The following is a 72,089-nucleotide window of genomic DNA, read 5'->3' as shown; positions in this document are numbered from 1 at the left end:
AGAGCAGAGGAGTTATCCCCAGCATCCTGGCCAATATTTATCCCTCAATCAACACCACTAAAACCCATTATCTGGTCATTATCACATTGCTGTTTGTGGGAGCTTGCTGTGCGCATATTGGCTGACGCGTTTCCCACATTACAACAGTGACTACACTTCAAAAAGTACTTCATTGGCTGTAAAGCGCTTTGGGGCGTCCTGAGGTGCACAGTTTTGGACTCCTTATCTAAGAAAGGATATGCAGGTACTTGCCTTGGAGGCGGTGCAATGAAGGTTCACTGGATTGATTCCTGGGATGAGAGGGTTGTCCTATGATGAGATTGTGTAGAATGGGCCGATACTCTCTGGAGTTTAGAAGAATGAGAGGTGATCGCTTTGAAACGGATAAAGATTCATGATGGGGATTGACAGGGTAGATGCTGAGAGGCTGGTTCCCCTGGCTGGAGTGTCTAGAACTAGGGGGCATAGACTCAGGATAAGGGGTCGGCCATTTAAGACTGAGATGAGGAGGAATTTCTTCACTCAGAGGGTTGTGAATCTTTGGAATTCTCTGCCCCAGAGGGCTGTGGCTGCTGAATCATTGAGTATATTCAAGGCTGAGATCGATGGAGTTTTGGACTCTAGGGGAATCAAGGGATATGGAGATCGGGCGGGAAAGTGGAGTTGAGGTCGATGATCAGCCATGATCTTACTGAATGGTGGAGCAGGTTCAAGGGGCCGTATTACCTACTCCTGCTCCTATTTCTTATGTTCTTATGAGATCGTGAAAAGCAAGTCTTTCTTTCTTTCTAAAATGGTTCTTTTGGGGTGGGCCCACTGGGGATGGGGGCGGATGGTTAAGTTGTGAACTCTAAGAGAATATGCCCTTGATGAGAGCACTTCTAACATGTTTGGATGCTGCCACAGGCTCCTCCTGCTCCTAAAGTGCATTGCCTCCTTCCAGCTCCTGCTCATTTGTCTGAGCTGCTAATTCATCCTCTTGCAACCAGATACCTCATTCCAGGGTATAATAATAGAGAATGCAGCACTTGTGGGAGAATATTGGAGAGCACAGCTAGACTTGTCCAAGGAGCAGAAATGAGACTTCAGGATCTCTCTAGTGCTTTCCAGGATTACCCACGTTGAAGTGGCCCGATTGTAATTTTCCTCTACCTCATCATGAGGAATCTTCACCTGGGTCATCCTCGGTGATTTCGCGGGGTACGCAATATTACCCAGAAGCCATCCTGATACTTTCCTCTGGTTTGTGAGGAGAGTTAGTACTGAAGGCATCATGGCAGCTACCAGGAAAAAGTGCATCCAGATACACAAATCTGTGTACGCGGTCACAAATCAGATCCATGTTCAAGGAGCGATGCCCCTTCCTCTTATGTATGATAGTGCATCAACAAATGGCACTCATATGGCTACATGGGTCTCATCCACAGCTCCTCCCACTGTGAAAAATCTTGTCACCCTCCTATATTGAACCAGTGGGTCCATAGTAAATCAGACATGCTGCCCTGATGCAGCAGAGCACAGGAGCCTGCAAGAAGTCGCAGAAATCCCCTGAACTTGACTGGAAAGAGCCAGAGGTATAGAAAGTCAATGCATTGTCACTTTAACTTCCACTAGCAGTGCGGTTGGTCTGCTCCAAGAGGTTCTGAGATCCAGCGCCAGCGTTTTGCTCAACTCATGCAGGCCTTCCCTTGGAAAGCAGAGTCTTAACACACATTGCTTCTTCAAAAGTTGCAGGAAGGAGCGGCGAGATATCTGGCTGTCTGGGTACGATCTGACACTCCTCAGCCGATTATGCAGTTCTGGTTTCTCTACTACTTCTTCGATTCATTCAGGAAGGTAGTTATGAAGAAAGACTTAAAGGGAATGGCATCTTGCCCTGTTGGCAATGGATAATTTCCATTTAAGAGATACAGGAAGCAGCTTTTGCACTTGCCCCCTCCATCACTACTGCAGTCCTGAAGCAAAAGAGCAGTACCAATGGCAAAGTATTGTCACCTTGAGCTGAAGTTCTTTTTGACCTTGGAACCCGGCACTATTACTGTCTTTATTGCTGCAGAGATTGTGGCTGACAATTTTTTTTGCCGGTGAGTCTTGTGTTGGGTGCTGGGGAGAGCAGAATGTTTTTTGGGCCCAATTTAAATCTAGCTGCTATGATGTAGGTGGTTCACATGAATATACAGCATTGACGGGCAGGTGGTCCATCACGCCCTGCCCACGTTCATGATGGCTGGAGCTTCCTGGCTGGTTGCTCCTACCACTTATACAGCATATTCCCAACAGATACAGGGTGTTGCGTTGGACCACGTCCCTGGGCCCATTTTCCAACCCCCACTTGCCAAGATTGTGCAGATGTTTGGGCAGAAAGAGGGTAGATTGTCTAACCCTCAGGCTCTCCTGCTACTGGCATGTCTGGGAAAAATCCTCTCTATCTCTCTCGATTGCTTCACTTGTTGCTCAACTTTCCTCCTCCTACACCTCTATACCTCTTTCTCTCTCACTTCCTCTACTTCTTTCTCCAGAAACACATGTACTTGTCTCTTGAACCTATTATTTCACAGTAACCTCTCTTTCCTCCTTTAAGACGCTCCTTAAAACCTACCTCTTTGACCAAGCTTTTGGTCACCTGCCCTAATTTATCCTTATGTGGCTCGGTGTCAAATGTTTTGTCTTAAAATACTCCTGTGCAGCACCTTGGGACATTTTACTATGTTAAAGGCGCTATATAAATACAAGTTGTTGTTGTTGTAACCCTATCCATATAACAGTTGCCCTTTGTGTGAAATAGTGCTACCAGGTTTCCCCATTTACTCCAAGGGGGCGATTTTCCCAGCCCCGAGGAGGTAGGTTTGGAGACGGGACAGTTGGCAAAATGGCAAAAACTGAGGGCGGGTTCGGAACCCGCCTCCAACTGCCTCCGTGCAATTTTGCCGGAGGCGGTTTTGATGGGTGTGATTCGGTCCCGCCTCCATCAGTCAAGAGAGGTAGTTAAGACCCTTAAATAGTAGTTAAGGGCCTCTATAATCCCATTTTGATCGGCCCTCGTTATTTTCCCACATTTTCAGCGTGTTACACGACCCTCCTAAACCACGCCAGCTAAACCTGGCTGGTTGACAAGTGGGTGGCCTCCTCACAGCTGCAGCTCCACCATTAAAACGGAGCTTTCATCAGGGAGCAGTTGCAGGTGGCAGAACTTTTGTTCTGAAGGTCTTTCAGCACTTTTAGCAGGCCTACAGAAGTCGGAGGTGCTGCAGCCTCTATCTCTCAACTGTGGGACCTCCTTGGAAGACCCTCTCCCCGCTTGGACTGAGCGCTTCCCCAACGGAGGTATCTGCCAGCAGCATGGGAACCATTTATTTCCTTTCACCATGAAGCTCAGATTCGGATGAGGAGCAGCCACGGCAGCAGCAGAACAAGGCACCTGATGCTGCACAGGGCAGAAGGCACCAGCACACGGAGGCACGTCGCCGCAGGAGATACCCCCAACACAGGGTTTACAGAGGATGAGCTACCTCAACATGAATGAGCAGCAGTGCCAAAGGAGGCTGAGACTTTCACGAGAGGTTGTCGGAGACATCTGCGCACTGCTGCACCAACACCTGGAGCCCAGAGGAGCGGGTGGACACCCCATACCTGTGGCTGTCAAAGTCACCACCGCACTCCACTTTTTTGCCTCAAGCTCCTTCCAGGGATCATCAGCAGACATCAGCGGCATCTCCCAGTCGGCCGCCCACAGTTGCATCATGCAGGTTACCGATGCCCTTTTCGCAAAGGCCCACAATTACATCCACTTCTCAAGGGATCAAGCAAGTGTAACTGCGCGTTCAGTTGGCTTTGCAAATGGTGCAGGGCATCATAGACTGCACACATGTGGCCCTTAAGGCACCCCATCACAACCCAGCTATCTTTGTCAACCGCAAGGGCTTCCACTCCCTCGATGTACAGCTGGTGTGTAACCACAAGAAGGAGATTTTGCATGTTTGCGCCAAGTTCTTTGGTAGTTGCCATGGCTCTTTCATCCTGTGGAACTCTAGTGTTCCTCTGCTCTTCAATCCGCCAAACCAACTTAATGGATGGCTCCTTGGTGACAAGGGCTACCCCCTGAAGAAGTGGCTAATGATGCCGATCAGGAGGCCAGCTAACGAGGCTGAAGAGCGCTGCAACACCAGCCACATTTCGACCAGGTCCATCATCAAGCAAGCCATTGGCTTGCTGAAGATGCGATTCCGATGCCTTGACAGATCAGGTGGAGCCCTGCAGTATTCAGCAGCCAGGGTCTCCAGAATGGTCGTGGTCTGCTGCGCACTGCACAACATGGCACAGCGTCATGGCTTGCAGCTTCCTGATGAGCAAATGGCTCAGTTCATAGCCTCCTCAGATGAGGATGAGGAGGAGGAGGAGGAGGACCGAATGGTGGCCTATCGTCCAGCAGCAGCGGCAGCACGTGAGCACATGGCTGCCCGTGATGCAAGGAATGCACTCATCCTGGCCAGATTTGCATAAGGTTCCCATTTTGGCATATGGCCTTGGCTCCATCTTAACACATGATAGACAATGGACATGACTCTCTGGCCTCCTTTCACTCTGGCCACCAACCTGACCACGCAAGTGTCGTGGAGGCTGCAATGTGGAGCTGCCTAAGGCAAAATAACAGATGCTATCATGCCAACAGTTTGCCATCAAATCATTTTTAAACTTTCAAACAGGGATGGCATTACGTCAATAAACATAAACAATCACCCAAGTGCTTTATTGAACGCGGCGCTGTATGTATAGCTGACACGTCCCTACGGGGAACAAGCATTCCATTGTACTTGTTACATATGGCAAATAAATCTAATCTGAATCTGATCTGAATCTTATTTTTCCCTTACGTGTGCTCCTATGTGGTGCTCCCTCTGTGGCTTCACTTTCATGCTGCTCCTGCTTCGACACCTTTGGCGGGCGTCCTCTGTGTTTACGAGCCTGTGAGGGCTCACCAAATGTCTGCTCATCCTGCGGCATTGCAGGGGCTAAGACGCCCATCTCAGCTGGGTGCGGACTCTGATGGGGCTCTGACCGAGGGCTACGCAGTGGCATGGAAGTGTGAGCACTTGGAGAGGAGCCCCTACTTCCTTGTTGTCTGCCACCAACTTCCCTCTTATAGGTCAGGTCCACCTCAGCGCTTGCAAGTGGCTTGAGAGCATCTTGCTGCACATCACGGGGGGCCATGGGGACCCGTATCTGCAATGGCAGTCCTACTCAAAAGGACTTCCATGAAGCTCTGGTTTCTCTGCTCAATAGCTGCCCATCGCTCCTCCAGAGATGTCAGTCTATTCTGAACAATCACCATGTTTTCCTGACTCTGGCGACTTATTTCCTCCATGGCTGTAGCCAGCCTTTCCACGGAGGTTGCCATCCTTTCCGTGGTGCTGCATATATGCGCCATTGCCTCCCCAACGGCACTGCTCAGGTTAGAGTTGGACTCCTCCATCCTCTCCACACTCGCAGTGACCCTGGAGACAAGACCTGTCAGAGACTCCTGCACCTGCTCCTGGAGTTCCAGCATCACTCTCCTCGATGGACCCAGAAGCACAGGGTCCACGTGCAGCGGAGCAGAGCTCGGAGAGTCCTGCGATCTCTGCCGAGGACTCTCCACTGCTGTCCCTTTCTCCATCACATGCTGATGCTCACCTGTGAGATGTGATACACACGGTGACAACACTAATCTATGTCCCGAAGGTCCTGATGTAAGAAAACTACTGAGCACTTGGTTTGAGTATAAAACAAGGCTTTAATCAACTGTTTCACAACCATGAGATTCTAGTTACATCACTAGTTCCTGATTACAGAAACATCCTGAGCAAGCTGGGCCCACGCCCGAGTATTTATACTTTCCTTGGACGGCGCCACCAGCTGGCCGCCCCGTGTTATCTCATGAGTCATTTCTACATGAATGGTAAGATTCATGACAGGTCCCAGCGAGGTGTGCATATCTGCGCTGGTGCTGGGTGCGCTTACATCTGCTGACGCTGCGTCCTCAGAGGTTGCAGGTTCCCCTGAGGAGTTTTGCTGCTCAGCCTCTTCCTCGACGACAGTGGGGTGGGGCTCTGTGGATGGTCCTGTGGGGGAGTAAAGGCATGGATTAGACATTTCACGGAAGTCTGGCATGCACATGCAATAGTGCAGATGCTCAAGTGACTTTCTAATAATGTACACCAGCAGCCATTTCAGTCACTCAAGCAGTGTAAATGAGAGAGAGGCAAAACTATTCTGTCATCAGCTTGGTCTGCCTTGCCCGTCTGTCCGTCTCCCACTTCCACCTCCACCTCTGCGCCGGCGATGTCCAGGGCCTCCTCTTCAGCCTGGGTGAGAGGGGCTAGGGAAGGTGGATCTTCTCCTGTCTTCGCCCTTTCCCTTCTATTGTGGGCTCTCTTTTCCTGCAGTGAGGGAGACAAGTGGAGTTGGAGTGAGAATGATGGAGTGAGTGTAGAGAGTCCAGAGCATAGGTGCTTAGAAGGAGACAAAGATGGAGTGAGGTTCCATGTCCAAGGGCCCTCCCTGTGAGTTGTTAGTTGTTGTCATTGCATAACATTGAAAGGGAGTGTGAGGGCAGCATAGTCGAACAGTCAAGTGATTGGGTTCATAGAGTGAGAGGGATGGTGAAGGGTACAAGGGTTGTAAGGGTAAAGTGGGATGTGGAGGAGGAGGTTGACAATGCAGAGTGCTGGTGATGAGAGGAGAAGGGGAGCAGAAGGAGGGTCAAGCTGAAGGTATACTCACTTTGCCTGACCTTACAAGGTCATTGAACTTTTTACGGCACTGCAGCCATGTTCTGCTGCACACCGATCTGGAGGTGATCTCCCTTGCCAGCTGTACCCACACAGCCTTGGTTTCTTTGGGAGGCCTCTTCCTCCCAGATGAGGGGAAGAGCACCTCCCTGCTGGCTCTCGCCCCCTCAACCAGCATTCCCAGCGCCTCATCGGAGAACCTCGGGGAGGCCCTTGCCTTGGAGTTGGCCATTGTTGAAGCAGACAACAGCGTGGAGGTGGTGCAGCATCGACCAAAAACCAGTGGAGTGAGCCAAGGCAGCAAGCAGCCCTTAAATGAAGCTGGATAAGTGACGTCAGCAGAGGCGAGTTTCAGTCCCAAAACACCAATTGGCCCAGGGGAACCCACACCTCTGAAATCAACTGGCCAATTAGGGGAAAATCGCAAATTTTTCCCACCTCTCAGTGGAGGCGGGTTTGGAACCCACCCAAACTGAAACCCGCCTCCATTGGGAAAAATCGCACCCCACATTTCCAAATGTTTAAAATAATTCCCCTAGAGTTTGACCAGTTTGTCAGCAGGAACAATTTATCTGGATCACCTTTACAGTGACACAAAATATTCCCGTATACATTTATACTACCTACTTTAGTAATGTGGCAAGCAATTATTAACTGACATGTATGACTGGAGCCACTGCCAGCAAAAGCGATGAGTTTCGTTTGTACTTTAAAAAACTAAGGGCTCGATTTTGCCAGGCCCGAGGAGGCGGGATTGGAGGCGTGTGAGGTGGTAAAATCGCAAAAAATGGCGTGCAGGCCCGATCCCGCCTCCGAGCAATTTTCCCACATGCGAGTTTTCTGACCCCGTTTCCATCCCACCTCCAAGTGGTGGGATAGGCCCTTAAGGCCCTTAACAACCAGTTAATTGCCTCTAGAATCCCATTTTGAGAGGCCTTTCTGATTTTCCCACGCGCTTCACGCTTCCTCTGAAACACGCCAGTGAAACTTGACAGCTACACAAGTGGATTGCTTACTAACAGCTGCAGCTTCACCATTAAAAAGGAGTTTTCACCAATCTTCATTTGCAGGTGGCAGAACTTTGTTGTCTCAGGTCTGAGGGAACTTTTAGCAGGCATACTCATTGTTGTGGAAGTTTGGAGACTGACACCCATCTCCAGTGTGACTTCCTGGGAAACCCCTCTCCCCATCTTGAATGAGCGTTTCCTCAACTGAGGTATATACCAGAAGAATGGGAACCATTTATTTCCTTTCCTCCTGGACATCAGATTCGGACGAAGACCAGCAGCAGCAGAACCCTGACCAACAGCAGCACCAACTGCAGGAGCAACAGCAGGAGCTCCAAGCTGCTGCTCACCCACCTGAAGCTGCACAGGCCAGAAGGCACCAGTGCATGAAAGCACGTCGGCGCAGGAGATACCCCCAAAACAGGGTCTACAGACAGAGGATCAGCTACCTCAACATGACTGAGCAGCAGTGCCAAAGGAGGCTCCGACTTTCGCGACAGGTAGTGGGTGACATCTGCGCAATGCTGCAGCAAGACCTGGAGCCCAGAGGAGTGGGTGGACACCCCTTACCAGTGGCTGTCAAAGTCACCACTGCACTCAACTTTTTTGCTTCAGGCTCATTCCAGGGATCAGCAGCAGACATCAGCGGCGTCTCCCAGGCGGCCGTACACACTTGCATCACGCAGGTAACCAATGCCCTCTTTGCCATCGCGCACAATTACATCAATTTCTCCAAGGATCAAGCCAGTGTAACTGCGCGTGCGATTGGGTTCGACAATCTGGCACGCTTTCCAAGGGTGCAGGGCATCGTTGACTGCACACACGTGGCCCTTAAGGCACCCCATCACAATTCAGGTATTTTTGTCAACTGCAAGGGCTTCCACTCCCTCAATGTACAGCTGGTGTGTGACCACAAGAAGGAAATTTTGCATGTTTGCGCCAAGTACCCTGGCAGTTGCCATGACTCCTTCATCCTGCGCCAGTCTAGTGTGCCTCCGCTCTTCAGTCCGCCAGACCAACTTAACGGATGGCTACTTGGAGACAAGGGCTATCCCCTGAAGACGTGGCTAATGACGCCGTTGAGGAGCCCATCCACCGAAGCTGAGGAGCGCTACAACTCCGGCCACATTTCCACCAGATCCATAATAGAGCAAACCATCGGCTTGCTGAAGATGCGATTCAGATGCCTGGATAGATCAGGTGGAGCCCTGCAGTACTCAGCAGCCAGGGTCTCCAGAATGGTCGTGGTTTGCTGTGCACTTCACAACATGGCACAGCATCGTGGCTGGCAGATGCCTGAGGAACAAATGGCTCATCACATAGCCTCCTCAGATGTGGAGGAGGAGGACACCGACAAGGAACAGCTTGCAGAGGCCCATCAACCAGCGGCAGCAGCATGCGAGCACATTGCTGCCCGGGATGCAAGGGACGCACTCATCTTGGCCAGATTTGCTTAGCCTGCACAATCAAACAGTTTTTGCCTCGCACCTTCTTATCAGACCCTCGACAATGGCCAGGAACCTGCGGATTCCTATCACTCTGACCACCATACTGACAATTGCAAGTAATCCTAAGCCCTCAACGTGGAAGTCCCATTAGCGAAATGTCACACGCCACAACTGCAACAGTTTGCCATCAGAATTTTTAATGACAATAACCAACTGATGGCTTTTCAAAATTAAACATAACATTACACCCAAGTGACTACCCTTGTGACTACTTGTGCAGTATCTTCCTCTTACGCGTGCTCCTACATGGTGCTTCCCCTGTGGCTTCAGCAGATGTGGAGGCCCCTTGCTCACTTTCTTGTTGCTCCTGTCTCGACACCTCTGGCAGGTGTCCTCTGGGGTTGCGAACCTGTGAGGGCTCGGCAACAGTCTGCTGCTCCTGTGGCTGTGCAGGGGTTGAGGCGCCGATCTCAGTTGGGTGAGGACTCTGGTGGGGCTCTGACTGAGGGCTTTGCAGTGGCATGGTCGTGTGAGCGCTTGGAGAGGAGCCCCCACTTCCTTGTTGTCTGCCACCAACATCCCTCTCATGGATCAGCCCCACTTCAGAGCTAGCAAGTGGCTTGACAGCACCTTGCTGCACTTCAGGGGGGCCATGAGGACCCGTTTCTGCACTGGAAGTCCTACTCCAGAGGACTTGCATGAAGGTCTGGTTTGTTTGCTCAATAGCTGACCATCGCTCCTCAAGAGATGTCAGTCTATTCTGAACAATGACCATGTTTTCCATACCCTGGTGACTAAGCTCCTCCATGGACGTAGCCATCCTCTCCTCTACGGTAGCCAGCCTTACCATGGAGGTAGCCATCCTTTCCATGGAGGTTGCCATCCTTTCCGTGGTAATGCGTTCATGCGCCAACGCCTCCACAAAGGCTCTGCTCATGTTAACGATGGACTCCTCCATTCACTCCACACTCGCAGCGACCCTAGAGGCAAAACCTGCCAGAGACTCCTGCACCTGTTCCTGGAGTTCCAGCATCGCTCTCTTTCTGGATGGACCCGGAGGCACAGGGTCGACATGCAGCTGAGCCGAGCTGGCAGAGTCCTGCGCCCTCCGATGAGGACTCTCCACTGCTGTCCCTGTCTCCACCATCTGCTGATGCTCACTTGTGAGCTGTGATACACCAGGTGAAAACACTACTCTATCTCGCGAGAGTCCCACCGAGGTGTGAGTGTCTGCGCTGGTGCTGGGTGCACTGAATTCTGCTGACGCTGTGCCCTCAGAGGTTGCAGCTTCCTCTGACGAGTCTGGAGGCTCAGGCTGTTCCTCCTGGACAGTGGGGACGGGGGCTGTCGATGGTCCTGTGGGGGAGTAAAGGAAAGAGTTAGAGATGTGAGGTCAAGGTTACATGCACATTGAATTGTACAGATGATCATAAGTCAATCTGTTAGAGCATCAGAATAATTATCAGTGACTCATGCAATGTCAATGAGATGCAAAACTATTCTGTCACCAGCTTGCTGTGATGCGCCCATCTGTCCATCCCCCACTTGGGAATTGTCCTCGATCCCGGCGATTTCCAGGGCCGCCTCCTCCGAGATGGTGAGCTGGGCTACTGAGGGTGGCCCTCCTCCTGTCCTTGCTCTTTCCCTCTTATTGTGGGCTCTCTTTTCCTGCAATGAGGGACACAAGTGGAGTTTGAGTGAGAATGAGGGAGTGAGTGTAGAGATTCCATAGCATAGATGCTTAGAAGGAGATAAAGGGCCCTCCCTGTGTGTGGTAAGTTGTCATTGCATCACAGTGAGAGAGTGTGAGGGCTGTATGGTCGAATAGTTAAGTGAATGTGACCACAGAGAGAGAGGGAATGGGTAAGGGTGCAGGGATGTAAGTGTCATGTGGGATGCGGAGGAAGAGGTTGGTAAAGCAGAGTGCTAGTGAGGAGAGGCGATGGGGATCAGGTTGAGGGTGATGGGAAAGTCATACTCACTTTTCCTGTGCGCATAAGGTCATGAAACCTCTTCTTGCACTGCAGCCAGGTTCTGCAGCACATAGACATAGAGTTGACCTCCTGGGCCACTTGCATCCACACAGCTTTAGTCTGCTGGGGAGGCTTCTTCCTCCCTGAGGAAGGGAAGAGCACCTCCTTATTTGCTCTTGCTCCCTCCACCAGAGCTTGCAGGGCGGCATCATCGAACCGTGGAGCACACTTTGACCTACTGCTGGACATAGTTGCCAAATGAAGCGATCACAACAATGGGCATAAAGTTTGCAGTCTCCAGAAGAAGCAAGGCTGCTTGCAGGCCTTAAATCCAGCAGCATTGATGACATCATCGGAGGCGACTTTCAGGATGGAAAGACTAATTGGGCCGGGGGTTCCCACACGCTGGAAATCAAGTGCCCAATTGGGGAAAATCGCACTTTTTTCCCACATCACACTGGATGATTCACCAGGCTGATACCTGGGATGGCAGGAATGACGTATGAGGAGAGATTGGGTCAATTGGGTTTATACTCGCTGGAGTTTAGAAGAATGAGAGGGGATCTCATTAAAACTTATAAAATTCTAACAGGATTAGACAGACTAGATGCAGGAAGGATGTTCCCGATGGCCGGGGAGTCCAGAACCAGGGGTCACAGGCTAAGGATAAGGGGTAAGCCATTTAGGACAGAGATGAGGAGGAATTTCTTCACCCAGAGAGTGGTGAACCTGTGGAATTCTCTACCACAGAAGGCAGTAGAGGCCAATTCATTAAATATATTCAAGAAGGAGTTAGATATATTTCTTAAAGGGACCAAGGGATATGGAGAGAAGGCAGGGACAGGGTACTGAATTTGGATGATCAGCCATGATCTCATTGAATGGTGGAGCAGGCTCGAGGGGCCGAATGGCCTACTCCTGCTCCTATCTTCTATGTTTCTATGTTTCTATGAGTCAGGTTCAGGACTCGAAAAACACCTGACACACCCTCAGCCTGCCCCAATGGCAAAATCGAGTCTTAAGTCCCTCTATTTTCTCCCCAAATACTGGACTTCCCACCAACTGAGAGAATGCCCAGGCAGCCTGCTCTCAAACCTCTGCTGCTTATACTATGAGACAGCCGCCGAGAGGCATTCAACACTCGTCTGGGAAAAGCACCCACTTTCCAATGGCAAGGAGGGGTCTGTAGTGTCCCTGGTTATCAATGAAATTCGGGAATTAGCAGCTCAGCAACATATGAGAGATTGTACCTTTACCCCTACTGCCACAGGCAGGATATTGGTACTAGCGTACTCATTCTGCGCTTTTTGTGATTGCCTTTATACACGGTTTGAGGAACCGGCGCCTCACAACTTGAGCCGTCTCGGGGAAATGCTCTCCGTACCTTTTCATTCTGCACAGAGGGGTTTCCTGTACGGGCTGCTCTTGCACACTCTCCATTTTGTCATCTTCATCTGCCGTCCGAACACGCCTGGGTGTGCCATCTTGCCGTCCGGCGGAGGCGGGGGTCCCTAATGGAGGGCTCTCTACGCGGGAGTCCTCCCTTTATCTACTGGGGACTTGGCCTGGAGGGTGTTGCACGGAGCAGTCTGTATTTCATGTATACACGGAATGCGAGAGGTTGCAGCCCCTCTTTCAATATTTGAAGGGGTTGCTCCTCGATATTTGGCTGCACTTCAGTCCCACGCTCCTGATCTTTGGTCACCCGGTGCGGCGGGATGCGGGCAGATCGGAGGACTGCTCCTGGGCCTGGCCAAAGTGGCCATTAACTGGTCCAGGCAGCGGGCGGTTGAGGGGGTCGTTCGGCCCAACTGCCTGCCTCTCTTCCGTGGCCACGTTCGTGCCCGGGTGGCCCTGGAGACGAAGCACGCGGTGTCTGCCGGCACGCTCGAGGTGTTCCGCAACTGGTGGGCACGGCAGGGACATCATCAACCCCGACAACAAAATTTTAATTTAATTTGTTAATTTTCATTTAATGTATTTTTGTTAAGTTACGGTTTATTATTTATACCAGGGTACTGGAGGGTGCAGGAAGGATGTTCCCGATGGTCGGGGAGTCCAGAACCAGGGGTCACAGTCTAAGGATAAGGGGTAAGCCATTTAGGACAGAGATGAGGAGGAATTTCTTCACCCAGAGAGTGCTGAACCTGTGGAATTCTCTACCACAGAAGGCAGTGGAGGCCAATTCATTAAATATATTCAAGGAGTTAGATATATTTCTTAAGGCTAAAGGGATCAAGGGATATGGGGAGAAGGCAGGGACCGGGTACTGAATTTGGATGATCAGCCATGATCGCATTGAATGGTGGAGCAGGCTCGAGGGGCCGAATGGCCGACTCCTGCTCCTATCTTCTATGTTTCTATGGAGTGCATAATCACCACCAGCAACAACATTTTAATTAAATTTCCTTTAATATTTTAAGTTAAGGTTAGTTTATTTGTGCACCAAAAAGGGTACACAAATTTTGTCAAGTCTTTCGGACACAGGAGGAAATGATACCTTGAAATCCGGTGAGGAAGGAACTCCCCTGGGCAGGGTGCAAGAGGCTCATGTGATGAAATCGAATACGATCAGTCTTTTCATTGGTGTATGGAAAGATGTTGCCAAACGGGACTTGTGGGTGGTTCTCAGACCGCCTCCCTTGGAGAATAAAACCTGTCTCGACAAATGAAGTAAACGTGGTCACACCTATATCCATTCAATTGTTTCATCGTTTAAATATATATATCATCCTCAAATCAACTGAGAGTCCGCGTCCCTCACTCAGCCAGATAAAGCACAGAGTTACGTTCTCCGAGGATTCGGCTGTCTGTACGGGTTATTTATAAAAATCACAATTCTTCTGATTTCCGGAGAATGGCTGCTAAGGGCGTATTCAATGTAAGTAAACAGTGTGGCGAATATGTTATATTTCTCAGGCGCTTTGTAAATTCTACCGACTGACCTGGGGTTTGTACATTTCTTCCAGCTGTCCCAGTTTCTCTTATCAACCGCGCTGTTATCTTGTGAAGGGAAATATTGTATCGCAAGTGCCAAATTAGCCAGCTTCACGATTTATAGCAGATGAATTGTATTGGACATGGAAAATAATGCAATCGTCGACATGTCCAAATTGGGGGGGAAAATTACGATAATGTGTTAACATGTTAAATTTTCAAATTTCCTAATTTGTGTAGGCTGGTAAGTGATGGTAAATGCTGATGACACTGAAACCCCTCAAAGAGCATCCCCTGGCCAAGGGGAACACTATTGCAGTAATAAGCCGCTGTAAATTTGCAAGAAACTGGTGTCTCTACTTTATAATATTAATGGTGAGATCTTCCTCATTGAATAGTTGCTAATCTTGACACACCCAGTTTCTGAATCCTGAAAAGTGACTTGTACAGAGCATTTTTTTTATCCGTTCATGGGATCTGGGCGTAGCTGGCAAGGCCAGCATTTATTGCCCATCCCTAGTTGCCCTTGAGAAGGTGGTGGTGAGCTGCCTTGAACCACTGCAATCCGTGTGGTAAAGGTACTCCCACAGTGCTGTTAGGGAGGGAGTTCCAGGATTTTGACCCAGCGACGATGAAGGATCGGCGATATACTTCCAAGTCAGGATGGTGTGTGACTTGGAGGGGAACTTGGAGGTGGTGGTGTTCCCATGTGCCTGCTGCCTTTGTCCTTCTAGGTGGAAGAGGTCGCGGGTTTGGGAGGTGCTGCCGAAGAAGCCTTGGCGAGTTACTGCAGTGCATCTTGTAGATGGTACACACTGCAGCCATGGTACGCCAATGGTGGAGGGAGTGAATGTTTAAGGTGGTGGATGGGGTGCCAATCAAGCTGGCTGCTTTGTCCTGGATGGTGTTGAGCTTCTTGAGTGTTGTTGGAGCTGCACTCATCCAGGCAAGTGGAGAGTATTCCATCACACTCCTGATTTGTGCCTTGTAGATGGAGGAAAGGCTTTGGGGAGTCAGGAGATGAGACACTCGCTGCAGAATACCCAGCCTCTGACCTGCTCTTGTTGCCACAGTATTTATGTGGCTGGTCCAGTTAAGTTTCTGATCAATGGTGACCCCCAGGATATTGATGGTGGGAGATTCCGTATGGTAATGCAGTTGAATGTCAAGGGGCGGTGGTTAGACTCTCGTTAGAGATGGTCATTGCCTGGCATTTGTATGGTGTGAATGTTACCTGCCACTTACCAGCCCAAGCCTGTACGTCATCCAGGTCTTGTTGTATGTGGGCATGGACTGCTTCATTATCTGAGGAGTTGTGAATGACACTGAACACTGTAAAGTCATCAGTGAACATCCCCACTTCTGACCTTACGATGGAGGGAAGGTCATTGATGAAGCAGCTGAAGATGGTTGGACCTAGGACACTGCCCTGAGGAACTCCTGCAGTGATGTCCTGGGGCTGTGATGATTGGCCTCCAACAACCACAACCATCTTCCTTTGTGCTTGGTATGACTCCAGCCAATGGAGAGTTTTCCCCTTGATTATCATTGACTTTGAATTGACTGAAGACTGGCTTCTGTGCTGATGGGGACTCTTGGGAGGATGCTGAGATGGATCATCACTTCTGGCTGAAGACGGTTGTGAATGCTTCAGCCTTGTCTCTTGCACTCACGTGCTGGGCTCTGCCATCATTGAGGATGGGGATGTTCATGGAGCCTCCTCCTCCCATTAGTTGTTTAATTGTCCACCACCACTTTACAGGGTCGACTGGGCGTGCCTTTGTTGTGTCTGGTGCCTAGCTCGATGCCGAGTGGTCCATCCAGTTTTATTCTTGTGCACTTCTTTGTAGCAGTTTGTTACAACTGAGTGGCTTGCTAGGCCATTTCAGAGGGCAGTTAAGAGTCAACCACATTGTTGTGGGTCTGGAGTCACATGTAGGCCAGACCAGGTAAGCATGGCAGATTTCCCATTAGTGAACCAGATGGGTTTTTACGACAATCCGGTAGTTTATGGTCACCATTACTAGCTTTTTATTCCAGATTGATTTAATTAATTGAATTTAAATTCCCCAGCTGCCGTGGTGGGATTTGAACTCAAGTCCCCGGATCATTTGTCCAGGCCTCTGGATTGCTAGTCCAGTAACATAACCACTGTGCAAGTTACACAATAGTTCTGTTGGCCTGTTATATTCCACATTGCTGTGCAGATGCAAACCTTTGCATCAGCATAACAATGGATAATTTTGGTGTGATGTTGGTGGATTGAGGGCATTTTGTACTTCAGTAACCAATGTAAGACCATGACGAGGATGTATAGCAACTGGTGCGATGCTATATAAAGTCTCTACTGGGGAAAAATTGGGTTGGTTTGCGCCTCTCATTATAGGGGGCGCTAATGGGGCGCAAATCCCCTAGTGCCCGGGTGCGGTGCTGCTAACGCCTCCCGTGAAATTCAGCGGGAGGTTAGCGCCGGCGGTAGCCGGTAGCGCCCTGTGGTGCTGCGCTGCCGGCGATGATGTCATTGTCGTGTGCAGCGCCCCGGCCACAAAATTCCCTTGTGCCCCCTGACCTAGCGCCACACGATATGTGCGACAGGATCAAGGGGCGGTGCGGCAGCGGCACAAGTTAAAGGGCAGGTGCCGGGCGGCCATTTTTATTTTGGCTGGCTGACTGCCAGCACCTGCCCCCTTTCGCTTTCTTATACGGGGTGCCGGCTCACTGCCACCTCTCTTCTAGGAATGCCCACCTTGAAGAAGTTCTGCTCTTCCCTTCGACGGGATTTCCGTTTGTCTCTTCAACCTTGTTCATCTTCATTGCTCCATTTCCTGCTTTTTTCCAGTTCTGACAAAAGGTCTTCGACCTGAAACGTCGACTCTGTTTCTCTCTCCACGGATGCTGCCTGGCCTGCTGAGCTTTTCCAGTGTTTTCTGTTGTTATTTTGCAACATACTATTGTTAACCTCGCCGGATGATGGTAAATCACATCCCTTATAATGTCATTCAGCGTTTAATTCTTCCAGGTCTCTGGTTCGTTACTAACATTTTTATACTATTGCCTGTATGGGCCTTACTCAGACACTGGCTGCTGAACTGGAAATCGGAATCAATCAGCTTGCAGGCCCCTCCCATCCAAACCCCAAAACTCTAATCCCGAGACAACTGCTAATAAACTCCTGAACATGGAAGAGTTGCATCTTCGGGAAACTTGACCAGTGTATCTGAACACTACAGTGAGAGAAAGCCTGCCTGTATTCGAATTGCCCAGGTCTCGCTGAGGAATCAATTTGGTTTGCAAATTTAACACTTATTAATGTTGGGCAGAGACTAAGATCTGGTTTGCATATTCAAGCCCAGTTTGGAAGTTGCTGTGATCCTTTGTTGATGTAAAACCATGGCAGTTGATTTTGGTGACTGTTTCACATGGGGACTTGCACCTCCAATTAGCAAGGGCTTTGGTCACTTAAAATGATTTATTTTTACTAATGTGGAGTTTTTCATTTTTCAAAAATACCGCCATCTAATTTTAAAGTTTTTTTTAACGTATATATTTTTTATTTTAGATGTTTTAATGTTGTTAGCTTGAGATGGTGTTCAAGTGTTTACTTGGTAAACTGCACTGGCTGCCCGATAAACCTTTGATCCGAAGTTCAGAATTATCGGTTCTTCGATGGACAAGGGCTATTTCTAGCCGTACTGCTGGGGTTGTATTTCCCAATTACAATCAAAAGCAGACCGTTGGGTAGCCCAAAAGCCTCCGTTCATGCCTGACAGCAATTGGAAAACACATTGGCCCAGGTTTTGCTGTAGCAGGATATGCCGTTAGTTAGTCTTGCCCCTGCACCCTTCAGTTCAAAACATTTTTGCCCACTAAGGGGTCGATTTTCATTGACCCGTGGAGTCGGGATTGGAGGCGTGCAGGGGGTTAAAGCCCCGAATTCGGGGGTCCCGACACCATCCCGCCCAAAACCTGCCTCCATGTAAGTTTCAAGGGAGGCGGGTACCCGCCCGCACTGGGACCCGCCGACCTGAGGCGGGAAGGGATTAGTGCCAATTAACTGCCTGTTAACAGGTAGTTAACAGGCAGTTTTTAGCCTAATCCCTATTTTGAAGGTTGTCGTGTGGGATTCCCGACGGCTCCAAACCACGCCAAGTTAGAGGAGTCGGGCCGTCGGGTTGAAGGACTTGGAGGGGTCGAGATGTCGGTGTTCAGGTAAGGTGTGTGTGTTTGGTGTGTAAAGAAGTTTAAATTACCTGTACTTACCTTTACAGCCTTCCTTCCTCTAGGTTTCGGGAGTCCATCATCCAGCCGGCACAGAAAGCAGAATGGCTGCGATCTGTCAAAAGTGACAGCCTGCAGCTTTCAGTGCTGGTGAGATTTCTAACTGAGTCTGCGTAGAAGGACTCAGGTTAGAAGTAAGACTGTCAGTGTTTGACAGCTTCAAATAGCTGTGAAACACTGATATTTCATCTGTCATAACCTCTTGACAGATGAAATTTCAGTCTGTGACGTCACCTGTTGCCGGGCGGCCCTTAATTGGCCTGCTGAGGCCGCTGGGCGGGCTCAACAAGGTCAATCAAGTTAAAATCGCGTGGATTGGCCGCATCTCGATGGAAGCGGGACTACAACCCCGAAAGTTGTAGTCCCGCCTCCTTCCCGACTTCTGAATGAAAATCACCCCCTAAGTTGCTGAAAGTGCGAGCTGATAATAGTGCAGTGAGGGAAACAGGGCATTCGGAACCCGAGTGAACAGGGAAACCAGCAGGATATCTCCTTTACCAGTGAGATTTAAGGATTGGGAAATAAACAGCGGAAGGACTGCGAAGGAGGGTGAATTCAATGTCAAATCCGGTTCAGAAAGACAAATAAAGAGAGGGAATGAAAGATTGAGAAAGAGAGAGAAAAAAGAAACAAAGGAAAAGTAAGAAGATTAAAAAAATTTAAATGCTAATTTTTAAAATCTCCTAAAATAATCCACAACCTGATGGAATGAGACGTCACACTTATAATAGTTCATTTTCAGTGCCAGACAGGTTGATTGGCAGTCATTAACATTTATCATGTTGTTAAAAGGGTACTTGCGCTTGTAATTACTAGCCCTAAATATCTGCGGCAGGTTTAGTTTGTATCTACCATGCAAATACAGCAACTTCACAACATTCCATGCATGTCAATGATGAGGCAGACAATGAAATGTTGTTTTCACATAAATGGTGGAGCAGCGCCATTTTGACAGCAACTTTCGGATATTCATATTTAACCGTACATCTGTCCTGCACCCGAAGTTGCTTATACATAAATAATGGCGAGTGCCATTAGCTTCACTGTTATTTTGACAACAAAATCTAGCCCAATATCAAAGAAAGATTGGATTAAGAGCGAGAGAGGAAAAAAAGAGATAAAGGAAAAGTAAGATTAAAAATGTTTAGGTTTTATAATCTCCAACAACAATTCACGGCCTGAATGAATGAGACTCCACAGTTTTCATTGTTCATTTTCTGGGCCAGAGAGGTTGATTGACAGTCATTAACAATTATCACGTCGTTAAAAGGGTACTTGCGCTATTACTAGATTTAACTTTCTGTGGCGAGTTTAACGGACAATTAATGTGCAAATGCAGCAACTTCAGGAAGCTCATGGGGAGGTTAAGTGCGAGATGCCGTTTGCGCGAAGCTAATGGTGGAGCGGCGCAAATTGTCCAGCAAGTTGTGGTGTTTTGCAATTTAAGGGAGATCTCTCTTTGCCACAAGTTGCTGGTCGATTTGCACATTAATAACGGTTGCCACAAGTTGCTGGTCGATTTGCACATTAATAACGGTTGCCACAAGTTGCTGGTCGATTTGCACATTAATAACGGCATGCATCGTTAGCATGCTGTTATTTTTTCAGCAAATTCTGGCCTATTGTGTGGCTGGAGTAGAGTATCTCCTGCCCTTCAGAGAACCTATAATTGTTTAATTTGGGATCAAATGCTTACTGGGGTAGCCAATACAGTTCTCTAAGGAAATGCTTGGACACTATTGTAAGATAACACCTCGCAGTAGATATTTAAATTACCTGACTATTGACCAATAACCTCAAAGCAAAAATATTGTAGAATCCTAGGCTTCCTTGAGGCTTTCCTTTCCCTATTTGCCTTGCTGTGAGTGTATGCAACAGGAATCCTTCTAGGCAACATTCTGTCCAGAGGTTATTTAAGATCTTGCTGAAAGGTGCTTGAGAATTTGAAACCCTGTTCCTTTTGTAGTCGGCCCCATTTACAATCGTGTAAGTTTGTTTACTGAATGTATTAGTATCTTGATTCTGTATATTGTTTCACCTGGAGGTAAATTGGACCAAATAGTTTTAGTCGGTACTCATCGGGCTGGCATTGTTATCTTCTGTCTTCAGAGGTGGCAAAAGAGCTTGGTAATCTTCCCACATATTCTCTGCTGAGTGACGTACTGAGGTCTGGGAGAGAATGATTAAACCTGGGCATGCTAACTGATACATAGTGGTGAACAAAGAGACAAATTTCAGTCCTTAAGGGGCTTGGTCTGTTTGTGGATGCTGTAGTTTAAATGCAGGAGCAAAATGTTGGGGGGGGAAAAATCCTGAACTGTAATTTTAATCTATGAAACACAAGCCCTAGAAAAATGTGTGACTTTTTAAATTATTATACAAAGGTGCAATCTATACAAAATGATCCGTTGTTAAATTTAACCTCCGTCACGCAAAAAGCTTCTGAAGCATTTTAAATTTATGAAGGTGAAATGATTGATAATCCTCTAACTATGTTCTTTCCCCTTTGTGTAGGCAAGAGGCACCGTCAAACCATATCCTAGCTTTAATGCTTATCACGATGCAGAAAATCTTCGCAATGCTATGAAAGGACTAGGTAACTCAAGTTTTTAATGAATTTTCCTGTGACTACCGCATGATGGAGGAGAGGGAACTGCATGGGGTCTCCGGGGGTGGGTGGGGTGTGGTGGGTGGGGTGGGGGATGTGGTGTATGTAACCGTTCCACCTTTAAGAGAACTATTTTAAGAGATGCACTATATCTTGGCTGCTGTATACTGTAATACCGGTGGTGACCACACCGGTATATAAGTGCTGTGTAATGATTTATTGGGCAGTTCAGCCCTGACCTTCGACTAGTAAAGACCTGTTAAAGTTATTCTTGTGGTCTGTGTGCAGTGATTCATATTAACCATAACTGGAACACACAGACTTAACAGGGGACATTTTCCTAGCCCCCTCCCCCATGGCAGCCAGGTGGCCTAGTTTCTGACAGCATAGGGCAGACTGGACATTACTGATGCCCACTGGCCCCATGGAAATGTGGTGTTCTTCCACTGACCTGCAAACTCTGCCAGAGTCAGCATTGGATGGTACCAGACTGGAGAAGTTCTGTAGTTTCAACACACCTCTGTGAATGAGGGAGAGACAGTACTGTTGAAAGTGAATATGTAGAAGATATTCCTTGAGAAACGCAGCTTTTAAATTGGCAGAACGCATTACAAAGGCGATGGACACATTTTGCTATCTTCCAGTTGGAGCTGTTTTACTCAAAGGTCCATGAACCGCTATTAAGAATTTTCCTGTTCTTGATCCGGACAGGTACTATCCGGGTCATGCTGCTGTGTAGAATGTGGTATAGGAAACCCCCTCTATAGGTGATCTTTATCTACAGAGTGAAAATGTTAAAATTGTGGCCACTTTTTAAAACAAAATTAGATAATCATTAGAGATTAGTGAAAGCGGGTTAATTAAATGTTTTATGTGGCTGAAACCAAAGGAGATGAACCATACTGAGTATATATTCCAACTTTCAGGGTCTCAACCTATGGATTTTAAGGAGGAGGGCGGATTGGGGAGGCTGAGGGGCCTCCGAGGCGGTCGGGAGTCTTTAACGGCAGGGCCTGATTTGCATGCGAAGCCTCGGTTTCCAGCCTGCAGCCAGCCAGATTGAGAGGCTGGCCGGCTGCGGGCGGGTAACCCTGCGGCACTAGGCCGCACAGAGGAGGGAGAAGGGATCGGGGATCGGGCCAGGCTTTTTAAAAGGATCGGGGTGGGGGAGACGATCGGGGGGTGCTGGGGGGTGGGGTGAAGAGAGAGGATGATTAGGGTGGTTAAGGAAAGATCGTGGCCGGCCTCGGCATCAACGGGGAGGGGGGAGGGGGGAGGCCTGGGCTGGGGGTGTGATCGGAGGCTTCACGAGGTGGTCTCCGATCGCGGGGGGTGGGTTAGGCAGGGACTCTGGATCCAGGAGATAGGTGTAAAGGCACTTGCCTCCTGGATCCAGTAGTCCCCGCCTTGTTGTAACTGCCAAGTTTTGCAAATTGTGTAAAACCCGTCCTTGTGCAGTTTAAAAAAAGAGGCTTCCAGCCTCATTATAATATTTCAATTTACATCCCGCCTCCTGGGAGCGGGTTGGCTGCCCGTCCCCATTAAAATCGGAAGTGGGCGGGTTGGAGGCGGGTTCAGGTTGGGAATCCCATTTTTATTCATTTAACTACCCCCATGCCCCCAACCCACCTTATTTTTTAAGGTTAAAATTCCCCCCCAATGTGTCAGCTTGTACATATTTCATAAAAAAGACTAGATTGGTTGGAAGGCAAGGCTAGAGCCTGTCGGAGCCAATCAACCAAATGTTGCCTTCTCCCACTAATTGGTTGAACATAAACTTGAGGAAGAAAAGATTTATAATGAGATGATTGCTTTTGAGCATCATGGTTACAGATGTGTTTATTTAGTATTTGTCCCTAAAGAAGTTTAAATATAACTACCTGTTAAAATGAAGCTTATAAAATCTGTTTGTTTTCCTTAAAGTAACTTTCTGGGGCATGTCCAACTTCTTGTGTCCGTGTATAATAAGACACAGACTGCAGGAGAACGGTACAACAGATGTTACTCAACGTGGCTCACACAGGAACTGACCTGTACAGATTACTACTCAGTGCTATATACAGGTGTGGTCACTGCCGGTACTGCAGTATACATGAGCTGTAAAAGATAGTTCCCCCCCTTAAAGGTATATACATTACACAACTGGTGTCTTAAATGAAAGTCTATTTACTTCAAGACTAATTGCAGCCACTTTTTTGAAATAAAGAGGCTATTCCCTGGTTTAAATTCAATAACTGGCTTTATATAAGCATTCCTGTCACCGCAGTTGTGGAATTCCCAGAGTTTAGAACTAAGATACTCAGGTGAGGATCAGTTCTATTTAATTTTTAAAATTATACTGATATTTCCATATTTAGGATTCTACTACAGTGTAATACAGATCCTTGGTCTGTTTGCATGTGAATACAGCAATAGGTTATATTCTGTAATTTATAGAGCTGCTTTCCATTTGGCTACATAGTTATGGAGGAGTTATTGTGTATTAATTGGGACGGTAGTCTGCACCGTCCATATTGGAACAGGTTTGAGGCGTGGCATTGATGATTAGACTGGAGGCTGTCAGTTTGATACACCTGAGAGCACAAAATCCAGCTCCAGTGCTTGTTTCTGTAAATCATGCTTTCATGCACTTTTAGCTTTTTAATGATTGCAGTATGTAATGAATTTTATTTCCAGCACCTGAAAATAAAAACGATATAGGCTTGAAATTACTTTTCCTGATAACAACAAATGAATGCTGATTGCTCCTTTAAAAACTACCTCTTTGACCAAGCTTTTGGTCACCTGCCCTAATGTCTCCTTCTTTGGCTCGGTGTCAAATTTTGTCTGATTATGCTTCCGTGGGATGTTTAGTTTTTTGAAACTGTTGTCAGATTCTTTTAGTTTTCTAGGTTGGCACATATGTTGCAACACTTCTTAGCCTGGCAGAAGACCAAGAGATACAACATCCTAGTCAACACCCGCACTAAGCACTATACTGTAGTTTGTTTCTGGTACTTTGTGAGATTTGAACTACAATGGAGTTTGTAGAGGTGCAAACTAAATGCCCCTACCTGCAGTTTAATTGATAATGCTATGTTTTGCACAGGTACACGTGTTGATAGTGTGTAAGTCTAGTCAAAATGTCTGTTTTTAAGTTAATTTTAGTTGTACAGTATGTATTTCTGTCTTCCATTGATCGTAAAGTAAAGCACCATCCTACATCCTGCTTTATCATGCCCTCTGATACAAAACACACTGTTCATAAATCATAACTCCCTCATTAATCCCATGGCTCTAAGGTGTGCAAATAAAAATCCTACTTTCACGTTACTGCTTCTACTTTAAATTGATGACATTAGCAAATGATTTACTCAGGTTTCCCAGCCTGAAAATCAAACAAATGCTCTAATTTGTGGATTTCATCTAGAATAAACTCATAAAAGTACTATGTTTTGTTTGAGCTTCTTTGCAAGAATCCCTGTAATGCTGCCCCGTAATCTACCTTTTATTTCTGTTTTAAAACGGATTTTATTACTCTCGGTGTACAGTTGGTCACTATGACAATTGAGCTTCTCCAGTTTAACCTATATTTCTACCACAAGAAGCTATATTCTTGGATTCACTTTATACTCCATTTAGATTACAGAGCAGACACCTTCGTGTTCTGTCTGCTACGAGCCTTGCTTGCTGGCCTCACAAATTGAGAAATCACGATTTCCTAATTGGCACGACTCATATAAGCAAGCTCCCTACCATCAATACACACTTGCAAAATCAGCCCCGATGTGAAACCGTTCTAATTGTGCTGAACTTGCCTTGTTTAGACTTTGAGGTTAATGTTGTAACAGGAACAGTTGCAAGTTCACAAATTACTATTATTCACTTTTCTGGATGCTGAGCTGAGCTCCCCCGATGTCGCATTGAAAACTCTGTCCACCAGTGGTCAGAAAGAAAAGGCAAGCCGGATGGCAGGCAGGGACAACTATTGTACCTGGACATGGGCAATAAAACTGCCTTGCGAGGCTAGGCTCCCTGCCTCTCGAGCATGTAGGCTGCCTTGTTTACATTGCCTCAGAAAGCAATGCAGTAACTTAAATAGGGGATGAGACGGTGAACTTCAAATGTTGATTCACTCACCTTTTTGAGTTACCATCTCAGCTCAGGATCTAGCTGTCTAATCTGATACATTGAAAGACCAGTAGTTGAACTTGTTTGCCAGTAATTGCCCCCTCCTGTCCCATGCCTCTATTAAATGATAATAGGATGGGTGCACAAATCTTCACTTTTCCCCCCTCCTTCCCTCCTCTGAACAGGTTTATATAAGCAAGACTGTTAAAATACAAATGCAAGTATAATTTTGAAAGCCTTCCACTTCTCAAATAATGAGGGGGAATAGTCTGTCTGTCTGTTTCAGCCTAGTAATGATAGAATGAGATCCCGGCATGTTCTAGGGAGTGGAACTGCTGGCTTTTCTTGTCAGAACTGGTCTACCAGCCTGTGATGTCAGCCTCCATGCTTATTATGGATTATTTAGGGAATGGTACACCATATTGAGAACGTATATGAGGTATAGAGCTAAATCAAAATTTTAAATAGAATGAAATAAACAAGTTGATATTGTGAATCTGACCATGGATCCCATTAAATATCGAGACACTTACTACTTGACGTTTGGCAGTGTTCCATAGAAGCAATCTTATTCCAATGGTGCCACCTCATGGACATTTCTGTGGGATCTCCCTCACCACCTTAAAAAAAAAAAAAAAAAAGTGCTTTTCAATAAACCATTAAGTCGAATGTCGCACTACTTTGGTGTAGTTTTCATGGTCTAAGCAGGGCGTTGGTTGCAGTCACCTAACTGGCACACGTATTTTTGAGTCTGGTTCTCGTGAATTCTGCGCTGAAGGTTTTCAGAATACTTTGTGATTGGAATTCACTGAGAGACATCAATAATGTGCAATGCCACATCATTCAGTCTACACAGTCCTGAGCCTCTCCGCACACGCATAGCTAAATTTGCTGAATTGGAAAAATCACAATTCATTTGTGACCATGAACAAATCTTGGAAAAGAAACAATCTTGTTTTTTTTTAACTTACATAGATAGTATTTACAGCACAGAAACAAGCCATTCAGCCCAACCTGTCTGTGCCGGTGTTTATGGTCCACACGAGTCTCCTCCCACCCTACTTCATCTCACCCCGTCAAAATATCCTTCTATTCACTCCTCCATCATGTATTTATCTAGCTTCCCCTTAAATGAATCTATTATTCGCCTCAACTACTCCATGTGATAGCAAGTTTCACATTCCACTCTCTGGGTAAAGAAGTTTCTCCTGTATTCCTTATTCGATTTATTAGTGACCATCTTATAGTTTTGAATTTCCCATAAGTGCAAACATCTTCTCTATATCTATTCTATCAAACCCCATCATAATTTTAAAGACCTCTAGTGGGTCACCCCTGAGCTTTGAGGGGTGACCCACTGGAGGTCCAATCCAAACACTGTTTAAGTTATGCAGAGGAACTAATTACAGTTCATGCAGTCATTTTATTTTCTCCTTTCATTTTCTATTTATCCCATACATGAGGACAGAAAGATTCAGTCAGTACTTAGCTCACTGGATCCTGTCAATTCTGTTTGGATAGACTACTGGGCAGGAGAGGTGGCACTCAGATGGGCCGAATGGCCTCCTTCTGAGCCGTTCTGACTCTATGACCTGGAAGGCCCAACAGATGAGTTGCTGTATTCGACAAGCCAGTGTGTATGATGGTGAAAGTTGGGAGTCAAACTCAGGCCTCCAATTGCAAGTCTATTGCTGTACTGTTGCATTTGTAAGTCAGTTATCCAATTAGTATTTTTAATGAAATACTAATTTCCTTGTTCTTAATTCATCAGGAACTGAAGAAGATGTCATTATCGATCTTTTGACAAGTCGAGTCAATGTTCAACGGCAGAAGATCATTCAAGCATTCAAATCAGCTTATGATCAGGTAATGAACATGCCTTAATATTTAGCTTATCTTTTAATATGCTACATACTTGTCATATTCACAGAATCACAGAAACCCCACAATGCAGATAGAGGCCATTTCGGCCCATCGAGCCTGCACCAACACATATCCCACCCGATCCCCGTAACCCCACGTATTTAATCCCCCTAACACTAAGGGTCAATTTATCACAGCCAATCAACCTAACCCGCACATCTTTGGACTGTGGGAGGAAACCGGAGCACCCGGAGGAAACCCACGCAAACACGGGGAGAATGTGCAAACTCCACACAGACAGTCACCCGAGGCCGGATTCGAACCCGGGTCTCTGGCACTGTGAGGCAACAGTGCTAACCACTATGCCATATTATGTGTGAATTCTTCCTTCCTCAAGTGCACCAGCAGAAAACTCAATTTAGCCTTTTTCACATCAAGCATAAACCAAAAATAAAAGTACACACACAAGCATTGCCGACTAGATGGATGAAGTACTTCAGATTTGGAAACTATTGTTATTATAGCTGCAAATACCTATAGCAGTTTGCTGCTGGCTGGTAGGGGCCCACAATCCCTTTCTCCTTAACCACCAGGGAGATGGACACAGCTGCTAACCTGGACATGTCATGAGTTGCTGTCGAATCTGTAAACCATGCAGAGACCAGTGGGTATAATACAGTATGCCTCTTTGGTCATAATCTTGGGCCGTGTAACTCTTGATAGTTATAAATAATTTGAAAAATGCAGGGTTGTAATTGGAAATATGGGTGTTTGAAATCACTCACTTCTTTGTGTAGTCACATTTTTGGAATTGCTACCCTGTTATCTGAGCAGGAACAGTAATAGACATGAGTTTAAATAGTATAGTGCACCATTTATTTCTTGCCTTCTTTAGCATAAGGGCCTCTTTGTAAGTTAAACAAACAGTTATTGTACTTCATTGTAAAGGCAGCATAAAAAGACTTTTAACCTACTCGCATCACTCTCTGCAAAAGCAGCTGCAGTCTGGTTTGCTGTTGGGTGGGAACAATCCCTGTATGTAAGATAATATGTTACCAGGTTTATCATGTAAAAATTAAAGACCACGATTGTTATTGGTAACATGCACCTCCTTGTGCGTGTGATCCTTTCATTCGGCAGTGTGTGTTGAGCTGCAGTAATGATTGATGCGCTGCTGGTAGGGATTGCCACCTTACATTAAAAACTGTTTGCAGATTAATTCATACCAATGTTGGATAAACTTAACAACAGATTATAGTTTTAAACATAGGGCAAGTTGAAGGGGGAATAAGGCAATGGGGCTTCTATCCCTAGGACTGGAAGGACAGGATGCTGATAGTAGTTGTCACTAGATATGCCATAGTATCACCAAAATGATTGAAAATACTTCATAATTTTGGAGGCAACTTGATGCTCTGCTCCGCCATTTCACGCTTTATAACTACAGTCAGAAGCAGCCCCAAGCAAACCTTTGTGTAGCATTTCCTACTTTATTGACCACAGTGTATGTCTTTTACTGACTTTTTTAAACATAAAACTGTTCTGTTGAATAATGCGTTACTAAAATATGCGGCAGAGCCTAATTGAAGAACTGAAGTCCGAGCTTGGAGGGCATTTTGAATCTGTGGTTGAAGGGCTAATGCTGACTCCTGGAAGATTTGATGCCAAAGAACTAAACAATGCAATGGAGGTAAGTCACAGCTATCCATTTTTGTTTTGGGGTTGTTTTTGTAAATAAGATTCCATGGCCTAGAAATTGGGCAGCATAGCATCTCTTAAGTCCCCAAAATGGCAGGCCTTCCGACCGGAAGTGCGCCACCCGCCATATTGGGTAAGGACAAACAAGAGGCATCCTTTACCAATGCCTGAAGCAGGTGTCAGGTCCTTTGCATATTCAAATAAAGAACCAAATGCCTGCTTGAGATCCCTGGTGCAAGATTGGTTTTCCCTGAGGCAGCCAGCACCATTAGGGAAACCCACCCTACAGAATACCAGCAGCAAAAAAGGCAAGTTACTTACCTCTGAATGTGGAGCCGGGAGAAGCAGGAGTGCTCATCCCGACCCCACATTAAATCATCATCCCCCCGACTGCCACTTTTCCTAGCCCCTGGCCCCAAGATCCCTGACATCCGACCCAGGCCCCGATCCAGCGGGCTGTTGCCAGCTCCTGCTACCGCCCCCCCCCCCCCCAGTCTCTGACTGCTTTCTCGCCCTCCCCCCCCGCCACCCCCCCCCCCCCCTGCCCATTAAGGTCATCACTTACCTGTGGGCCGCTGTGGCACTAGCAGCAGCCTGATCTTCCTCCACTCACCTTCTTGGGCTCCTCCCGAAGCGCCGTTCCTATTAGAATGAGGTCCAAGGCCAAATATCCGAGGGTCTTCAGACCTTTCCATTCGTGTGCATGGTCAATACCCTGCTTGATGGGGAGTGCCCACAATGGGTGCTTCCAAATTTCTAGGCCCATATGTTTATCCTAAGTAAGTACGTAAGAACAAAAAGTATGGAATGAGAAAAGCCATTGGGCTCTTCAGGCCCGCTACTTTCACAAAACTTTTACGATCCACAGGGGGAAAAAAATCTTCCTGCTCTTGAATGTTATCCAATGAAAGTGCGTGTGTGTGAGCATCGGATAAAGACAAAATTAGACATCTCATGGTCAAATAGTCTACTAGCACTTGCTGTCTAAGTTTATCTTTACAGAGGGGCCAATAGGTGAGTTAGTAAAGAGTTGTGAGTAGAACCCTATCTTGGCGTGAGTCATAGCTTATGGAAGAGGTGGTGCTAAAATAATTCTTGCACCTCTTTTATTAACTACATACGATCATAAATAATGAGTCTTATTGAACGGCTAACGGTATTGTTCCCTGAGTACCACAAAAATATAACTGGATTTCTTTTGGCAAAATGTCTCATAATATTTAGCAAAGATGAAAGGTCAGTGGTATTTACATTCTCTTGTGTAATCATTTCAGGATGGAATCATCATATCTGCTCTTAAGTTTGATTAAAATCATGGTGTACATAGTTTGACTTCTGTATGATTTTAATAGGGTGCTGGAACCGATGAAAACATCCTAATAGAAATTCTTGCTACGCGAACTAACAAACAAACTTGTGAATTTGCTGAAGCCTACCAAACAGGTAATCTATTTACTTGCTAATTTCCAAAGTATTGAAGGGATCCGTCCTCATAACCGGGCGGGCTGTAGGTATCGAAACTGCACACCTCAGCATTGTGCTCTCTTCCCCACTGCCCACCACCACCCCACTCTCCATAGCCAATCGCTGTGTGTTTGTCTGGTTTTTTTTGTCACCCTTTTTAGGTCTTCTCATACACAGTCCCACTATTTCATTTTTCAATGGCCTTTTGTCAGCAGCAATCTATTACACTACCGTACTCGAAAGTTCCTTCAGTTAACTTACCTTTTGATCTTTGGGACTTGCATATGAATCCAGCTCTAATTGGATCAGTCTCCTTTCGATTTTTAAGGTTATTGGTGAAATGAATTTGGTCACTAAGTTTTCAATCCAGTTCCTCCTAATGTGAGTCAGCTGTACAATTTTGGAACTAATTTGATAAACCAATTCAGAGCGGTTACAAGGATTGACTATCGGAATGGAAAAAGTAACGCTGCTACTAGATCGTATGCATTGTAAGTTGGCGCGCAGACACAGTTTAAGAGTTTCTTTGTAGCGCATTTTTTCCTGTTGATGTCATATCCCATATTCCTGCAAGGCCACCCCAGTACTAATTATGGCACACAATTGTGGATTTAGAGGAAGCTGGCGAGTTTCCCTGTTGCTGTATTGTATACCTTCTGAAAGAAATGTGAAAGTCAGTGTGAAAGTTGAGCCAAAGCCCAGTATGTGATCAGGAGGAAAGGGGAGGTACTTGTTTCATTCAAGAAAATGAGAGCTATAGGATGAGTGGAGAAACTGGGATTGTTTCCTGCCACTGCATTCTCTCTAGGAAGAATCTCAACAATGTTAACATTGAATCCGTATGGGATAAACTGACCGCTTTTAATGCCTTGAGGACCACAAAAGTATTTCAGTCCAAAATTAAAGCTATGGCAAGGATGCTCTAATTTATTCTGAGAGTACTTTGGTGGCCTGCACATTTCAAAAGTTATTGGGTTGTTTTACAGAAAATTAATTTGCAGATATTCTATACAAGAAGTTAGTTTTAGATTTTTTTTGTTGCAGAATTTCACGTATCGGTGGAGTTGCAAATTTCGTGTCTGTGGCATTTCCAGGAGTATACGTCAGTATAATGAGCCCATTAGTGAAGTTGCATATCCAGATATAGTAGTATTATATTGCTTCCGGATTTGGGTGATTCTTTTGGGGGGGCGGCCATAGGTGGTTGAGTGGGGGAAGAGAGAAATAGTAGTTAGTTAGTGAAGCCATGTTTGGAGGTGTCATTGGATGGTGCTGCATTTCCTACATTACAACAGTGACGACACTTCAAAAGTACTTCATTGGCTGTAAAGTGATTTGGGATGTCCTGAGGTTGTGAAAGGCGCTATAGAAATGCAAGCTTGTTTTTTTTCTTGTGCTTTTTTTTTCTAGCGTCTGGACTGGGTGAGAAAAATGTTTGTTTATAAGCTTTGAAGCGTAATTTGTTTGCAATGTTGCGCAATGACATAACACTCAAAAGTATGGAAATATTAGAAATTTCAGTGCGGAAGGATGCCATTCAATCAATCATGCCTGCACCAGTGGAGCTATCTATTCAAATCCCATTCTCTTGCTCTTTCACAGCATTTACACCCTTTTTAATATTTTCCCTCTTCAAATATTTATCGGTCTCTCTTAAATGTTGTGATTGATGTGTCATAATATTTGAAAACATTAATGTATTGTAAGTTCCTCGCAATGTTCATCTTCCCCATGTCATAGAGTTATAACGGCACAGAAGGAGGCCATTCGGCCCATTGAGTCCGTGCCGGCTCTCTAGAGAAATCCAGTCAGTCCCATTCCCCCGCTCTATCCTCGTAGCCCTGCAAGTTTATTTCCCTCAAGTGTCTATCCAGTCTCCCCTTGAAAACATTGAGGCCTAAAAATTCGGTTGATTTGCGCCTCCCGTTTGTGCCCTAAGAGGGCGCAAAGCAACTAGCGCTTGGGCGCGGCGCTGCCAACGCCTCCCACGAAATTCAGCGTGAGGCTAGCAGCTGCAGTAACTGTTAACGCCCCACGGCGCTGCGCCGCTGGCAATGACATCATCGCCGTGCGCAGCGCCCCGCTCACAATCTTCGGTAGCGCCCCCTGACTTACCGCCGGATGCTATGTCCGATGGGGTCAGGGGGGCCTACCTGCGGCCGGGGCGGCGCAAATTAAAGGGAAGGTGCCGGGCGGCTATTTTTGTTGTTGGCCTCCTGCCAGCACCTGCCCGCTTTGCCGTCCCCGGCCTCCTCTGCAGCGCACCCCGCGGAGTGCCGGCTGCGCTTCATGAGCCCGGTACTTCTCTTGAGTGCCGGGCTCTTTTGCTAGTACCGGGACGCGCAAAGAGGGAGCTAACGGGGCGCAAAGCAACTCGCGCCCGGATGTGGCGGCGCCAATGCCTGCCACGAAATTCAGCGGGACGTTCGCGCCGGCGGTAACCATTGGCGCCCCGCTCGCGCTCCGGCCGCGATCTTCGGTAGCGCCCCCTGACTTGCCACCGGACGCTATGTCCGACGGGGTCAGGGGGGCCTACCTGCGGCCGGGGTGGTGCTAGTTAAAGGGGAGGTGGCGGACGGCCATTTTTGTTGCTGGCCACCTGCCAGCACCTGCTTCCGCTGCCGTCCCTGGTCCCCATGATGCCCCCCCCCCCCCCCCCCCACCGCATGTAATTATAGATTTTTTTATTTCAGTGCTGTAAAAATGTGTTTTTTGGGGGATTCCTATTAAGCTTCTGTAAATTCCTATTAAGCATATGTAAATGGAATCCCCCTAAGTATAATGGGAATCCCTTTTCTGGTTGGTTGGGCCTGCCCACATCATCCCAGGGGCGTTTGCGAACTGCCTGCGCCTCTGGGACATGTGGGCCTCCACGCGGGCCCTACGCCCGCAGGCCCAGGAGCGCGAGTCTCCGTGGATCCAGGATCATCAGGTAGGTGCGTAGATTTATTGCGGTTCGGAGGCATCCGCCCACGAGAACCCTCCGATCGGCCAATGTATTTTTAAGTTGGTGGACCTGTACCAATTTTTCCATTTATACATGAAAACAAAAATCAGCCAATCTTCCACCGAAGCAGTTACAGAAGGCCAGATTGCATCCTGAACGTCACTAGGTCTTCATGCTCAACACTGGCAACATTAAAAAATGTAAATGGAAAAGTCTCAAACTATTGTCACCTGGAATTGCAGAAACATAATGGGGGGGAAAGATTGAGTCACGCTCCCTTTGGGGCGCTAACTTCGCCAGCACCCCGAAAAAAATTAGCGCCGCCACGGCCAATTTTCCCAGGTAGCGCCCCGAGAGGGAGGACGGGTGCTACTGGAATCGCCCCGCGTCCCTCTTGTGGTGCTGCAAGGCAATATCACGGCGCTACGTGCCGCGGTACTGCAGGGCCTTCCTCCCCTTATTAAAGGGGAGGGGCCTGGCGCAGCGTGTCCCGGCGCCCAGCTGGGCCACCAGGGATTGGAGGTGAATAGTATAGATGAATTTAAGGGGAGGTTAGATAAGCATATGAGGGTGAAGGGAATAGAAGGTTATGCTGATAGTTAGATGAGGAAAGACGAGAGGAGGCTCGTGCGGAGCATGGACTGGCTGGGCCGAATGACCTGTTTCTGTGCTGTATATTCTATGTAATACTGGGCTTCAGGAATAGATGTTGAGGAAGTTAAAATGGGGAATTTGAGAACAGGGTTAGTTGAGGCCTTAGTGAAACTACTGTAGAATGTTAGCGTCAACATTCCATTACACCACTGCCAAATATCAGATGCAGATGTGAGAGCCTGTTCCTGTGGGAAGGAAGAACGTATGTTGCATGAATTTTTAATATGTGCTGTGTGTATTGTGTTTGTGCAAATTTGGTTTATACGTGTAGCTGTTATTGCTCGGTGTGAGATACATTTCTGAAATGAAATAATCCCAAACGCACATTTTGTATTTATAAGAATGCCACAGGTATAAAAATAAACTTTTCTGTGAGTGAGCGCCTGAACAATATTTGTGTTGTTTCTCTCCTGTAGAGAATGCAATGAGTTTAAAGGATGGTCTCAAGTCAGAGAACAGTGGTGAATTTGAAAATCTTTTGGTGTCCCTGCTAAAGGTCAGTGTGCTGCTTTGTATCCATGCCATTCCATTCCATAGAACAGTATATTCACTTTATATTTTGACACCCCATATTATGACAAAAGGAAAACTGGTATCTCGGAGTTTCAGGAAAATACTGTATTATGAGCTTTTTTTTTCATAATAAAAATAACTGAAGACTTGAGTTCCTCCCCACATCATCGGATGTAATTCTCGACTGTGGAGACCAGTAGCCCCTTGGCTCAATGCCTGGTTTGTGGTGGGCTAGCCAATCACAACAAGGCAATAGTAAGGCTCTCTAATTGGCCTCCCTGCTTCTGTCTTGGGGAGGAAAAGCTCAGCCAGTTGACCGCTGCTGAATAATGCTAGCGTATGGATGTCAGAAAGCACAGGCACGGGCATGGTTGTGATGCCATTCACAGTTCAATAGGCCACTGACATTTGGCGTCGAAACCCACATGTGAGCAATGGCTCCTTGGGTGAGGTACTTTGGAGGGCGGCTCCCCTGGCATGAATCAGTGCCATTAAGAAAGAAGAGGGGGAGAACAACTTTCAGTAAAGAAATCTGGAGCAATAACCGATTTCCGTAACTGTGTGTTTTGAACATTGATTAGATTCTTGAATAATTGTGCTATGATTTTTACGCAATGAAGTTCTGCTCAAACAGAGGTGCGCTTTCTTTTTAGGGAAAGCGAGATGAAAGTAACCATGTGGACGAATGTCTCGCAAAGGTAGATGCTCAGGTAAGTACTGTGCTTTTTACGCAACATTCAGATTGATTACGGGTGTTGGATGAGGATTCGAGAACCAGCCCCATTCATGACAAATGCAGTCCTCAGCCACCAAGCTCTATTTCTGATTTTTGAGAGGGAATGGCAGGCCACAAAATCTAATGGCCACAACGAACTAGACATAAAATTATTTGATCATTACAGAGTCCTGTGTGTAATTACTAAACAATGTTAGAATTCTGGGTGGGGAAATATTGGGAGATCCCTTTTAATTCCAAGATTAGTCATAAAACTGGTCAGAATCACAGAAACCCCACAGTGCAGATAGAGGCCATTTCGGCCCATCGAGCCTGCACCGACACATATCCTACCCGATCCCTGTAACCCCTACACCAACACATATCCCACCCTATCCCCCTAACGGTCAATTTATCATAGCCAATCAACCTAACCCGCACATCTTTGGACTGTGGGAGGAAACCGGAGCCCCCGGAGAAAACCCACGCAAACACGGGGAGAATGTGCAAACTCCACACAGACAGTCACCAGAGGCCGGATTCGAACCCGGGTCCCTGGCTCTGTGAGGCAACCGTGCTAACCACTATGCCACCGTGCTGCCACGATTAAACGTCTAAGGACATGTTAGCAAAAAACTTTCTTAAAAAAACTCTGCTGTAATTTTGTTAAATCACAACCAAGTTATTACCCTTGGATAGATAATGAATCTACTTAAGAAACTTGCAGTGATGAGTCACAACCAATTCTTTGGTGTGGTCGTCATTCATGGCGCTGCCTACCTGCTGCTGACAAAAAGGGATACACCTACCTTGAATATCATTGAATATATTATTCAATATATGTTCAAGGGTATAATTTAATCTGATCGCTGCCTTCAGATATTAGTTAGAAACTGCATAAAATGACTGATAGCCCTGAATGAGATTACATGCTCATCCCTCCCAGATATCCATTATTCTCAATAAAATATCCTAATTTGTACACTTTTTTGCTTATTAACTACTTTCTACCCAAATTTGCAACTGACTCATCTGAAATCCTAAAGTTTAGCCTAATTAATAGTGGGAAAATTTGTGTTTTTCCTTTTTTATTATCCAGGTAGATTTCCATTTATCCCTCTAAATTTTTACCTGTCCTTCCAAGTGTCAGCCGTGGCTCAGTGGGCAGCACCCTCGCCTCTGAGGCAGGAGGTTGTGGGTTCATAGTCCCACTCCAGAGACTTGAGCACATAAAGCTAGGCTGACACTCCGGTGCAGTGCTGAGGGAGCGCTGCACTGGTCAGAGGTGCCATGTTTCGGATGAGACGTTAAACCGAGGCCCCGTCTGCTCTCTCAGGTGGATGTAAAAGATGCACTATTTCGAAGAAGAGTTATCCCCGGTGTCCTGGCCAATATTTATCCCTCAACAAAAACAGATTATCTGGTCATTATCACATTGCTGTTTGTGGGAGTTTGCTGTGCGCAAATTGGCTGCTGCGTTTCCTACATTACAACAGTGACTCCACTTCAAAAGTTTAGTGGCTTTGAGACGTCTGGTGATCATGAAAGGTGCTATATAAATGCAAGTCTTTCTTTCTTTTAAGGTCATGAGCTAACTGTTGCCAGGAGGTCAAATGGGTGCCCTTCTCCCATATCACCACCAAGGCTGTTCTGAATCTGATATTCGACCTCTTGCCCCAAAAGGAACTGCCTGGTGTCCACTCACTGTCACCTTGCACCAACACAACTGGGACCTTGGTAGAGTGCAGGATCGAACCTGTCAGATTACATTGGCGATCCAATATGTTGCAGTACCATGCAAGCCCCAGAAAATGTATATTGTGCCTTGTCAAAGAGAGACATTACATTTATATAGCATCTTATCATTTCCTTAGGACCTCTCGATGCACTTCACAACCAATGAGTTACTTTTTGAAGTGTAGTCACTGGGGCAGAGGCAGCAGCCAATTTCTGCACAGGGATGTCATACAAACAGCAAATGGAATGGTGCTGCTGTTTGAGGGAGGAATGTTGGCCAAGTCACCGGTAGAATTTCCTGCTCATTTTCGAATAGTGTCCCAAGAATTTTTAGGCTCTTTAAAGCCTAATTTAAAAGATGGCACCTCCAACAATACAGCACTCCTTTAGTACTGCACTGCATGAAAATATTAGCTTAGAGTAATGGCTCAAGTCCTGGAGTGGTGTTTGAACCAACAACCTTCTGACTCAGACATAAGCGTACTACTAATTGAGCCATGCTGACAGTTTAGGACTTCAACAAAGGACTTCTATCAAAACAAGTCGTTCTTCCTGATTTTGTGATGATGAGATTTGATCACTTGTGCATTCATTTACAATTCTGGTATCCACTCATGCTCTTTTTAAATGATCAATGTGCTTTCCTTTCAGGAGTTGTTCTCTGCAGGAGAAGACAAGTGGGGAACTGATGAGACAAAATTCATTAAGGTCTTCTGCAGGCGGAACTTTGCTCACCTACGAAGAGGTAGAGTGAAAGTGTACAGCATTCTAGAATGTGTGAACGTGCTCCACTTTTATAATGTTGTCTATGTTAATATTTTTCATTAAATTAGCTTTCCTTCACTGGCTGACAAACAAGCCATCCACTCATCCCAACATTTCACGAGTGGTGTGCCCAGAGAACCAGAAACATGTGCAAATTTGCTGAGGTTAGCTCATTTTATACGCAGGCGCATGCAGCACCTGGAAAGTGTTGCCGCTGTTTAGTGGCCATATTATCGGCCCCATAATGTAGGCTGTAAGGATAGAATATGTCGAGTTTTGCTTGGTTTTCTGTTGGAGATGAGGTGCAAGCTTTACAGGACCCTTCCTCAGGAGATGAAATGGATTGGCTGGAGTCCACAATATGTGGGTGGTACATGTTGTGTTGAACAACCAAGTTTGATGAGCTTACTGTTTTTTTTCCCCCTTGTTTTATGCTTTCTTATGTTCATGTCATTAGGTTACTGAACCTTGGCAACTGAGAATTAATATATGGTACTACATGATGTAGTGTAATCTTATAGTGTTAAATGTTAACCAGATTTAAAGGATTTAAAACTAAGATGAAGAAATAAGTTCAAGTCATTACATGTTGATTTTAATGGTTTAGTGTTGAATGGCTCCTCAAGGACTTAATAGTTGCAAATGATAAGGACCTGAAATCAAAGAGGGATCTACAAGAAATGAAACCAGTGTAGGAATTCGGGTTGACCTCAGCAGGTATTAAACGAATGCCTACTAAATAATCGAGTTCGACTTCAGGAGAACAATCTAGAAGTTGTTTATTTACAAGAACAGATGAAATGCAGCAGGTAAGGCGGCTGGATGCAGGAGCACTGTGAAGTAGGTCTTTCCCCAACGGGGACGCCATGAGGACTGAGTCCGCAGTCCTGTGGATAGCGTGATGACGTCATCACGCTTGGCTGTGTTTTCCCGCGCTTCGGGCATCACGTGACCGCGTCGTGACGTCAGCGCGTTCGCCCGCGCTTGGGGCGGTCACGTGACCCGCGCCGATACGTCAACGCGTCTACCTGGCACTGAGGCTGGCTGTTGCGGCCAAAGTTGCGGGAGCGAGAGGCACCCGGCGCTGCCGCTGGCCGATGCGGCCAAAGTCGCGAGAGCGGGAGGCGCCAGCACCGCAGCTGGCCGATGCGGCCGAAGTCGCAGGCGCGGTAGGCCGAGCTGTGCCGGCGGCCGTCGCGCCTGCGTCACGTGATGCGCAACGTGACGTCAGCGCGTTAGGTCGCGTCTTAAAGGGGCAGTGGCCCAAACAGGTAAGTTTAAAGGGGCAACGGCCCAAACAGGTAAGTTATGTACATACAAAGGTAAATTAAAGGGAATTATGTATATACATAGTAAGGGACAACCGGTGGTACCGCCACACCAGCCTAAATATAAATAAAACAGGAAAGGAGAGCATAGGAAAGAATTAAGTAAGGGAGGACATTGATGGCCAGGGAATAAATAGTGTCCATAATAAAACAGGGGAGCTGGAGGCGTTGCGAGGAACCAGACGTAGTAGGGATTATGAGACATAGCTACAGAAAAATCAGGACTGGGAATTAAACATTGCAGTGTATAACATATTTAGAAAAGATAGAGGGGGGGAAAAGGGGGGGATGGAGTAGCTGTACTTATTAGGGATAACATAATGGCAGTAGAAAAAGTGACGCAGATATCAGCGAGACAGAAATAGAATCCATGTGGATAGAGATAAAAGATAATAAAGGATCAAACACACTAGTAGGGCTAGTCAACAGAGACCAGGAAAAATATATTCCGCTAAAAAACAAGAACAAGCTAAACACTAATGAGACACCGTGGATGAATAAAGCTATAAGGGACCAATTGAGGTTGAGGAAAGAGGCCTACATTAAGTACATGGACAGCAGGGGAGAGCATGATAAGGGAGAATACGAAAAGATTAGGAGAGAAGTCAAAAAAACAATTAGTAAAGCAAAGAGGAACTATGAAATTAAATTATCAAGGAACATAAAACAAAATAGTAAAATATTTTACAGGCACATCAATAAAAAAAGGAAGATCAGAATGGGGATAGGGTCATTAAGGGATGGACAGGATAATACCACTGGCAGTGATAGAGAGATGTCAGAAATATTAAATAATTACTTTGCTTCAGTATTTACCAGGGAGCTAGAACATGTGGATATGACATTGGATAATGAGATTACTAATAAAATAACTGCATTTAAAATAAATAGAGGAGAAATATTAAATAAACTAAGAAAACTCAAAGAGGATAAAACGCCTGGTCCGGACGGATTACATCCACCATCTTAAAAGAATCTAGGGAAGAGATAGCAGAGGCATTACTACACATATTTAATAATTCATTAGAAAAAAGTGTAGTGCCGGAGGACTGGCGGATATCTAACATAATACATATATTTAAGAAGGGAGATAGAACATGTCCAAGGACCTATAGACCAGTCAGCTTAACATCGGTGGTAGGAAAAATAATGGAATCCCTACTAAAGGAGAAAATAGAAGAACAGCTGGAAACCAAAAATATAATAATGAATAGTCAGCAGGGATTTCAAAAGGGAAAGTCTTGCTTGACCAACCTCATTGAATTTTTTGAAGAGGTAACAGAGAGATAAGACAATGGTAATGTAGTAGATGTAATTTATCTAGATTTTCAAAAGGCCTTCGATAAGGCACCACATAATAGGGATAAAGGGTAGCTATTCAGAGTGGCAGAAGTTGGAAAGTGGTGTTCCACTAGGATCAGTGCTGGGACCACTGTTGTTCACAATTTATATTAACGATTTAGACTTTGGAATCAAAAACACAATTTCTAAATTTGCAGATGACACCAAATTGGGGGAGATAGTCAATACTGAGGAGGACTGCAACAAATTACAGGAAGACATTAATAAACTTGCAGAATGGGCATATAATTGGCAAATGAATTTCAACACCGATAAATGTGAGGTAATACATTTTGGTAGGAAGAATAGGGAGGTCACTTATTAATTGGAGGGTGTGAGTCTGGGTGGGGTAGAGGAGCAAAGGGATCTCGGAGTACAAATCCACAAATCACTAAAAGTAACAACACAGGTTAACAAGGCCATAAAAAAAGCAAACCAAGCACTAGGATTTATTTCTGGAGGAATAGAATTGAAAAGTAGTGAAGTTATGCTAAACTTGTATCGAACCTTGGTTAGACCACACTTGGAGTACTGTGTACAATTCTGGTCGTCATATTATAAAAAGGATATAGAGGCACTGGAGAGGGTTCAGAGAAGATTTACGATGATACCAGAAATGCGAGGGTATACCTATCGGGGAAGGATGAACAGGCTGGGTCTCTTGTCTCTTGAAAAGAGAAGGCTAGGGGTGACCTAATAGAGATCTTTAAAATTATGAAAGGTTTTGATAGAGTGGATACAAAGAGAATGTTTCCACTTGTGGGGAAGAGCATAACTAGAGGCCATCAATGTAAGATAGTCACTAAGAAATCAAATAGGGAATTCAGAAGAAACTTCTTTACCCAGAGAATGGTGAGAATGTGGAACTTGCTGCCACAGGGAGTGGCTGAGGCGAATAGTATAGATGTATTTAAGGGGCAGTTAGACAAACATATGAGGGAGAAGGGAATAGAGGGTTATGCTGATAGATTTAGATGAGGAAAAACGGGAGGAGGCTCGAGTGGAGCATAAACACCGGCATTGACTGGTTGGGCCGAATGGCCTGTTTCTGTGCCCTATATCCTATGTAATCCTATGTAAGATGCTGGTAGAGCAATGTGTTTCAATATGGTATGAGTTTTCCAGAAATGCTCATCATGTTTGCACTTCCTCAAGTTGTAGCTTTAAGGTGGTGCTATTGGGTTGCATCCAGTGGTAACCCATAGGAAAATGTTCCGATTGTAAAACTGAGCTTGGCTCAGTTGGTGTTACTCTGGTCCGTGGATAAGAAATGTTCTAGATTCAAGCCTGATGCTGGGTTTGAGGTAATATCTAAGTTGATGCTCCACTGCAGTACTGAGGGATGCCAAACAGGCCAGAACTGAATGATAAAGGAATAATTTATATTTATGATTTTATTTAACTTCATATATAGCAGCTTTTCAGTAGCTTACAAACTCTGTCTTACAGACTGACTCCTTGTCCAGTCTGAAATAAACTGGCTGTTTAATTCAAACATTGATATTTCAGGGGCCATCTCTAAATTCTCCTGCTCAATCCAATATATAATTACATAGTCTGTCCCAGTGAATATTAAAGATCACATGACACTATTTAAAGAAAAGCAGGAAGTTCTCCCGATGTCCGGGCACATTTCCTCAATCAGTATCGTACACGCACAAAAGAAATTTATCACGTTGTTTGCTTGTTGTGGGAAGTTGCTGGCTGTTATGTTTGCCTGCCTAACTCACTGCTCTTCGAAAGGAATGAATTATATCAAGTGCTTTTTGAGATGCTTTGACATAGCAAGGCCCAATGAAACAGTGTATATTTAAGATTAGTGGGTTGTACACAAAACATAATTTCACAAAACTATTAAATACTTGAACAATCCAGTGGGTGGCTGCAGGCGATCTGACACAGTAAGTCACAAATCTCGAATTCTAAATCGACAACAATGGAAAGATAAGAACTGAGAAACAAAATTGCTGCGAGCTCACTGGAGGCAGGGAGTCACAGCCTCCTCATTCTCACTGGCAGCAGTGTTGGGAAGAGAACCGGCAATATTTTATTTGGTGTCAAAGGAATTAATCAAATCACTTGCAGAAGAAACCTGCTGAAAAGCAATTCTAACAATTAACGTCCCATCTAGAGGGGACCTTTTAGAAAGAGGGCATAGCATAATCAGAAGGAGTGGTATTTATCTTCTATCTGGGACAGGGACATACCATCTCAGCACAAGCCCCTGCCCAACATCAAAATAACCTTCTTGGAAGGGGCAATGGCCATCAACAGTGATTAGCATTTATTCACCCAAGGACTGCGCCACCACCCCTCTCCCGCCTCCCCACCCCCCCCCCCCCAACATCTATCTACCATCTAACAGGCCTGATAGTTAGCCAGATACTGTTGTCGACCTTCACCCTAACACCAATTAAATATGATGAAGATCATTCAGCTCCTGCACCTATTCTTTTATTGACCATGTAAAATCCAATCTATCAGTGGTTCTACCCAAGGCATTGCACCTGCCTAGAAACGGTTCTACCAGTGACTGTCTGTTCCATATCTGTTCCATCCCCAATGTAAATCGGTCAAATCTCCAGAATAACTCTTGAACTTTGCATCTTCCATCATACGAATTACTTCAGATACACACTTCCTTTACAGCAGACACAGTTTTCCCCAAGAAACCTAAATATACCAACACACTCCACTGGCTTGCTCCAGTTTCCCAAAATTACATATTACGTATGGAAGCAGTCGAAAATGATTGTAGAAAAAAATTCAGGTGTGGTGTCTCTTTATTTGCAAGACATTTCACCATGTTCTGTAAACTGAGGTATTTCATTAAAGGGAAAGACGAAAGTTCATACACAGTGGGTGGCGAGAATGTGGATCCCGCTGCCACGTGGAGTGATTGAAGCAGAGCATGGACACGTTCAAGGGGAGGCTTGATGGATACGTGAGGGAGAATGCAATAGAGGAATGTGGGGGCGGGATGCGGCGAGGTTATTGGAGTAAGGGAGGCTCATGAGCAATGTCCTCTTTAATTATTTTTGTTGGATGCGTGGCCCATTCAAAGTACCGCGCATGCACGGTTTTTCCCATTTAAAAGCTGGTGAGCCGGCTGTGCGGGAGCTCCAGAGCGCCAGGCGGCCGCGCAGCTTAGAGGGATCATTGCTCTTGAGGTGTATAAATCCCGGCGTGGAGCAGTCGGGCCAAATGATCTGTTTCTGTGCTGTAGATTCTATGTACAGGAAACTTTCTGGTATCCGGCACCGACGGGACCGAGCTGGTGCCGTTAGATCAAAACTGCCGTAGAAACCAGCGCTAATGTTATAACATACGGAGCTCAGAGCTCCGTGTGAAGCAACAAACCCTGTTGCTTAGCAACAGCTTCAAAACAGTCGGCGCAGCTTGCAAGCATCTAGCTGAAGCTGTTGCTTAGCTACAGAGACGCTTGCAGAGCCAGGACTGGAGAAAAGAAGCAACGAAAAGAAAAAAATTTATCTGAACCGACTCCTGAATTTTGCCGGTAGATAGAGCTTTCCGGACATTTAACCTCCGGATAAACGAAAGTTTCCTGTAATACAGTCATGAATTCAGCTGTTTCTATTCTGCTGCCGTATAAACTTCCCAATGTCTTGCAATAAAGACGCCATCCTGACATTTTTTTCGAAAATAAATTTCAAGTGTATCCATGCAAATTCATATTTTTTGGAAACCAGTGCTGGCTAGAGTTAGTTGATCGTTTTTTTTTAATCAATTCAGTTGTAAATTTACATTTATGATTTAAATGTTATGATACACAAGCACAAGGCTGTGTGTGGCTTATGAAACAGCAGCGATTTAATGCTTCAAGTGTTATAAAGCAGTTTACTTGTCTGACTGCTGTTCGGCTACAGGGTCACGCATCAATTTCTTCTCTTTGGCAAGTAGTTCCTGATGCGCCATCAATTACTCGAAAGACTGAGGTTGAGCGAGTAACAATCAGGCTTTTATTAACTACAGAATGAAGGTCTTGTCTCGAGTGGTCGACCCGTCCAGAATACTAAGGGACTGGGAGGTAGTCACTTATATACCTGGAATAGTGGGAGGAGTCAGCCGAGGCATATCCAGACCTGTACCTAGTGGAATACACATACAGACACAGACAGGTATGACAGTGGTTTACCACAGTTCCCTGTCATCATTGTGCTTTCTACAGCATAGATCGATCTAGTCCCAAGCCTCTGTGGCTGGAATTTTACCGGCGCTCAGAGTGCGGGTTCGCAGGCGGGTCCGCTGTCAAAATCAAAAGATTGACCTGAACAGACCCGACCCCAAGTGGCGGGTCAGCCAATTTCGATAGTTAAAAGGTAGTTAAGCAACATTTTACCATATACTTACCATTTTACCAACTTTTCCACGAGTTTCCCGGAGCGTGGGGATCACATCAGGTAAGTAGGTCGGGTGTTGTGTCAGCATGGAATGATTTACTAACCTGACAGTTGCAAATGGTCTATGAAAGCTCCCATTTCATAGGTCTTCATTTTCCAAGGTTAGAAGCTGTTGCTTACTGCATTTAGAAGACAGATTGAGCTTTATGCAGGTTGCAAGTGTTTGGAACAAACTTTCTATCCAGTGTCACCTCATTGGAACAACCTCTCACCACTGACAGATCGCTTCTGTCATCTCAAGTTCATCTGCCATCTATTACATCAGCATCGGTGCCCTTGAAAAAAATCTCACCTTTGTCCTCAGAATCCCACCACGATCAGCCCAAACACCAGCGTCACCGAGCACACCAACAGCACCAACATCCACACCAACCTTCTCCGCAATTAACTGATGCTGCACAGGGCATCATCACCCATGCATTTGCTGCCCGGGACGCCAGCGATGGCCTCACCATGTCCAGATTTACTTCACTTGACGCTGTACACCTGGCTGCCACACGATGCGCCAGGTTGGCACCACCCCACACCAACACCATAAAGCATCCCTACAATGTTCAAGCCACTCCTTTCGCACTCATCACCATGGGGAGGGGGGGAACGTTATGTCTCACCATTCACTGCAACTCACTAAGCCACTTCCAAAGGTGCACACAAATCTGTCCAAGAACGCAAAGTGTTCAAAATAAAGATTTCAATGTTTGACAGCACATTACCAGAAACTTCACATGAACATTGGCTAAACCACCCAAGTGCCTAGCCTTGTGTGTTGTTAGTTGGTATGATTGCACTAGGATGAGGGTGAGTGTGAGTGTGAGGGGTGGCTAGTGAGATGGGGAAGTGATAATGTAGATAGAGAGGGATGGGTGGAGGTGCAAGATAGGTTGGTGTGAGTAAGGTTGTGCAGGAGTAGGGTAGGGAAGGCCGAGTGATGGGGATGCGATGAGTGGCACAGCAGGATGAGGTTGAGTGTGACTTGGCAGTAACGTTTCGTGATCTACTGAAATCATTGAAAGGTTTGCACCACTGCAGCCTGGTCCCCCTGACAACATCCCTGCTTGTGCCCTCCTGTGCAATGTGCAACCAGGCTGTGTTGGTCTCCTGGGGAGGTCGCTTCCACCCTTGGAAGGGAAGAGAATCTCCCTGCATGCTGTGACTCCCTCCATAAGCATATGGAGGGTGTCATGTGTGAGCCTGGGTGCAGCCGTGCACCTCTGTTCAGTGCTTGTCAGTGTTTGCAACACCTCAATGCTGCAGAAAACTGACAAAATGAATGTGGACATGGCCCCTTTAAGGAAACTGGCTGATGATGCGTCGTCAAATGATGTCATCAGTCCCGCTTCCATTTAATTGGCTGGGAACCTCGCAGGGTGGGCTTAACAAGCCCAATCAACGTAAAATCACTCGGAGTGTGGGCTGCAGCGGGCAGGGACCGGGACACCGACCCCGGATCTGGCCCGGTCGGCGAAATCGTGGCCAAAGTGTGACCACTACACCTCCCAAATAGCCAAAAGCATTCAACACCAGAGCGAGGAAGAACTGAAAGACACTAACAAGTGTACATATTGAACACATACTGTCAGTCACGTCAGAGAGATACAACTCTTCTTTAATATATTATAACCGATAGTACAGTATTTATATTTCTGGTGTTGCCAGAAACTTACCATCAGGTCACAGACAACACACTTAAATCAGAAACCAAGTGCAGCTTTCTAATGTATTCCATATATTCATTTTTAAAGAGAAATCAATCTGCATTAGGTTTTAGTCGCATTTTATGAATGGCTTTAAACAGTCATTCAACCTAATCACTCCTGGAAGTGGATCAACTCCACGAGATGGAAAAAGATTCTGCTCCATCACCTTTTGATCTGCAATATCAGAATTGTACACTAAACATTCCATGGATATGGAATGGATATCTGGTTTGAGTAAAAAGTAAAATATAATATACTTTGTCTCATTCTTTGTAGTTTCAGACTGGTTACTTGACCTTGATATTCATTAGTTCCTTCTTTCATTGCCAGTGAATCTAGGAAAAACTGGTGTAGCACAATAGCCGGGTGGTCCAGGCCCCAGGGCTATTCAGCAGAAGGAGTAAACATCAATGATATTTTACAGGGCATGCCACCTACCAGTTAGCAAGACTCAACGCTGCAATTCCTATTCTCCGTTAACTGCCACGTCATTTTAGCAGCTATGTCCAACATGGAAACATATAGCTGCACTATACTTGTGCAGCCATTTTAATAAATCTACAATGATAGTGAATGTTTCAGAACAGAACTCATGTTCTGTACAAAGCTGTTAACTCTTAAGTTGCCAGCAGAGACACAGGCTGCGATTTCGCTGACCGAGGTGGGTCCGGGGCGGCCGGGGTCGGTGTACATTTTCTGTTAATGTGTTGTCAAACATTGAAATCTATATTTTCAACACTTTGCCTTATCTGTGCTCACCTTTGGAAGTGTCTTAGTGAGTTGCAATGAATGGTGAGACATACCTCCCCGCTCCGCCCCCCCCCCCCCCCCCACACAATTGTGATGAATGTGAAAGGAATGGCTTGGACATTGTAGAGATGCTTTATGGTGCTGGTGTGGGGTGGTGTCAACCTGGCGCATCATGTGGCAGTCAGGGTGTACAGCGTCAAGTGAAGTAAATCTGGCCATGGTGAGGCCATCGCTGGCCTCCCGGGCAGCAACATTGTCGGGTGCTGATGACCTGTGTTAGGTGATTGCGGAGAAGGTTGGTAATGTTGGTGTGTCTGATGATGATGATGATTTTGGGGCTGACTGGGGAGGGATTCAGAGGATCAAAGTGAGATTTTTTCAAGGGCACCGATGTTGCTGGAATAGATGGCAGCTGAAGTTGAGATGACAGAAGTGATCTGTCAATGGTGAGCGAGCTTGCTCCAAGGAGGTGACAGTGGATAGAGAGTTTACTTCAAACACTTCCAAACTGCATACAGCTCAAAAGTGTCTTCCAAGTCCTAAAGGCTCAAACTTCTGGCATTGGAAAGTGAACAGCTGTGAAATGGTAGCTTTCATACCACTTTTGCAGCTGTCACCTATTCACAGCAATGGGGAGACATAGCGAACCCGACCTACTTACCTGACGTGATATCTGAACGATGTGAACCTCATTAAAAAGGCGGTAAAATAGAAACAGGCTGGGAAAATAGTAGTTAACCAGCATTTAACAAGCGTTTAACTATCTTAACTGCCTCCCCCACACTTCGTGTCAGGTCTGTTCTGAAATCGCAGGCCCGACACCTTGGAAGCTTATTTGGAGCGGGGTCCCAACCCGCTGTCAATCATTTTGATTTTGACAGCAGATCCGCCTCCAAACCCGCACTCTGAGCGCTGGCCAAATTCAGCCCCTTGTGTTCCTGGCCAACGGCTAATGCAAGTTAGTGGGAGTTACTGTCTGGAGCAGAGGGTTCAACCAGCACTTCCAGGACCACGTGTACAGCCGGTGACTGGCAATCTGGCCGTCAACTTGAGCTCATCCAAAACTCTGCTGCCTGTATCCGAACTCGCAGCAAGCCCTGTTTGCCCATCACCCCAGTGCTCACTGACCTGCATTCGCTCCCAGTCCGTCAAAGCCTTGATGATTTTTTTTTAAAATTCTCATCTTTGTTTTCAAATCCCTCCATGCCTTCTCACCTCCCTGTCTCTTTCACCTACTCCAACCCTAAACTCCTCTGAGATCGCTATGCTCCTTCAATTCTGGACATTTGCGCATCTCCCGTTTTAATCGCTCCACCATTGGTTAACGTGCTTTCAGCTGTCTAGGCCCTAAGTTTGTGGAATTCCCTCCCTAAACCCCTCTACCTCTCGCTACTCCTTTCAGACACTCCTTAAAACCTACCTCCCACCTGTCCTAAATTCTCCTTACGTGGCTCGTGTCAAATTTTGTTTGATCACGCTCCTGTGAAGCACCTTTGGACGTTTTACTACCTCCAAAGGCGCTATATAAATGCAAGTTGTTATTGTTGGGGTCCATTTTCACTTTTTATTATTCACTGTATTTTCCTGTTTGCATTTCATGGGCCTCGAGGTTTTTGGTGTTGCTTCATTGGTGGAAAAACCCTAAATCAGATCACCAAGTTCTGATAGTATCAGCAATTTGAGATGTTTGCAACTTAATGGGAGCATGAATTTAAACCTTAAACGTAACGCCCCAAGGCTCCATGTTACAGACCCAAGAAGACGAAAGCTTAGACACAAACCCTTGTTCTATCGAGCAGTTACCTGTGTACGCCAGCTTTTTCAGGTGACTTCTGTTGGATTGAACTTGTGTACATGTCATGACTGGGAGACTGCTAAGTAAGACAGGGCAGGAGCTTGAGTTAAGACTATTATGCCCTCTACTATGTGGCTTGGAATTGTTACTGAAATACCAGACCCACATTTTTGCAGGAAATTACTTGAATGTAAGTACAGTATTGGTGACAAAAAAATCAAGATGATTAAGAATGCTTGGCTGAATTGGATGAGGCAGAGGTGGGAGTTGGAATGGGGCGGGAGTTTTCATGGGGACTGCTCCGTTTGATTGTCTCTGTCCTAAGCTTGCAGGTGTCACCAAAGAATCAGGCTTATGTAGCGGTTCATGTAGATCGCCACTAAATAAGAGAGTTTGACTTCGACGAACTATAAATAAGTTGTTTATTTACAGGAACAGGCTAAATACAACAGGTAAGGTAGCAGGTAAGCTGGCTGACTGTAGGAACACCGTGGTGTAGGTCTTGTCCCAGCGGGGACTCCACGAGGACTAACTAGAAGTTTCCCAGCTCAACTGCCAGCAGGTTCCGAGCTCTACTGTTGGAAGGTTCCGAGCTCTGACGTCATGACGTCAGAGTACAGGAGAGAAGCCTGAGTATAGTAACAGACACATACAGTAAGGTAAGTTAAAGGGAATTATGTATCTCAATGTAAGGGACAACCGGTGGTACCGCCACACTTAGTTCTCTTTAAAACATTGCCTGCGTGGAACTGTAACATGGTAACAGTTATAATGCTAAAGGATCTGCCTTGCAAGCTCACTTGATCTTAGAAAGCTCACCCTGTTTTTTCTGCTGCTGGTTGAGATCCTCAAAGTGGCTACCTGTGAATTGCAACCAATTCATCTGTTCCTATAAGTGACCAAAATACAGCCTCCACTGTATTTATATTTTCTCCCTGCCCCCTTTGGCTGGTCTTGCCATGTCACACACCATTCCCAGGTGAAAGGGTGAATGGATGACTTATCAATACAGTTCTGTGGGCACAAGTGATCTGGTGTGACTTTCCGTCTTTCCTTCCAGACAGTGGTAGATTAGTGTGTAGCTAAATCAAGCTAGGAAATTAGATGCTGAGAGGCTGTTTCCCCTGGCTGGAGTGTCTAGAACTAGGGGGCAATAGTCTCAGGATAAGGGGTCGGTCATTTAAGACTGAGATATGGAGGAATTTCTTCACTCAGGGGGGTTGTGAATCTTTGGGATTCTCTGCCCCAGAGGGCTGTGGATGCTCAGTCGTTGAGTGTATTCAAGGCTTAAATGGATAGATTTTTGGACTCTAGTGGAATATGGGGATCGGGCAGGAAAGTGAAGTTGAGGTCGAAGATCAGCCATGATCTCATTGAATGGCGGAGCAGGCTCGAGGGGCCGGACGGCCGACTCCTGCTCCTAGTTCTTATGTTCTAGTACTCTCAAACTTTGGCATCAGTGTATGTACTTAACCTCCTCTCCACCTCCCCAAATTGCTGAGTTCTTTAAAGCTGCTGGTCCGATCTGGCATTTTAGCTGAAGAATCCCCTGCACTGAGAATTCAAAGTTCCATTCCGGTAACCGGATGAATTGAAGGCGCTGCCCAAAGCCTTGTGTGATCTCACTAGAAAAGACTTCACGATATCCCCACAGAGGAATACTGCCCAAAATGCCTATTATCAGGCTGTCTGTTGGGCAGTGTGATAATTGCAAGCAATACAAGGTTCGATTTTGTGAGGCTGCACGCCTGGAATGGAGTTGTGAGGAGTGGAGATTTGTGGTGATTGACCACGATGGCTGTGGTAAACCACTTTTATCGTTACACTATAGTTATCACTGTTGTATTGTTATCACCGTTATCACTGTTGTATCACGATACGAGGTCGCCTCTTGTCGCGCTGTTATACCTGGGCTGACCACCTCCGACTCCGCCCATGGCTCCACCTACCTGCCCAGGTATAAAGGTAGTCGACTGGCTGGTATTCCTCCTTGTTGGACCCGATCACCCACGAGGGTGGGCTCTGTTATTTAGTCAATAAAAACCTTTAGTTACGTTCCTAACTCGTCGCTTTTTATTGGACGAATTGATAGGTATATCAATTTTATTGACTAAATTTTAAAGATGTCTACTACTGGCCAGCCAGAAGCCCTCCCAGAAGCACAGCCACACCAGCCGGCTTGGCTGCAAGCCCTCAAACCACCGTACCTGGATCTAAACCCACAGGCAGCAAACGCAGCCCTCAACTTCAAACACTGGCTGGACTGCTTCGAATCCTACCTGGAAGAATCCGGCGCCCCGCAGAGATCCAAACTAAGACTTCTGAACGCCCAAGCGAGCCCGAGAGTATACGCACTCATACAGGACACGACTACGTACGAGGCCGCTATCAACCTACTGAAACAGCAGTACCGCAGCCCGGTAAATTACATGTACACCAGGCACCTCCTAAGATCCCGCCCGCAACAGCCAGGAGAGTCTGTAGCTGAATTTTTACGGGCGCTAAGAGCACTCGGCAGGAACTGTGACTTTAAAGCGGTGACGGCTGTTGAAAATACGGAAGATAATATCCGCGATGCCTTTGTGAAAGGCCTACGGTCCGACTACTCACGGCAAAGACTGCTTGAAGCTAAAGACCTCGACCTGGACAAAGCTGAAGCCCTCGCTCTCTCCCTGGAGGTGGCCCATCAGGACCAGGAGGCGTTTTCCAGGTACTGCTCGCGACCCTGGGACTCGGGCCCGACCCCTACCGCAATACCCTTCGCAGCGCCGCCCCCGGGACCTACCTCAGCGTCGGCGTCCCGGACCCGACCGGGCCCGCCACCCCCGGTACCGGCTCCGACATCGGGCACCCGCGATCGGGCCGCCGGCTGCTTCTTTTGCGGCCAGGAGAAGCACCCGAGGTCGCGCTGCCCAGCCAGGAACTCTACCTGCACAACCTGCAGGAAGAAAGGCCATTTCTCTAAGGCCTGCAGGAGCGGATCTTCAGAGGCCAGCAGTGCCTCATGCGAACTGTGGGGGCGGCCATCTTCTTTCACGGCAACTGAGGCCAGTATCCCCACACGTGAGTCATGGGGGCGGCCATCTTTGATCAAGGCAACCGACCCCAATAGTGCCTCATGTGAGTTATGGGGGCAGCCATCTTCTCCGCCATTTTGTCCTACCTCGTGGGAGACGCCATTTTACCCACCACGCCCGACTGCCACCGGGCCCCCGGACCCGACGACCGCCTCGCCCGCAGACGACAACGACTCGCTTACCTACACGCTAGCCTCCGTCACTCTGGATCAAGCCCGCCCACACCACCTGTCCAAGTCGATGATGGACATCAAAGTAAACGGCCACGCCACGACCTGCCTGTTCGACAGCGGAAGCACGGAGAGCTTCATCCACCCAGACACGGTGAGCCACTACTCCCTCCCTGTCCTGCCAACGCGCAACCGAATCTCGATGGCATCGAGGTCCCACGCCACGGACATTAGCGGCTACTGTGCTGTGACCTTGTCGGTTAAGGGTACAGAGTATAAAAACTTTAAACTCCTCGTCCTCCCCCAGCTCTGCGCTGCCGTCCTACTAGGGCTGGACTTCCAATCCCACCTCCAAAGTGTAACCCTAGCATACGGTGGACCCCTCCCCCCACTCACAGTCGACAACCAGCGAAGGTTAAACCGCCCACCGCGTAACACCTGCAGCCTATCCACCCTCAAGGTGCCGCCACCTTCCCTGTTCGCTAACCTCACCCCCGACTGCAAACCCGTCGCTACCAAGAGCAGGCGGTACAGCGCTGGGGACAGAGCTTTCATTAGCTCTGAGGTGCAGCGTCTCCTGAAGGAGGGCATCATCGAGGGGAGCAACAGCCCCTGGCGTGCCCAGGTCGTGGTCGTTAAGACCGGCGATAAAAATCGCCTGGTCATCGACTACAGCCAGACCATAAACAGATACACCCAGCTGGACGCATACCCCCTTCCCCGCATATCTGACATGGTCAATCAGATTGCACAATACCGCGTATTCTCGACCATCGACCTTAAGTCGGCCTACCACCAACTCCCTATCCACCCCGAGGACCGCCAGTACACCGCCTTCGAGACGAATGGGCGCCTATACCACTTCCTTAGGGTCCCCTTCGGTGTCACCAACGGGGTCTCGGTCTTCCAAAGGGAGATGGACCGGATGGTTGACCAGAACGGACTGCAGGCCACATTCCCCTACCTAGATAACGTCACCATCTGCGGCCGCGACCGGCAGGACCACGACGTGAATCTGGAGAAATTCCTCCGTACAGCCCAACGGCTGAACCTCACCTACAATAAGGAGAAATGTGTGTTTAACACCTCGCGCCTTGCCATCCTTGGCTGTGTAGTAGAGAACGGACTCATCGGCCCCGACCCCGAAAGAATGCGCCCCCTCATGGAGCTACCCCTCCCCCACTGCCCTAAGGCACTTAAGAGAACCCTGGGGCTCTTCGCCTACTATGCCCAATGGGTGCCCAATTATGCGGACAAAGCCAGACCCCTCATGAAGTCCACATCCTTCCCCCTTACGGAGGAAGCGTGCGCAGCCTTCTCCCTCATTAAGGGAGACATTGCCAAGGCCACTATGCACGCAGTGGATGAGTCCATCCCCTTCCAAGTCGAGAGCGATGCATCCGACTTCGCCCTAGCCGCCACCCTTAACCAGGAGGGGAGACCGGTGGCCTTCTTCTCAAGGACCCTACAGGGCCCTGAGATCCGACACTCGTCGGTCGAGAAGGAGGCCCAGGCGATTGTGGAGGCGGTACGACGCTGGAGGCACTACCTGGCAGGCAAACGATTTACCCTCCTTACCGACCAACGTTCGGTCGCTTTTATGTTTAATAACAAGCTGAGGGGCAAAATCAAGAATGACAAGATCTTGAGGTGGAGAATCGAGCTCTCCACCTACGATTATGATATCTTGTACCGGCCAGGTAAGCTGAACGAACCCCCCGATGCTCTGTCACGAATTACATGCGCCAGCGCGCAAAGTGATAGACTTCAGACCCTCCACAACGACCTCTGCCACCCCGGGGTCACCAGACTTTACCACTTCATTAAGGCCCGCAACCTGCCCTACTCCATCGAGGAGGTCAGGACCATAACCAGGAACTGCCAGACCTGCGCCGAGTGCAAACCGCACTTCTTTAGGCCGGACAGAGCAAGCCTGATCAAGGCCACCCGCCCCTTCGAGCGCCTGAGCATCGACTTTAAGGGGCCCCTCCCGTCCTCTGACCGTAATGTGTACTTCCTCAACATTGTTGATGAGTACTCCCGTTTCCCCTTTGCCTTCCCCTGCCCAGACATGACCAGTACCACGGTCATTAAATGCCTGAACGACCTCTTCGCCTTGTTCGGGTTCCCAAACTATATACATAGTGACCGGGGCTCCTCTTTCATGAGCGAGGAACTCCGTCAGTTCCTACTAGCGAGAGGTATTGCAGCAAGTAGGACCACCAGCTACAACCCCCAAGGGAACGGCCAGGTGGAAAGAGAGAACGCGACGGTATGGAAGGCCGTCCTCTTAGCCTTAAAGTCTAAGGGCCTCCCAACCTCCCGCTGGCAGGAAGTCCTCCCGACAGCGCTGCACTCCATCCGGTCACTACTTTGCACTGCCGTTAACGCCACCCCCCATGAACGAATGTTTGTTTTCCCCAGGAAGTCGACTACGGGAACCACTCTACCAACCTGGCTGACCTCTCCGGGGCCCGTCTTGCTGCGAAAGCACGTGAGGGCCCATAAAACAGACCCCCTGGTCGAAAGGGTGAACCTCCTGCACGCCAACCCCCAGTACGCCTACGTGGCTTACCCAGACGGGCGGGAGGACACTGTCTCCTTACGAGACCTCGCACCCTCGGGCACTCCGGAGACACCACCTTTACCCCCCCCCACCACCCCCCCAATTCCAGCCCAGGTAGACGGCATGCCGGAACCCCACGAGCCTTCGCCGACCACGCAGACACCAGCACTAACACCGGATAATGCAGCACCGCCGCTGCGACGATCGGAGAGGCTTACGAGGCCTCCGGACAGACTGACATACCAGAACTGGTAGTACACTTCACCCCGCCGGACTCAAATCTAAACAAGGGGTGAATGTGGTAAACCACTTTTATCGTTACACTATAGTTATCACTGTTGTATTGTTATCACCGTTATCACTGTTGTATCACGATACGAGGTCGCCTCTTGTCGCGCTGTTATACCTGGGCTGACCACCTCCGACTCCGCCCATGGCTCCACCTACCTGCCCAGGTATAAAGGTAGTCGACTGGCTGGTATTCCTCCTTGTTGGACCCGATCACCCACGAGGGTGGGCTCTGTTATTTAGTCAATAAAAACCTTTAGTTACGTTCCTAACTCGTCGCTTTTTATTGGACGAATTGATAGGTATATCAATGGCCAAGAAATTGGGAGCGCTGTGTATCAGGTACGCGAACCTTCGGCCTGATTCCTCATTCTGTGCTCTTGTCAAGCTTGCTGGGAGTGCAGATTTGTAAAATTTACCCTATTGATCCTCAGTGCATCCTTTGATAACTTCAACTTTATAAAACTTGAAAGGCTCTTTGATCTTTAATCAAATGTTGCTCCTGTAGCAGTTTAAAATTGTTTCATAATATGAGAGTGAGGGCTGCTGATATTATCTTCAATTTTCTAAATATATTTCTCTTTGCTTGTAGTGTTTGAAGAATACTATCAATTAACTAACAAAGATATTGAAGACAGCATTAAAGATGAGATGTCTGGCACGTTGCAAATGGGAATGCTGGCTCTAGGTAAGGATTTATTTACTTTTTCATCCTCGATCTATAATTGTAGAATGTGCAACTTCCGAATAAAATTGTGAATTGTAAGCCTTTGCCTTTGAGGAAGGTAGGTGTCCGACATCCAGTTCTGGATGAGCAGACGTTTTCTCCAACGAAATATTGGGAAGACTGAAGCCATTGTCTTCAGTCCTCGCCACAAACTCTGTTCCCCCGCCACCGACTCCGTCCCTCTCCCTGGCAACTGCCTGAGGCTGAACCAGACTGTTCGCAACCTCGGTGTCGTGTTTAACCCCGAGATGAGCTTCCGACCACATGTCCGGGCCATCACCAAGACCGCCTATTCCCACCTCCAGAACATCGCCTGACTCCACCCCTGCCTCAGCTCACCTGCTGCTGAAACCCTCATTCCATACCTTTGTTACCTCTAAACTTGACTATTCCAACGCTATCCTGGCTGGCCTTCCATTTTCTACCCTTCCATAAACTTGAACTCATTCAAAACTCTACTGCCCGTATCCTAACTCGCACTAAGTCCCGTTCACCCATCACCCCTGTGCTCGCTGACCTACATTGGCTCCTGGCTGAGCAATGCCTCGATTTTAAAACTCTCCTCCTTGTTTTCAAATCCTCCAGCCCTACAACCCTCCGCGATATCTCTGCTCCTCCAATTCTGGTCTCTTGCACATCCCCGATTCTAATTGCTCCCCCATTGGTGGCTGTGCCTTCAGCTGCTGAGGCCCTATGCTCTGGAATTCCTTCCCTAAACCCCTCTACACCTCTCTCCTCCTTTAAGACGCTCCTTAAAACCTACCTCTTTGACCAAGCTTTTGGTCACCTGCCCTAATATCTCCTTATGTGGCTCAGTGTCAAATTTTGTTTGATAACGCTCCTGTGAAGCACCTTGGGATGGCTTACTACATTAAAGGCGCTGTATAAATACAAGTTGTTGTAGTAGTATCAATGAAGACCAATGTAAACTTCCAGAATAAACTTCAAATGTTTATTTAAGAGGGTTGATTGGTGTATAAAGGCAGCTGTTTCTCCAGTTGAAAACTCTGGCCTGTATTCCCAACCTTTGGTTCAAGCAAGAGTTACAAGCCTGCAGGAAGGATGTATGGGCCTGCAAGTGAGAAAATGGCGGTGGGGGGGGCGAGGGTGGTGGGGTGGGAAGCAGGACCTGGAGTCGAGTCAGAGGCACCTTAGCTGGGAAAAGCTAATGGAGCTGAATGTGCAGCAGAGACCAAGGTGATAGAAAGCAAGAACTTGCCTTTATATAGTGCCTTTTCACATTCTCAGGATGTTCAAAAGTAATTCATTACATTTCTAAAGTGCTTTACAGACAGTTTTGTAGGAAAATCTTTCTTGGTTCAAGTGACTTTGGATTGGCATTCAGGCAGTCCAAAGGTGGTGTTTTTTCTGGGTTAGTCTCTGGTGTTGCTCCAAGTTTGCCTACGTAATGGTTCCTGTACTTCAAAAACAATTCACGTTACAAGCTGCTGCTTTATGTAATCAGGCCCTATGTAGATGTAAGTAAAAGAAAGAAGGAAAGACTTGCATTTGTATAGCGCCTTTCACGACCACCGGACGTCTCAAAGTGCTTTACAGCCAATGCAGTACTTTTGAAGTGTAGTCACTGCTGTAATGTAGGAAACGCAGCAATTTGCACACAGCAAGGCCCCACAAACAGCAATGTGATAGTGACCAGATAATCTGTTTCTGTTATGTTGGTTGAGGGATAATTATTGGCCAGGACACCAGGGATAACTCCCCTGCTCTTCTTCGAAATAGTGCCATGGGATCTTTTACATCCACCTGAGAGAGCAGACGGGGCCTCGGTTTAACGTCTCATCCGAAAGACGGCACCTCCGACAGTGCAGCACTCCCTCAGCACTGCACTGGAGGGTCAGCCTAGCTTTATGTGCTCAAGTTCCTGGAGTGGGACTTGAACCCTCAACCTTCTGTTGAAGTATTAGCATTTTAGAATCTATATTTGTGCAGATCTATTGAATAATGCAATACCTGAAGGGACCGACAATCTGACCCCTACAAGCAAAGGAATATTTAATATTTTCTACCATTTACTGAAAATGTTCCCCTGTCCCATTCCATCATCTTCTTTATACCAGTCGTTTAAAAACAATGTCACTTCTGTTGTAAATAACGAGGAATTTGAATGTGTTTTTAAAATGAAGTTGCTGATCTTTCTCTTTTTTACAACCCAATCCTAACTCAGAGGCTTGGGAATCTTTGGAATTCTCTGCCCCAAAGAGCTGTGGATGCTGAGTCGTTGAGTAAATTCAAGGCTGAGATAGATAGATTTTTCGACATCTAGGGGAATCAAAGGATATGGGGATAGTGAGAGAAGGTAGAGTTGAGATCGAAGATCAGCCATGATCTTATTAAATGGCGGAGCAGGCTCGAGGGGCCAAATGGCCTACTCCTGCTCCTAATTCTTATGTTCTTATGAAAGTTATTTACATACAGACTTTGTTATATATCCAACAAGCTTTGCATGAAAGGCACATTCTGCCCATTGTTTTGTCTTGTACTTTTTCAATAGTTGTGATCCTAACTTGTTTATATTGTGGTGTTTGCTTTTGTTCACTGTAGTTCAATATGCAAAGAACCCAGCTGGCTTTTTTGCAAAGAAGCTTTACGAAACTATGTCGGTAAGCATCCTTTTTAATTAACTTGCATCCATTATGCACAACTGTAACAGTTTTTTGGGTTTTTGTGAAACCATTTTCTCTACAATTTCAGAGTTCCTGTGATCAGACCTTGTTCTCTACAATTGGAAGTTGAATCTTTTCAGTATCTGCCCTTGTAGAATTGTGTGACCCATAGGATTAATAATTGCACTCATTGCAGCAATCCGTGCTGGAGTTACTATAAATCTCATGCTGTGATAACATTCTACATTCAAGTTGGTAGACTATTAAGATCAGATCAGGATTTGTATAGGCTAAAATAACACCTGATTTACAATCACATTTAAGTGGAAAAATGGAAGCATAATTGGATTTGCTAACTACAAAACAATACAGTTTGCAAGCATCAAAAAAAAGTTAGACCGGAAATTTGCCAGCGCTGAGAGGGCGGGATCGGAGTCGGGTCAGCTGTCAAAATATAAAAGATTGACAGCGGGTCGGGAGCAGATAGAGGGTGGAGGTGCAAGGTAAGTTGGTGTGAGTAAGGATGTGCAGGAGTATGGTAGGGAAGGCAGAGTGATGGGGATGTGATGAGTGGCACAGCAGGATGAGGTTGAGTGTGGCTTGGCAGTAACGTTTTGTGATCTGCTGAGATCATTGAAAGGTTTGCGCCAGTGCACCCAGGTCCTCCTGACGACATCCCTGCTTTTGCCCTCCTGTGCAACCAGGCTGCGTTGGTGTCCTGGGGGGTCTCTTCCACCCAATGGAAGGGAAGAGGACCTCCCTGCGTGCTGTGACTCCCTCTATAATCATAAGGAGGGAGTCATAGGAGAGTGTGGGTGCAACCGTGCACCTCTGTGCAGTGCTTGTCAGTGTTTGCAGCACCTCAGTGCTGTAGAACACTGGCAGCAGAACTGTCAAAATCAATTAGGACATGGCCCCTTTAAGGAAACCGGCTGATTACGTGTCATCAAATGCCGTCATCAGACTCGCTTCCTTTTAATTGGCCGGGAACCTTGCTGGGCAGGCTTAACAAGCCCTAGTAACGGAAAATCACTCGGAGTGCGGGCTGGAGCAGGCAGCGGGCTGGAGCAGGCAGCGGGCGGGGGCCGCGCCACCAACCCCGGCCGCCTCGGTCAGCGAAATCACGGCCTAAGTGATCGAATCTTGTGGTTGACTAACTTTACCTGTCTTCATCCTTTCATTCTCTTTCAATATCGGTGTTGAATGGAAATGAATTGTCACTATAGAGTCCACTCCTTCTACCCATATCTCAGAACTTCAGAAAGATTCTGTTCTTACCTACCTTGTTTCCTGTGACTCAGGCTTCTAGCCAAATGTGACCAGATTAAATACAAAACAATCCATTCAACAATTTAAATAATACATATCCAATTGTTAGCGCAGTGGCAATTCACATTTACCACATGTTGGGTCAGTGAGAAATGCTCACCATGCCTACTCTGACGGCCTATATTATGAGCTGGAATAACAAGAACTTCACAATAGGAAAGCGAGTCAGATTGAACAGAACACAGGAAATTGGAGCAGGAATGCAACCATGACCGCTTTACAGTCAGTGACCCCACCTGCCCTGAGAACAATGGAGACCTTTTTGGTCTCTGAACCAGCTGACTGCTGTTTTGAAACCGAATACATCAATATTTGTGATGCAGTTAAACACCAGTCCAGTACTCCAGCTCTATAAGCAAAGTAGACTTTTTTCATTAAAATGCAAAATGATGGGATCTATAATTCAGAGGTCTGAATAAAAAAATTTTTACTTTAGCAGTTTTAGAAATGATCACCCAACAACAACAAGTTGCATTTATATTTCACCTTTAATGTAGTAAAACGTCTCAAAGAGCGTTATCAAACAAAATTTGACACCGAGCCAGATCGAGATATTAGGGCAGAAAGGTAGATTTTAAGGAGCGTCTTAAAGGAGGAGAGAGGTTTAGGGAGGAAATTTCGGAGCTTAGGGCCTCGGCAGTTGAAGGCACGGCCGCAAATGGTGGAGCTTAAGAGGCCAGAATTGGAGGAGCGCAGAGATCTTGTTATGGGGCTGGTGGAAATTGCAGAGATAGGGAGGGGCGAGGCCATGGAGGGATTTGAAAACAAGGATGAGAATTTTTAAATCGAGACGTTGCTTAACCAGAAGCCAATGCAGCTCAGCGAGCACAGGGGAGATGGGTGAACGGGACTTGGTGCGAGTTAAACATAGAAACATAGAAGATAGGAGCAGGAGTAGGCCATTCGGCCCCTCGAGTCTGCTCCGCCATTCAATGCGATCATGGCTGATCATCCAAATTCAGTACCCTGTCCCTGCTTTCTCCCCATATCCCTTGATCAAGCCACCACACGTGGAGCCGAGCCGGCAACAGTGAGGAGGAGGCCGCGGTGACGAGGAGGACGGAGCGGCTGAGGGACATCGTGCTCCCACTGCCACTGGATGCCAAAGAATTGACTTTCTGAACACGGCGCTGTAAAAATAGCTGACGTGTCCCTACGGGGAGTAAGCATTCCATTGTACTAGTACATATGGCAAATAAAATTGAATTGATCCCTTTAGCCTTAAGAAATATATCCAACTCCTTCTTGAATATATTTAATGAATTGGCCTCTACCACCTTCAGTGGTAGAGAATTCCACAGGTTCACCACTCTCTGGGTGAAGAAATTCCTCCTCATCTCTGTCCTAAATGGCTTGCCCCTTATCCTTAGACTGTGACCCCTGGTTCTGGACTCCCCGACCATCGGGAACATCCTTCCTGCATCTAGTCTGTCCAGTCCTGTTAGAATTTTATAAGTTTCAATGAGATCCCCTCTCATTCTTCTAAACTCCAGCGAGTATAAGCCCAATCGACCCAATCTCTCCTCATACGTCATTCCTGCCATCCCAGGTATCAGCCTAGTGAATCTTCGCTGAACTCCTTCCATGGCAAGAACATCCTTCCTCAGATAAGGCGACCAAAACTGCACACAGTACTCAAGGTGCAGTCTCACCAAGGCCCTGTACAACTGCAGCAAGACATCCTTGTTCCTGTACTCAAACCCTCTCGCTACGAAGGCTAACATACCATTTGCCTTCTTAACCGCCTGCTGCACCTGCATGCTTACCTTCAGCGACTGGTGCACAAGGACACCCAGGTCTCGTTGCACTTCCCCTTCTCCCAATCTATTGCCATTCAGATAATAATTTGCCTTCCTGTTTTTTGACACCAAAGTGGATTACCTCGCATTTATCCACGTTATATTGCGTCTGCCATGCAGTTAGGACACGGGCAGCCGAGTTTTGGATGGCCTCAAGTTTATAGAGGGTAGAAAGATGGGAGGCCAGCTAGTTGGAATAGCCGAGTCTAGAGGAAACCAAAGCATGGATGAGGGTTTCAGCAGCAGATGGGCGATGTTCCGAAGGTGGAAGTAGGCAGCCTTAGTGATGGAGGGGTTTGGGGTCAGAAACCCAGCTTGAGGTTAGATAGGATGCCGAGGCTGCGAACAGTCTGGTTCAGCCTCAGACAGTGGCCAGGGAGAGGGATGGAATCGGTCACTAGGAAACGGAGTTTGTAGCCAAAGACCCTGGGGGCCTTTGTCTGGGGGGTGGAGCTTGGGTGGGGGGGCGGGTGGGGGAGGTGCTCCTTCTCCTCCTGGCCCACAAGCAGTGCTGTAAAGGCACTTGACTTCTCCTCGCCTCCCTTCAGCTGCCGAGTTTCCAGAGGCCACGGTTAAACATGTAAAACAGGTTAAATCAGATTAAAATACTTAAATGGCCAACCCGCCTCCTGGGAGCGGGTTGGCTGCCCGCCCCTTGTCCTGCCTCCGTTAAACCCAGAAGTGGGCAGGTTGGAGGCGGGTTGGAGTCAGATTTGAGATTGTAAAAATGTTAACCTCTGACCCGACCCTTAACCCACCTGTTTTTGGATGGTAAAATCCAGCCCTCTACATCTGAAATGGTTAGCTATTTCACTGCACTTACACCCATCACTAGAAGCACAAAATGTTACAAATTGCACAAAAATACTTGTTTAGTTGGCTGTGTATGTGTTTGTGTTTCATTTTGACCATTCAGTATACGCAATCACCAGTCTTAATTATTCTGTTTCTGCCAGGGTGCTGGTACAGATGACAGAGGCCTCATTCGAATCATAGTCTCTCGGAGTGAAATAGATATGATGGACATCAAAACTGAATTCCTGAAGCTGTACGGAAAGTCGTTGTTTTCATTCATTCAGGTATGTCCCAAATTGTTATATACTTAAAACCTACAAACCAATCCTGTGTGCTAGTTCTAGTACGCTGTGACCAAGATCATTCATTGAGACTGTACAGATACTGGGGACATATTTTGAACTTTAGCGGTGCTTCCTCCTTAGTGGGACGTTCTAGGTCCTAGCATAAAGGGCAGGTAGGCAGCTGTAGAAGACTCTACAGCCTTCACCCCTACTGCTGTGCATATCTAGTTGGTACCTCACTTCTATTTAGTACTACACCTATTGGAGATTGGTTTCTCACTGCTTGGGACAAAGCCTGGGAATGGATATGAGTGTAGGCTAAAATTTCCGCCTGGGTACTCATTGTGCAATAACTTTATTCACTATTGTTTTGCACATCCAAGGGAACAATTATACAATGATTCTTGGTGTCCACAAAACACTCCAGACCTCGAGTGTACTGGCGGATATCGCATGCTCCATCTCCAGGGCCACCCAGGTGCGGACAAGAATGGCCCTGAATTTGCGATCAGAAGCTTCCCGCAGGGAAACGCCTCCAATCCGCAAATAAAATGCCCACATACCTGGTGGTCCAGGAGGTACGAAGACACGTGGTCCTGGGCCTCTCCGGGCACCCGCGGGTAGAGGCTCGCGTATCCCAGGGGCGCAGGCTCTGCGATCACGTGGGCCGGCCCAACCAATAAAAGAAGGGAATCCATATTCATGCTTATGGGGATTCTGTATGTACGGAAACCCCATAAGCATGAATGGGAATAGCCCAAAAAATACACATAGACATCAAAGAAATGTTAAAAAATTACATATTTAAAATTAATTAAAATGCCATTTAATTAAATATTAAAAATAAAAATTTAATTTTTTGAAAAATAAATGTAATTGTTTTAAAGGGCTAAAAATAAACATACCTTATTGCACAGGTTTTTTAAAGTATAAATGATTGGAAAAAAATTATTTTTATGCATAAGAATTTCACGGGCATTCGCTGGGCAGAAGTTAGCCCAACTCTGCGCCCACGGATGGCCTTTTCCGGGGGATGCGTTGGCTCTGTCAAGACTTGACAGATCGCAAGTTCCGGGTGTTAGCGCATGCGCATTGCGCGCCAAAACCCGGACCTTGTGCAGCCCTTACGGGCATGTACGCACCTCGTACACGCCGCAAATTATGGGTCATAGAAGAATGGAGACCTGTTTTGTGTAATTTACTTTTCCTAAAACAACTTAAGCTCTGATAACCATGAAAGCTGACTTTACAAGAAATGCTTTCTGCTTGATTGTGCACCTGTTTATCCAACTGAACACGGCTGGATTTCAATTAATGTCCTCGTACTTTGCTGAACCCGCCTGGACCTGATTTTCAGTCTAAACCAATAGAGAGTTATTAGGAAATGGAAAAGCCAAGTTTCCTGCTCTTGAGATCACTGTACAGTGACCCTCCCCTCCCCCCTACTGGAGATATGTATGTGTGGAGGGACACCAGATGAGAACAGGATTGAGTTCATCTGTGATGCCTGCTGTGGGCTCATAATCACATCCGAAATTCAGGCAATTTCAGTGTGCAGGCATACACCTGGATTTAGGATCGATCCATTCACTGGTAAAACTGACTTTCAGAAAGGCACAGAACCCGAGCCTTATTTCAGTGTCTTTATATAAAGCAATGGGGGTGATTTTGCCAGCCCTGGGGAGGCGGGTATGGAGGTGGGTCTGCTGGGAAAATGGCAGAATCTGGGGGCGGGTGCCCAACCGGCCCCAACCCGCCTCCATGCCATCTTGCCAGGAGGTGGGTAGCCATCCCACGCCAGGTCCTGTCTCCTTGGAGGCGGGAAGGGATTAAAACCAATTAACTGCCTGTTAACAGGTAGTTAGAGGCAGAAAATAGGATTATCACCATTTTGCCCTCACAAGTGCGGACTTCCCGAAGGCTCCAAAGCACGCCAGCTCAGCGAGGCGAGTACTGGGTCTGCGGGGGTCAGAGGGGTCCAAAAGTGTGGTGTCGAGCTAAGTGATGGGTGCAAGTGTGAAGAGGTGAGTATCTGAGGTAAGTGCAAAGTGTTAGAAAAAGTGTACTTACCTTTGTTTCTTCCTGCAGGCTTCAATTGTTGGGGATGCGGAGAGTCTCGCACCTCCGCGGTAGAGATGACAGATGGCCGTTGCATTCTCCAATGCAACAACCATCTCATTTCTGTAAAAGAAAGAGGTTTGATGAGGTCTTGAATTCAAGAACTCATCAAACTACAGAGAATGTCAGTGTTTGACAGCTTCACAGAGCTGTCAAACGATGACAATTCATCTGTCAAAAATTTTTGACCGATGAAAGGTCATACGCTGACGTTCTCTGTAACCGGCTTGCCCTTGATTGGCCTGCTGAGCCCGCTGGGTGGGCTTAACAAGGTCAATCAAGGGAAAATAGCGTGGGTTGGCCAGAAGTTGATGGAGGCGGGACTGAAACCTGACAAGTGGGAGTCCCGCCTCCAAAAGCTCCCCATTGGCAAAATCCAGCCCCAATGTTTCGAACTTGTTTCCATTCTGGCATTTGGTGGTGAGTCCATCAAGTAGTTAAAAGGAACCTGAGTAAGATTAATCAGGGCCAATAACATGCCTCGCACACCCAGCACCAGAGCTGCTCCTGCCCGTTGCTGCATTACCCAAGGTCAGCTCATTTGAATACTTTCGTGGTGTTCTGGGAGTGTCCGCGAAAGGCCGCTGGATGCCAGTTATGCGCTGGCCAATTGTCTGACATGGTAGAAAGGGCAAGGAGGTAGGGGTGCCTGAATTTTTTTTAATTTCAGTTTTGTAAAGCAGTCTTTCCCTCAGAGTCTATTTGGAACAGGCACTTTGCTGCTGAAGCCCTGCTCACTCTCTCACCAGCCCATTATGGGGCAACTGCCTTATTTACATTAAAGTTGGGGGCCTAATAAGCTTAGTGTGTAGCCGGAGTGCACCTCCCTTTGGGCTTATCACCCACATTGGTGCATGTTGGGTGCCTGCAGCACACTGTGTAGGCTTCCACAGCCAATTTTCTGGGGCGTCTGTCGTTAATTGCCCAGTGGCCTGTTCCAATAGCTCAGGTGTTTGAGCACTTGGCTCCGCACTTGGAATTTGGGTGCTTAAATCCAAGAGCTACCTGTCTCCATTCCACCCACCCCTCTCCCCATTTCAGTTGAGTTTTGACCATTCATGGTGGAGCAGCTCAATGTAGAGGCATGGGGTAATGAGTCTTTTTCCTAGCAAAATACCACTGCTGCCTAAATTCTGGGCTTCCTCGATGTTGAGGCTGGTAGGAAGCAGGTTTAGCATAGCATCTGCTTGATAGCTCTTTAGATCTTGCTTTTGTTATCTAGCCTACCTCGTTCACTAAGCAAGGAAGGACAGAAAACAATTGAAACAACTCTTGATTTGGGAGACAGTTGGAAAATTGTGTAATTAGCTTTTAAAACCAAATTAGAAGTAACAGTTACCAGTGTTTCTGATTTGGTTTTAATAGCTTAATTGGCTAATGTACTTCATTTAATTATGTGGCAAGCAATGTTCCCTCTAATTTTTTTTTGGCTCGCGCAGCCATTCAAATTTCCGCGCATGCACAGTTTTTCTGTTTAAAAGCTGGCTCACAGGCTGTGCGGGACCTCAAGCGCCACGCAGCCATGCAGCTTAAAGGGAACATTGGTGGCAAGTACAGATGCAATGGCTAACCGGAATGACTGATAGTAATACGGCTTCTTTTCATCTCCCTATAGGATGATGTTGGAGGAGATTATCGGAAGATCTTGCTGCGACTCTGTGGGATGGATGAGGATGAATGAAGCGCATTTACTGCTATAGATAAAGGCCACGACGTTTGAGACTTTGGATGTGAAAAGCATTATCTACACCATCCCGTTCACCATTTTTTTGTATTCTATATACTTGAAGTTTCTAATTTACAGTAAATTCAACAGTTTGGACATACAGTTGGATAATGAAATCCATAACTAGTTTGCTAACAAATTTCATGCTTGAATCAGTATTTCCATGAACTCCAGATAAACAGTACATTTTTGTTCCTTTGAACTACTTCCCGTTAGTCATTGTGTTAACAACTCTGTCTAAACAAAAAATATACTTTATACAAGAGATTAGTGATCTAAACCTATTTGGCAAGAGTTAGACTGTATTTAATATGTTGAGCATCGAAAACTGTAATAATGGAACACTTCAGTTTCTAGATTGGCGTTTCATACTGGCTTGAACTAACAATCCTATTTTTCCGGGGGGGGGGGGTGCTCTGCATGTTGGTATTATACATTTGAATATGGTAAGGGTTTGTTTGACATCATCTGTATTCATTCCTATAAATATTATAGTTACCACCAGACTGTGGCTTGAAGATCTTGGCCTGTATTTTAAAAAATAAAATTCCTGACCACTTTCAACTGTTTTTGTCTTTCTTGTATACCTTGTTGGGTAACTCTCCTTCTCACTGAGTTATTTCCTCCATTGCATATTTCAAGCCAACTATAGACTCCAGTAGCTGATCTGAAAGCCCACTCTCAATGTGTGAGAGTAGTCGGAGATGATTCCCGGTTAAGCTGTGAAGGAATAAGCCATATTCAGAAAAATACACCATTCTATGAAAGCGTTCTAGCCTTATTAAAACATGACATACTGGGTTTGGGAATCTGGAAGCCTCAACAATGGAGAAGCTGTAAACAGCATACAGGCTATTGAGATGAGATAAGATAAGTTGTTGACACTGAATCAATAACCTTGTTGAAACAGGAGGTTGGAGGCTCCTGAAGTCTACAGCTTTGGAAAGAACACAATGGTACACACTGTTAAGGTGTCCTAAAGTACACTTCGGAAAGAAACACAGAAAATTAAGAAACATATGCCTTCGTAAAAATGACATCAAATGAAACACAGGAGACACGATTCTGTGTTGCAACCAGCTGAGATAAATTAAGAATTGCATAGATCACCCTGTTAAGGTGCCCTAAATTACACATCGTAATAAGACACAAACAGAAGACCTTGGTAAAAATGACATCAAATAGATGCACCTGCTGGTTACACCGTTTTTTATGATAAGCTTCGAACACCTAGGGTAGAGACATAGGCCTAGAAATTCGGTGGGCTGTGCCACCAGTTAGCGCCTAAAGAGGGCACTCAGTGGCTTTAGCGCCACTGGCCACGCCTCCTGCGATATTTAGCGCGGCACTAATGGCAGCATTAGCCTGTTGCGCTGCGCCACCACCGATGACATCATCGGTGTGCGCAGCGCCCCACTACCGCCCTGATCGCGATATTTGGTGGCGCCTGCCTCTGTAGCGCCGTTCGCAAATCGCACCCGGTTCACGGGGCCTACCTGTGGCAGCAGTGGTGCAAATTTAAGGTGGAGGTGCGGGGCGGCCGTTTTTTTCGGCGGCCTCCTGCCAGTACCTCCGTCCCCGGCCTCCTGATCTCCCCCTGCAGCAGTGCTGGCTGTTTTCCGAGAGCCCGGCACTTCTCCTCGGTGCCGGGCTCTTTTGCCAGCACTCGCGATCTCCGATCGCGCTGGTGCAGGCCCCTCCCCCTTAATGGGAGGAAGGCCTGCAGTACCACAGCGCGCCGCTGCGGCACGTTGCGCTGTGATATTCAATTTCAGCGCCCTAAGACGGACGCGGAGCGCCACGAGCAGCACCCCGTGTCCCTCTTGAGCGCACAAGCTGAATTTCCAGCGGGCGCAATGGCTCCGAGCACAGCGGTAATTCCGGCGCCCAGGCGAGCTAGGCGCCCCGTTTGCGGCTCCACCGAATTTCTAGGCCATAATTTTTAATGCTACCAGCTGATCTAACTAAGAATAGCAGGGGGGTCAGCAGAAAAATGACTAGAGATAATTAGCTTACATCAGCAGAAAACTTCAAAGGAAATACCACTGCAAAAGGGTATAAAAATTGAACTTTCAAATGGGATGATAGATTCGCTGTAAAGGGGCAAAGCGATTCTCAGGCTTCAGAGGCAGGCTCTAAGTCTACAACTCTTTGTATCTTGGGGATCAAGGTACTATATTGTATTTGATTTTGGTTGATATCCTGGAATAAGACTAAGAACTGTAAAAATGTAACAAAGTTAAGATTTGAGAATAAGGATCTCTGATAGAATTGTAAGATTTCTGTTTTTGGAACTGTTAATGTTGCGATTGAAGCACCTACTGTAATTACATGTCAGTTCTTTAATAAATCTATATATTTTTAGAATTGTCTCACATAATACTTCTGTATAAAACTCGTGAACTCAATCTCTCTACGCTCCTTGGTGAGGAGTTGCAGAATTCTGAGGGAGTTTTCCGGACCCTCATAATATCCGGAAGGTTACAGTCTAACTAAACTTATTAAAAGTGCTAACTGGAGGACGGTAACATCTTCAGGTTGTTCCTTTCCTTTAGGGAGAGATAGTCTGGACCTTTAGACCCAATTAAGCGTCTTTAGGATTCGGCTACCTCAAACTTTAGTTGAAAGTGAACGTCTGAGGAATACGCCTGATCCGGGGTAGCCCTAAAGGGGCTAGGACTAGTAATAATCCTTTCAGTTGGTGCCCAACGTGTGTGTTAATGAGTTGATACAGAACCTATGCTTATATTTATATCTATATCCATCTTGTAGATTGTTAAATATAGAAGAAGTGTTTTACTGACAGTGGTACTAAGACCCAGATTTAAGTCTCTAGAGATGACAAGTCACTGATCAGGCCTTGTAGAAATTAAATTAGAACTCCCTCAATATACCATTGAGGTCTAGAAATTTCTTATAAAGTTCATATTAAACTCTAACCGAGGTTAGGTCCTGACGAAATGGCAAACCTGGTTGGAATTGGCCAAGTCTTTTTATTAGGAAATTCAAACGTTTGTTTTATTAGGGGAAATAATCCTATCCCTCTACCTCCACATGACCAAGTAATTTTTGATGGCTCGTCAATGACGATTAAAAAAGGGACATCCCAACAATCCTCAGCTGGGATGGGGATAGTAGTAGGGACTTTTTGAGATTCCTGTTCTTTTTATCCAGAAGAATTACTGTCCATACCCCTTGGCCATAAGACAGCGCAATACGCTGAAGCCGCAGCACTACGGTATGCTTTAGAAAAGGCAGACCCTATTAAACCCACATTAATCAGTACGGATAGTGACTATTGTAAAAGAGGATATAACCAAGATCTAGTTTTCTGGGAACAAACAAACCTTACCAATCATAAGGGTAAACCCACAAAACATAAGTTATTGTGGGAAGACATTCTCCGTTCGAGAATGGAGAAACAAAATTGTCAGGTGATTCATGTAAATGGGCATACCACTGGAACAGAACACTCAAAAGGAAACAGTCTTGCAGACGAACAAGCAAAACGTTTGGTCGACATGACACCCCCTCGAGAGGGGCCTGCCAATATTAGTGTAATCACTAGGGCAGAACGGGCAGCTAATCAGGATGAGGAACTGATTCAGCTACTAGACCCAACAAAAGAGAATCCACCAGGATATCCACCAAAGTACTTTTACTCGGAAACCCCTACGGGTATTGTGCTAGTTAAGTTGCCCAAGGGAAACCGAGAAGTACCCCTGAGACACAAACAAGAACAGCTTGTAAAAGAAGCTCATGAGGGCACATTGTGGTGCCAGAACAACATTCTGCAAATTGACCCCCTTATATTGGTGGCCAGGCATGTTCAAGGCCTGTAATACATACTTGGCAAATTGTGAGCCATGCTATTTAACCAATAATTCATCACTAATTAAGCCACTGCCATTGGCTCCTGTGAAAGCTGATGAGCCAATGGGAAAATTCTTTATTGACTTTATTGGACCACTTCCCCCCCCGTCTTTGGGATACAGACATGTTCTCGTTTGTGTAGATGGATGCACTTCCTTCTGCTGGCTGGTCCCCACAAAAACTGTTTTGGAAAATGCACTTGCCAGGGCTATTACTGACAATTACTGTAGCTGGTGCATCCAAAATCTTACACTCCGATCAAGGCGGAGCCTTTGTCTCCAAGGTCTTCAAAGACTACTGCGAACAAAGGGGGCTTGGGTTAGAGCACAGCATGCCACGTCATCCGCAATCAGCGGGGCTGGTGGAACGTAAAAACCAGGAAGTAAAAAAGTTATTGGTCAAACTGTTGAGAATCAGGGGAAATAAGTGGACCACTGTCATTCCGGAGGTGCAGCTATCACTTAATAATGTGCCCGCATCTGCATCAGGGACAGTGTCCCCTAAAACTCCATATTATCTGATGTATGGGGTTGAGATGCATACACTGCTTACCCATAGTTCTTTTATTGCCTCTACACTCTCTGAATCCTTGACCTGACAGCGACAGTTAGATTTAAAAAAAGAAGTAACAGAGGAGATTCATCAAATTGATCAGAGGATAAGGGAGGCAAATAGGCAGAAAAAATTGACAAACAAAGCATAGCAACCCCTAGCAGGAGAATGGGTACAGGAAAAGAAGTTCGAGCAAAAACCTGGTTTAAGACCTAAGTGGAAAAAACCTGTTCAAATACACACTGTTATTAACAAAAGAACAGTTCAAATACATATTAACCAGCTGAATGGCAAGCATATTCTTAAAACTGTCTCCATAGACAATCTCAAAAGATGTCCTGCGGGATACCGAAATGGAGGAACGATACAAGGTGCAGTCATACACTGTCTTTCAAGACCCAGCTTGGAGCACGACACAGGAAATGGATGTGATCGACTTACTGACGATGGTCAGTCAGTCGGTGTCACCGACTTCTCCACACGATGCTTGGCAACGCCTCAGCAATTGGATTTGAAAAAAGCCACAACCGAAACAAGGAAAGATCAATGAGTTACTTCAACGAAGGAGGAAGACACCGCGGATGAAGAAGGAATCCACTGAGCGCCTGGCAAGGCCTTTACGAAAACAAGAATCTGTCCACACGCTGGATCGAAGAAACAACATGTCAAGCTTCAGCTAGTTCCAAATGATGTCTCCTTGACTCGTATGAATAATTCACCTCTACGGAACGTACATCTGCCAATTGGACATTCTAAGTACATGTTGTTTCGCTAATTGCATGACAATGTACCTATCATCCTTTTAAATTATGTTCAATTTAAAATAAGGCAAAACATTGTCCTAGGATGACTTTAAAGGAATTTTCAAGTAGCACATGATTGTGAATCTCGTGAAATTAATGTGCTATTGTAACCTTATTAGTCACATTGACCAAACTCTGCCCTAATGTTTTGAGTTCATTTTTTGGTCAAGAGGTGGGTGTGAAGGATTAAGCCATATTCAGAAAATTACACCATTCTATGAAAGCGTTCTAGCCTTATTAAAACATGACATACTGGGTTTGGGAATCTGGAAGCCTCAACTATGGAGAAGCTGTAAACAGCATACAGGCTATTGAGATAAGATAAGTTGTTGACACTGAATCAATAACCTTATTGAAACAGAAGGTTGGAGACTCCTGAAATCTACAGCTTTGGAAAGAACACAATGGTACGCCCTGTTAAGGTGTCCTAATTTACACTTCAGAAAGAAACACAAGAAATTAAGAAACATATGCCTTCGTAAAAATGACATCAAATGAAACACAGGAGATACGATTCTGTGTTGCAACCAGCTGAGATAAAT

The 72,089-nt window shown here is 46.5% G+C and overlaps 1 protein-coding gene across 1 annotated transcript; it reads left to right on the top strand.

The window, feature by feature from the left end:
• Positions 1 to 13,811: 13,811 nt before the first annotated feature.
• On the top strand, positions 13,812 to 66,883 carry LOC147098527 (annexin A4-like). The gene is made up of 12 exons (XM_085970334.1): positions 13,812 to 14,076; positions 20,925 to 21,006; positions 26,900 to 26,994; positions 28,568 to 28,681; positions 30,042 to 30,132; positions 34,171 to 34,250; positions 34,921 to 34,977; positions 37,371 to 37,464; positions 55,510 to 55,605; positions 58,207 to 58,265; positions 62,353 to 62,475; positions 66,209 to 66,883. The coding sequence occupies exons 1-12, from the start codon at positions 14,053 to 14,055 to the stop codon at positions 66,272 to 66,274; spliced, it is 981 nt and encodes a 326-aa protein (XP_085826460.1). The 5' UTR covers positions 13,812 to 14,052; the 3' UTR covers positions 66,275 to 66,883.
• The last annotated feature ends 5,206 nt before the right edge of the window (positions 66,884 to 72,089 follow it).

The sequence above is a fragment of the Somniosus microcephalus genome, chromosome 29 (genome assembly GCF_052327205.1).
Source record: "Somniosus microcephalus isolate GS21.2 chromosome 29, FLI_Smic_1.0, whole genome shotgun sequence".
In the NCBI taxonomy this organism is placed as follows: domain Eukaryota; kingdom Metazoa; phylum Chordata; class Chondrichthyes; order Squaliformes; family Somniosidae; genus Somniosus; species Somniosus microcephalus.
This window is presented reverse-complemented; position numbering and strand designations above follow the sequence as displayed.

Coding starts and splice junctions, on each gene's coding strand:
- LOC147098527 (XM_085970334.1), top strand. CDS start 14,053: ATGGCTGCTAAGGGCGTATTCAAT. Junction 30,133..34,170: donor TGCTGAAGCCTACCAAACAG/GTAATCTATTTA, acceptor TCTCTCCTGTAG/AGAATGCAATGAGTTTAAAG. Junction 55,606..58,206: donor AATGGGAATGCTGGCTCTAG/GTAAGGATTTAT, acceptor TGTTCACTGTAG/TTCAATATGCAAAGAACCCA.